Source organism: Phascolarctos cinereus, unplaced genomic scaffold (genome assembly GCF_003287225.1).
Source record: "Phascolarctos cinereus isolate Bilbo 61053 unplaced genomic scaffold, phaCin_HiC Scaffold_7;HRSCAF=346, whole genome shotgun sequence".
Classification (NCBI taxonomy): Eukaryota; Metazoa; Chordata; class Mammalia; order Diprotodontia; family Phascolarctidae; genus Phascolarctos; species Phascolarctos cinereus.
In genome coordinates, this window is record NW_027556180.1 from 96,541,021 (window position 1) to 96,613,109 (window position 72,089).

At 34.6% G+C, this 72,089-nt stretch overlaps 1 pseudogene; it reads right to left on the reverse strand.

Moving 5' to 3' along the window:
• Positions 1 to 35,335: 35,335 nt before the first annotated feature.
• Positions 35,336 to 36,142, reverse strand: LOC110196754 (small ribosomal subunit protein eS1 pseudogene; annotated as a pseudogene).
• Between the last annotated feature and the right edge of the window lie 35,947 nt (positions 36,143 to 72,089).

A 72,089-nucleotide genomic window follows, 5' to 3' on the forward strand; every position in this document is an offset into this window, starting at 1 on the left:
CAGTTAGAAACCTGGTGATTCAGATTCCTCCAATTTTAAATATAATGAATTCTTCATGTTCAGTTCTCGGAAGTAATTTTTATGAGCCCAGTTCCAGTCTCAAAGGGAATTCCTTGCTCAAAGGTAGTGCCCAAGGCAGATGATATTCTTGTGGTGCATGAGTTCAGAAGGAGTGAAAGTTAAAAAAATAAAACCAATAAAAAAAATTGTGTCATCTCATACATTAAATTTCAAAGAATGGGAAGGTTCAGATTCTGAATACAGCATACCAATATTTAATGCATGCAATTAATTTTGAAATTATTTATCATCTTATGATATTCATCCTTGTACCCCTCTACATTTGCAGCTTATGCAATTTTCAACTTAAAATTATATATATATATATATATATATATATATATATATATATATATATATATATATATGTACTTTCACTTTTAAAGAAATTCAGGGAAAGTGTTTGTTGGGGGGTGTGTGTGTGTGTGTGTGTGTGTGTGTGTGAGCATGTGTATGATTTTGTAGTAACCTTTGGGAGAAGGGCATATTTAACTAAGAATTAGTCCATGTGAAAAATTAAAGAAAGATTATTTCTTTGGAACAAATTAATAACATCAGTAGGGGAGAAAGAATTCATTGCCAAGTATCTCATACAGTCCAGCAATGCACCAAGTATCTTCCCACCTCCTACCCATCCCACATAACCTGCTTGTTTTTAAGCTGATGGAACATTTTCACACGTACTCTTTTCATTGAAACTTCTATTTCTGTAGAAACATTATCCCTAAATGTTTCAAAATGAAATTAATATATCATAGTTAAAGAGTGTAACATGTCAGTACAACGAGATTATGATCTTTTGATATATCTACCTATGTAAAATGTAATGTTCGTATTCTTTTCTTTTCTTCTCTAAGACAGCTTTCAACATTTTACCTCCACAACATATCTCTTTCATCCCTTCTTCTGTGATCATAGTGCTGTGACTTTAGGATCCTCATTATACTCTTTCCTGTATACACTCTCTCTCTCTCTCTCTCTCTCTCTCTCTCTCTCTCTCTCTCTCTCTCTCTCTCTCTCTCTCTATATATATATATATATATATATATATATATAATGTATATATGTGTATGTATATGTACATGTACACAAATATGTATGTGTATGTATCCAAGTATATGTATGTGTGCACATGTGTATATGCATATATGTATTTTACATATATAGCTATATATACATATATGTATATAAAGATGTGTGCATATATACATATATACAAATACATCTATACTATATATATTATACATGTATATAGTAGGTATAGAAATTAAACATTCAATTATAAATAAATTTATTTTAAAATAGTTCTTTGGTAATGATATAATTTTACTGTTTATTGAAGATGAAAGCAAATTTGCACACTAATTAAGTGAATGCACCTATTTATTTTTACATAAAGAATTACATCCTGTTATAATATTTGATCTGCAGGACACAGAATATCTTCAATGTTTTTCAGAGTTGATTGATATTTTGATTTTGTAATTGTCAATGCTGAAAACATCACTTCAAATAAACACATAGTACAAAATGGCAGAAATATTTTTAGGGCCATTTCAGAAATTGTTGGAAATTCTGTCCTAATCCAAGGCAAAATTCATTTAACAATTTTTTCAGAAACTCAAGTTTTAAACCTGTGTCACTTGATAACTTGGCAAGTTCTTAAACTTTTAATGGCAGATGATTGGCTTTTTTTTTAATTTCAATTGAGTATGGTTAATGAACTCAACTTATTTTTTTAGAATCAAAATTTGAAGTGAAGTATTTCTGAAACTGGGTTTTCAGGCACTTCAGATAATCAATTATAATTCTTACAATTAAATCTTTGGGAAAGTAATTTTCAACTACAAAATCATTTGTAGCTGCAAATATTTCTGAATAACCATTTTCTACTCTATTCTTCCGTATGTTAACTTTTTAAATAAAACTATCAATTTTTTCTTATAACATAAATATGTTACATTTTTTCCCTTGAAGCAACATGTTAAAATCATTGATTTTTTTTAAATTTTCAACAAATAACACAGTTTAGAAAGTCAGAAACACTTGTGAAAAAAGTTAACCAACTCAGATTTCTTCTCAGTCAAAAATACAACAACTTTATCTTTCAATTTCAATGATCTGTTTAAACTTCACCTTCTTGAACATCACCTTACCTCTGCATGCAGTAACAAGCTTTTGTAATCAGAGTCCAGTATTTAGAAGCACAACATCTAACTTTGGTAATTCTTTTTTTTTGGTTACAAAGTGCCTCCTAAATCATGTAGTGAGTAAAAGTGATATGTTCATTGCTGCATTTCCACCTTTTGCTACAAATCCAACATTCCCATACCTCATTGCTCCAGCACTATCTGCACTGACTCCAACACAATTATTTTCACTTTAAATCTTCATTTGTGAAAAATTCACTGACTCTGAGATACATATCTTCTCCTCTTGTGTGCTCTTCCAAAGGGTGACAAAACAATAATTTCTCATGTATGCTTTCTTCATAAGCATATCTTATATAAAGTAACAATTGTACCATGTTAGAAATATCAGTTGTTTCATATAACTGAATTACAAACTTTGGGCTGCCCTTGAGCCTATTAACAAACTGCTGAAATTGGTTATTATACCAATTTCAGAAATTCTTTTGGAAATAGTATCATTCAATAAAGGAATTTTACAAATTCCATCCCATACTTTTCCCCATGAACTATTTCTGACATTTTAATAGCAGCAGGGAACACATCCTATCATGCAGGGCTTTTTAGTTTTTACAGTTAAATAAGAAGTACTGTAAGCTGAAAATAAATACTTTTCATCGACAGTAACAAATTTCTCAAAACATTGTTTTTTCTTTATTTGAAGATTTTAAAAGTCGTTGAAAATATTCCTTTGGTTTATTGCAGTACACTGCATGCTTGGTATTAGACATTTTAGTTTGTCTAGTTTTATGCTCTCTGCAGCCAAAACTTCATTACATATTGAGCAAAGAGGTTTTTCCTACCATCATCATTGTTTGATGTAAATCCGTACTGCAAAATGATTTAACATATTTTCTTTTTCTTGTCAATTAGGTGTACTGCAATATGGTAGCAAAGAATCTACTGCGTTGTCATCAGTATTTTTACCTCTTCTGTCTAAATTTAGCCACTTATTTATAATAAAAAAATGTTTTGTCCTAAAATATAAATTGCTAATAATTTTGAAATAAATAGTAGCAATTGTGTATGAAATTACATTTGTTTATGCTTAATTAAAAATGATGTTCACACATATACATACAGCAGTGATGGTGGAGAAATATTATTAAAAGGCTTTAATCTTGCTGCAATTAAACACTTTTTTTTGTTTGTTTTGTTTTTGTAAAAGGAGATAACAGCAATTTTTAAAATGACACATTCTAACACAATCCAATCCAAAGCTATACTAATTTGATACATGCATGCTGAAGAATGATGTTAGGAAAATATCAAAAGTATTTTCCATAAACTATTACATTTCTGTAAGAGCAGAAAACTTTGTATGTATAGTGGGAAAAAAAACACTGCAGTTCATGACATAACAGTATTCTCAAATCTGAGCTGAGGTGTTTCTGGCAGCATTCACTGGTATTATGCAACATGATAATCGTGAGCATTGCAAAATGTGCATGTTGTGTGTTCACAGCCAAGGCTTAAGTGAAGTCTCCCAATGCAACTTTGGCAAGTGCTGCAAGAAACACCTCAAATTCATTAAATATTTGATTTTGAGTTAATTTTTGATTGTTGCACATTCACAAAACTTTTGCTATTGCAAAATTTTTTTATGACCCCTACATTCAGTTACACAATGACCCACAGTTTAAGAAGTGCCGATGTAGTCTATTGCTCTCATTTCAAAGGTGAGGTAACTAAGGCCTAGAGAGATTCAAAGGTCACACAGAATTCATACACACTGGCAGAGACTGAATTTACACCCAGGCCCTTTGACTCCAGATGCCGCAGACTTTCTATGTACCGCATTGCCTTGGGGATATTGTGCTTTTATTAAAGAATATAGTATGTTCCATTTCTCATTTTTGTCCCCCTGAAAGCCTCTAATACACCACACACACACACACACACACACACACACACACACACACACACACACATTTCCTTAAATTCCACAGGAGCCAAGATTCGCCAAACCACTTTTCTTTGTAAATTATAGATTTTAAGATTGTGATATTCCTGCAGTTTTAAGCCTGACTCTATAATATATAATTGCTATTTGTTTTTAACAAACATACAATCTTGCACAATGACAATTTTTGAATTCTATGCATGAAATATTAAAGATAGGGCATATCTGTAACTTTTCCACATGTAAAAAAAATTCACCATAATTGCTCTCTAACCTACATTTTGATCCTGAGCTCACATTATTTCCTTTCATGTCTTAAAGTATATTTTTTACCATATTCTTATTTCAGCACTTCCCCCTACATATATGTGTGTGTATGTTCACACCAACCTTAAGTCTGGAATAATCTTCTTTCCTACTCCTTGTTTTGAAATTCTACTACCAAATATTAAGTTGCATTCAAAAACAAGACAATGAGGGCTTAAGTGTCTGATACGTACACATATATGCACATACATATGCATATACATCCATCCATCCATATTATGTGCCATCCCCTGTACTAAGCACTTTACAATTATTACATTATTTCATTCTCCCGACAGCCCTGGGAAATAGCTACTATTATTATCCCCACTAAACAGACAAGAAAACTGGTGCCAAGAGGGGTTAATTGACTTTCCTAGGGCCACAAAGCTACTAGGTGGCTGGAGGTCAATTTGAACTTAGCTCTTCCAGTCTCCATATCCAATGGTCTATCATTGTGGCTCCTTGGGACCTAATATACTTATAAACAGATTTTTGGGGGGGAGGGAGGTGTTGCTGGATAAAGTATTGAACCTGTTAGTTTCCCAGACATATCTCCAGACCATGTCTAGCATAATTCTTAAGCTTTTTTTGTGTTACGGATCCTGTTGGAAATCTGGTGAAACCAATGGACCTCTTCTCAAAATAATGTTTTCTATGCATAAAATAAAATTCAAAAGATTACACATGAAACCAACGACATTAAAATGCATTTATCAAAATACTTATAAATCATGTTAAAGTTTATCAGTCTGTGTTTTACACAATTATTTTCAGAGCATTTACTAATTTGTATTGGTAGAGGGTAGTTTATTCATCAGATGGTACATACATCAAAAAAAAAGCACTCATCTTATAAACAGTAACACAAACAAGTAGATTTATGTGTGTGTGTATATATCTATCTATTTATCTATCTATCTATATATGGATATGTAGATTTATATAGATATAGATATTTACTGACCAACTAAAATGCTAATCCCTCTGCACAATTCTTTATCCTGTCTCATTCTATTTAGAGATCTTTCCTTTCTCAAAAATGTGATGGTATATTGTCTCTTTCTTATGCACTTATCAAACTCATCTTTTAATTGTGTTTATTTTAACAAAAGTCTTATCTCCTCTAGTAGATCTTAAGTTCATAGAACATATCTTAATAAATCTTCTCCCTTAGCAACTTTCAAGTAGTACATGCTCAATAAAAATCCATGAATGAATGTATAATTGAAGTCATGAAATTCAAATTTGTGTGTTAAATAACTAAGTGAAACCTCATTTAACATATGGAGGTAATAAATCAGAATTTTAGGCAAAAAAAAAAACCTCTGGGATGAATTAATCTTCTTTGTGATTGATCATGCTGAAGGAAAAACAAATTGAGCTAATAATCATGAAAATCTCAAAATGTCTGTGAGTATGTCACATTGACCACTTATGTTGACAGTAATTTTCAGTCATTTTCATCAAAAAGGGTAGTTAATCCTTGGGCATGTATAACTTACTCAAGTCGAGCAATATTATATTTCATTATATGATATTTAAAATCACTTATTTAGAGGAATATGACAATAATTTGGAGCATAGAACACACTTAGAAATTTCTTACCCATATTATTTCCTTTATAATTCTTTTTAGGAGACACAGTTGGCTAATAAATAATAAGTGATTGCATTGGCATTAGCACTTAATAAATAATCTGAAATTATTTATTTGGTCTTCTATGAATGTATCATAATAAATATATATTTGTCAATGATTCAATATAGCTTTGTGTATAAAAGATTAGCAAATTATGATTTGCTCAGTATGAGCCAAAATACAGATCTATTAAAAAAAATGAACCAATGCATGGCACCTGAAACAAGAAAGAATGGTTTTGTCAATCAAAGTAAGTATTTTTTACATATGTCATGAACATTTAGGAACGGTAAAAGTAGTTCCCGAATCTACTTCCTGAACTACAAGATAGCTAGTTTTGGTTTAGGATTTTGGGAAAAAAGTATTAAGAGTGTTGTTTAGCACCTTGTCTAAAGGAATAAAACTTTCTGACAAAGCATCACTAATTGGCGATGTATTGATTATCTGGGATGAGCTATGAAATAGCCAAAGTAATTCCTTGTGATACACTGTAAAAGGAGCTGAAAAACAATCTATGTTTTGTTTTTGTTTTGTGGTTCTTTTTTTTGGTTGTTCATTGGTTTTCATCTATTTCTCTTTGTCTTCAAGATGCTTAGAGGTAAATAACGAAAGTGACTTGGAAGAACTTTGTACTCTGCTATTACCATGAATTTATGTGGACAGTGAACTCTCACTGTCCAAGAAGCTGTAGTATATCAGTGGCCAAATCCTTATAAAATCATTTCAGAATATGGGCCAAATCAGGTTGACGGTAACAAACAGAACTCAAACCCATTGGTCAGTCAGGGGGAACCTCAAGCATGCAAAGACTTCCCATTGCAGACCTGATAGATGAAAACAATTTGTTTCAACAGCCACAAAGGGGACTGAATTAGGAAATCTGGGGCACTTAGAGCTTGGACAGGCATCAAAGATGCCAAGGTCATCCACTGTACCCTGGGACATTAACAATCATTTGGACTTTTTTCTTGCCACGGGACTTTAATGACTCAGGAACAATGAGTAAAGGTGCCAAACTTTGCACAACTCTACCTCACTTAAATCCAATTCACATGCAAGTCAAGATATCACTGCTCATATCATATCACAGGTTCTCTTACAAATTGAATGATGAGGAATAGGGGTACAGCCAAGATGGTGGAGTAAAAGCAGTGACTTGCTTAAGTTCTTCCCCAAACCCCTGCAAATCTCTGTAAAATTTACATTAAACAAATGCTAGAGCAGTAGAACCCACAAAAAGATAGAGTGAAACAAATTTCCAGCTTAACACCACCTGAATGGCTGATAGGAAAGGTCTGTTGCTCTAGGCTGGGAAAGAAGTACAATTCAGCATGGGCCACACAGGTAAAGTAGGGCCAGGCCTCAGGGGACTGAATCACAAGTGGTTGTGGTAGTTTCCAGACTTCTTAACCCACAAATGCCAAAGATAACTTAGAATATCAATGGGAAATGTCTGTATCACTGTGGTGAGAAAGAAGCTCAGTCCCAGGCCCAGTGCTTGTACAGCCCCAGGGTGGAGGCCACAGCATCAGTGGTTGCTTCTGGAGCTCTCAGCTCAAAGATGGTGGGGGAATCAAATAGCTGATCAGAGAGGGATTGCAGTGATCTCTTTGCTGATACGGAGACAGGATTCTCTTGGTTTGCCTGTGCTTGGAACTGGGTTGCAGTCCTGAGTGATTGTTCTGGGGTGAGAAGGAACACTAGTGTAGTGGAGCTTGTGATGGTGGTAAAGAGAGAATCTTCCATATATTTCCAAGGGAAAAAAATTACTTGTGGTCACTCATAGATCAGAGCACAATCCAGCAAAGGAATAAACACCTCTCCTTTGATCATACCACCTTGGAAGAACTGAAAATTTACAAGTCCCTAGAGGCATCTCTGAAAACAACTGCACAAAACCCCTGAAGCTTGGGACGGTTCTTCTCCATACTGAAAGCAGAGCTCTTCCTAAGAAAAGTATGAATTGGTTTCAGGCCATGGAAGAATTTTAAAAGGATTTTGAAAAGCAAGATAGAGAAGTAGGGGAAAAATTGGGAAAAGAAATGAGGGTGATGAGAGAAAATCATGAAAAACGAATCAACAGCTTGTTAAAGGAGACCCCAAAAAATACCAAAGAAAATAACATCTTAAAAATAGACTAGACCAAATTGTAAAACAGGTCCCAAAAACCAATTAGGAGAAGAATATCTTCAAAAGCAGAATTGGCCAAATGGAAAAGAAAGTCCAAAAGCTCACTGAAGAAAATTATACCTTAAAAAATCAGATTGGAGCAAATGGAAGCCAATGATACTATGAGAAATCAAGAAATGAGAAAACAAAACCAAAAGAATGGGAAAAAAAAAGACACAACAAAATCTCTCATTGAAAAAATAACTGACCTGGAAAATAGCTCCAGGAGAGATAGTTTTAAAATTATTGGGCTACTTGAAAGCCATGAGCAAAAAAAGAATGTAGACATCATCTTTCAAGAAATTGTCAAAGAAAACTTCCCTGATGTTCCAGAACCAGAGGGTAAAATAGAGATTGAAATAATCCATCAATCACCTCCTGAAAGAGATCTCCAAAGGAAAACTCCTAGGAATACTATAGCCAAATTCCAGAGTTCCCAGGTCAAAAAGAAAATATTGCAAGCAGACAGAAAGAAACAATTCAAGCAGTGTGGAAACATAATCAGGATAACAAAAGATTTAGCAGCTTCTACCTTAAGGGACCAAAGGGCTTGGAATATGATATTCCAGAAGTCAAATGAGCTAGGATTAAAACCCAGAATCAAATACCCAGCAAAAAATAGAGGACTTGCAAGCATTCTTGATCAAAAGACAAGAGCTGAATAGAAGCTTTGACTTTCAAATATAAGACTCAAGAGAAGCATGAAAAGGTAAACAAGAAAGAGAAATCATAAGGGACTTACTAAAGTTGAACTCTTTATATTCCTACATGGAAAGGTGATATTTGTAACTCATGAGGTCTTTCTCAGTATTAGGGTAGTTGGAGGATACATACGTGTGTACACACACGCACACACACACACACACACATCCCTGTATATGTATGCATATATATACACATATGCATATATATATGTGTATATATATATATATATATATATATATATACATATATATAGGTATATACATATACATAAATATATGTATATAGACAGAGAGCACAGGGTGAGTTGAATATGAAGGGATGTTACCTAAAAAATGAAATCAAGGGGTGAGAGAGGATTGTACTGGGAGAAGGAGGAAGGGAAAGGTAGATTGGGATAAACTATCTCACACAGAAGAAGTAAGAAAAAGCTTTTACAGTGGAGGGGAAGAAGGGGGAGGAGAGAGAGAATGAGTGAACCTTACTTCAATCAGATTTGGATTAAGGAGGGAATAATATACACACTCAGTTGGGTATGGAAATCTATCTTACCCTACAGGAAAATAGGGAGGGAAGGGATAAAGAGGGGGGATGATGAAAGAGACAGCAGATTTGGGGAGGGAGTAATCGGAAGCAAACACTTTTGAGGAGGGACAGTGTCAAAGGATAGAATACAATAAATGGAGGACAGGACAGGATGGAGGGAAATAGTGATTATTATTGTAGTGTTTTGCATGAATACACATGTATAATCTATATTGAATTGCTTGCTTTCTCAATGACAGTGGGTGGGGAGGTAGGAAGGGAGAGAATTTGGAACTCAAAGTTTTAAAAATGAATGTTAAAAATTGTTTTTACACGTAACTGGGAAATAAGATATACAGGCAATGGGGTATAGAAATCTATCCTGCCCTACTGGAAAATAGAAGGGGAAGGAGATAACAGAAGGGAGGGCAAACTGGACGAAGGGTTATTCAGGATGCATGCCATCTTGTGGTGGGGGGGGGGACAGATAGGGCCGAAATTTGGAACTCAAAATCTTGTGGAAGTGATTATTAAAAACTAAAAACTAATTAATTAATTAATTAATTAATTGATCAAAAATGAAGGATGAACAACATATGGACAGCATAGTTTCATCTAGAAGAGAGTTACCCATCCAGCATCCCCAAGTTTGCCTCCTTTTGGGGGGTAATATAAGGCTGAAATTTTATATATGCCTCTGGGTAAAAGGTGGGATGCATCAGAATTTTAGGGGCATCCCCTAAGAGCAATATCAAGTTAATTCCTGTCTAAGAGATGTCCAGACCACACAGTGGTCCAATTCTTTGGAGCATTCATAGAGACTTATGATGCTAGAGAAAGAAGAATTTTTAACTGAAAATAGTATTGATGGTTTATGGACTGTGTGACTTTAATTTTCTGTGCCACATTCACTTTTTTTTAAAAATGAAATAAATTCTGCCCTGTGTATGATATGAATCTGTTACCTAACGTGCTTGTGTGCCATCTAGGAGCACATTTACCCCCATTTTTGGAAATTTAGTTTTGTAATATCTTTAGAAAGTATGCTATTTTCCAAAAAAGAAAAAAAAAACAATTCAAGAGGAGGTGATACTTGTAACATGGCAAAGGATTCTTTGAACTGCCATCAAGATCAGCTGCAGATTTGGTAGGGAAGCCTGCTGCATAGATGATATTAATATCACTAAGCTCAGACCATGAATATCCCTTGCTCAAGAAAGGTCAGTGCCTACTTATTACCTTGAAAAAATATAAAATGCTTTGCCATGTATTGCTTTCCAAAATCTGCCTACAGCCTGTCAATCAAATTTGATTCCACATTTCTTACTCTTCTATACTCTATCTTCCTGCCAGATGACTCACTTTTTATTTTCCCAGATACAGCATTCAATTGTTCACTTAAGTACCTTTGGATAGCTTTTCCTCAATATTTCCTATGATCTCCCTGCTCATAACTCAAAGCTCCTGACTCCATTCAGCACTTAGCTGTAATGCTACTTCTTTTGAGGGGCATTTTGTGATTCTCATAATTGGTAGTAAAACGCCCCTAAAGTCTACGTATTTGTTTTATAGATAACCTTTATCCACTTATCTCAGAAATGTTGCATCTCTCTAATAGAATAGATGCTTCTTGGGCAGGGACTGCCATACTTCCTTATTTGTGTCCTCCATTCCTAGCACAATGCCTCTGTTAAATCAAAGTTTATTCATTGAGATAAGATGTAAACCTCCACTCAAGCTTCATTTGACAAATACTTACTGAAATGTGATATAAAAAGTACTGAAGCTATCAAAGTGCCTTTTTTTATTTATTAGACAACATCCAGTTAATATAATCAATAAAATATAATATAGCATTGCCTTGGAAAATCTGTGTTATTGTAATTAGAAACAAAAATGGAGGGGTGGTGACATATAAAATTCTAAATGCTGCTTAATATTATATAATCAACTAAAACAATGAAACTAAAAACTGTGAATTATCTTCAGCACCATCAAGGTAAGATGATACATTGATGAGTAGAGATGTTCTTTGCTTATCAATCTGACTAAGGCCTTTGATACTGTCATTTGTGAAGGCTTATCTTATGAGGAAAAAAATGGCAAAATCTGATTGCCCAGAGAAATTCAACAGTATTGTACACCAGTTTCACAAAAGCATACTTGCACAGGTTTTAGATAATGAATAATGTTCTCTCACTTTCCTAGTGAAGCAAGGTTGTATGTATGCTCCCATGATTTTAAGCATGATATTTTCAGCAATGTTGTGACATACCTTCAAAGAGGAGAAAAAGATCAAGATCAACCATCATTGATATGATAAAACATTTAACTTAAAAAGGCTTCAAGACTTAAGCAGAGGGAGGGTTGGTGAGAACTTTTTCTTTGTGGAATACTGTACACTCAATGCAACCTCTGAAGCTGAGAAGCAACAATTCTTTACTGTTTGCACTAATTTTGGCCTGACAATTAACGTAAAGAAAAGAGAGATTGTCCACCAGCCAGCACCATATAATCCACATGTGGAACCCTTTGGCAGTATACTTTCCAGGGATGTGCATATAAATGATGAGGTTGATGCACACATTGCTAGAGCCAGCTCTGTGTTTGGGAGTCTCTGAAGGAAAATGTGGGAAGGAAGATGTATTGGGCTGCCTATCAGAGTGAAGGGCTCTGAGCTATTAAAATAGCCTCATTGCTGTATGCCTGTGAAACATGGGCAATATGCCAGTGCCATGCCAGGAAACTGAAACACTTCCATTTCAATTGTCATAGGAAGCTTCTGAAGATCACTTGGCAAGATAGCATACCAGGCACTGAGGTCCTTTCTGGAGATGAACTGCCAGGTATTCAAACTTTAATGGGAACAGCTCCAATGTACGGCTCCAATGTGTTGTCCCCATTGAATGAGAAAAGAAAGTTTGCTTAAAAGATTATTTTACAGAGAACCCACAAAAGGAAAATATTTACACAGAGGTCAAATGAAGCAATACAAGGACACTCTCAAGGTCTCTCTGAAGAATATTGGAATTGATTGTGAGATGTGACACACATTGGCTTAGGACAGTACAGCACAGTGTACCCACATGAAATAAGGTGTTGATGATCCATCAGCAGGTAGATCATCATTTGCCAGGAAAGTTGCAGAGCAGAGTCCTGTTCAAATATGAGTTGGATGAGAGGAATTTTTGCTTCTTTTGCAAAATGAAGACTACGTTATTCTGAAAGCCTGAATTTATAGTATCTTGCTTTCATTCCATGGAAACCACTTTAATATAACAATTAGAGCTGATTTTTGCATAACTTAATTACAATCACTAAAAATTGTGATTTTGTTGATCCTTCAAAAACCGTACTACTTTACTCAACAGTATGATCCTAATCTTTCAGTTATCACAGTCATCCAGCTATTTGTGTTTCTTTGGACATCTACACAAAAATCACAAAAAAGTGGCTGGCTCCCCACCTGTGCCTGAACTTTAAAACAAGAGAAGTTTCATCTCCATGGAAGATGGATTTCCCACTTAAATGCAATAACAACAACAAGAGAAGCAGTAGCAATAGCAACAACAATATCAGCAGGATTGTGTTTTATAAATTTTTATCTCATAAATTGTTAATCAGTAATCACCATCCTAAGATACTAATCACCACTAAGTGATTGCTGTGTCCTGTCCCCATAATATTGCACTATCTGTTCCCCTCACTTCCACAATCTTATTTTCCCTGTTTTTCTTCAAGATTCAGATCAAATGCTACTTCGTGCAGGAGGCCTTTAGTCAGTCCCACAGCTGCTAATGAGTCCCCTTCTTTGATTGCCTTGTATTTATCATGCATACATTTCATGTAAACCTAGTCTGTGTGCATGTACATATATGCATATAGAAACCCATATACATACATATGCACACATGTGTACATTTGAGTGTATGCATGTATGTTTTGTGTTCTTCATTATATTACAAAATTTTCAAGGGAAAAAAGATTCTTTTTCTGGTAACCTCAGCATTTAGAATGTTGCTTGGCATATAATAAGCGGCAAGTAAATGCTTATACATTGAGTGGTGAATTCAAACTTAAATATAGGCAGAAAAGTTAAAGGCTCAAGATTTGAGTGATGCCATGCCATTTTAATTTTCTATGAGAACAAACATGAAATTTTCTTGTAATTCTGCTCATGAAATGGTAGTGATAATAATGATGGGCCTTGGCAACTTGTTCTTAGAGGAAATACAGCTACTTACATACCTTTGAAGGATGGTAGGTTTCTATCTGAGAAGGTCATCCTCTTCCCTGGAATATTCAGTTTTGTCAAGGAATTCAACACTGATAATCAGTAGGGTGACAGTTTTCAAAGCCAAATTTTCTTGATATCAAATCTGGCATAATAGATACAGAGCGGCATGGAACCAAGATGTTGGAGAGAAGCCAGCAATTTGCCCGAGTTCTCCCCAGTTTCCCTGGGAAACAACATTAAATCAGGCTTCTAAACAAATTCTTGTGCAACAGAAGCCACAAAAAGATAGAGGGAAATCATGTTCCAGCTTATATGACTTAGAAGGACTTCATTAAAGGTCTGTCCAACTTGGGTAAAAGGAAAGTGGAGCCCAGCACAGACTACATCCAGGCAAGACAGTATAATAGACAATGAAGTAATATCAATACTAAACATATATGCACCAAGTGGTATAGCATCCAGATTCTTAGAGGATAAGTTAAGTAAGTTCCAGAAAGAAATAGAGAGCAAAACTATACTAGTAAGGGACCTTAAACTCCACTCTCAGAACTAGATTAATCTAACTACAAAATAAACAAGAAAGAAGTAAAAGAGGTGAACAGAATTTTAGGAAAGTTAAATATGATGGGCCTATGGAGAAAATTGAATGGGGATAGAAAGGAATATACCTTTTTCTCAGCAATTTATGGCATCTACGCAAAAATGGACCTTGTATTATGGCATAAAAACTTAACAATCAAATGCAGAGAGGCAAAAATGTTAAATGCATCCTTTTCAGATCATGGTGCAATACAACTTATGTGTAATAAAGGGCCATGGAAAGATAGGCTAAAAATTAGTTGGAAACTAGATAATCTAATCCTAAAGAATGAGTGAGCAAAACAAGACATCACTGAAACAATCAATAATTTAATCAAAGAAAAGGACAATAATGAGACATCATACCAAAACTTATAAGATTCAGCGAAAGCAGTTCTTAGGGGAAATAGTATATTTCTAAATGATTACGTGAATAAACTAGGAAAAGAGGAGACCAATGAATTGAAAAGTAAGAAAAAGAGCACCTTAAAATCCTCAAATAAATATCAAATTAGAAAGTTTGAAAATCAAAAGAGTTTAATAAAATTGAAATTAAGGAAATTATCGAATTAATAAATAAATCTAAGAACTGGTTTTATGAAAAATCCCCCAAAAAGGTAAAGCTTCCATTAATTTAATTTAAAAAAAGAAAAAATAACCTAATTACCAGTATCACAATGAAAAGGGTGAATTCATCACCAAATAAAAAGTTAATTAAAGTAGTAATTGGGAGTTATTTTTCTCAATTTTATGGCAATAAATTTGACAATCTAAGTGAAATGGATGGATATTTACAAAGATGTAAATTGTCCAGACTAAGGGAAGAGGAAATAAAATGCTTAAATAACCCCATTTAAGAAAAAATGAATAAGCCATCAATGAACTTCCTAGGAAAAAATCTCCAGGGCCAGATGGATTTACAAGTGAATACTACCAAATAGTTAAAGAAACAATAATTCCAATGAGAGCCAAAAAAGACAAAGAAAATGTTAGACCAAATTCACTAATGAATTTAAATGAAATATTAGCAAAAGTGTTATAGCAATTTATCAGAGGATAATACACTGACCATGTGGGATTTATACCAGCAATGCAGGGCTGGTTCAGTATTATGAAAACTATCAACACAATTAACAAATGAATAACAAAACTAACAGAAGTCATATGATTATCTCAATAAAAGCAGAAAAATCTTTTGACAACATACAGCACCTATTCTTATTAAAAATGCTAAAGAGCACAGAAATAAATGTAGTTTTCCCTAAAAAGATAAGTTGCATCTACCTAAACACATCATCAAATATGATATGTAGTGGGGATAAGCTAGAAGCATTCCCAATGAGGTCAGAGGTGAAACAAGGACACCATTATCATTACTCTCATTCAAAATTGTACTAGAAATTTAAACTTTAACAAAAGAGATGAAAAAGAAATTGAAGGAATTAGAATACGCAATGTGGAAATAAAACTATCACCCCTTATAGATGACATGATGGTATACTTATAAAATCCTAGAGAATCAAGGGAAAAATAACTACTTGAAAAAATTAACAAATTAGCAAAGTTGCAAGATATAAAGTAAACTGACATATATCACCAGCATTTCTATATGTAACTAAGCACAGCAGCAACAAATAGAAACAGAAATTCCATTTAATATAACTGTAGACAACATGTAATATTTGGAAGTCTACCTACCAAGACAAACTCAGGAACTACATGAACACAACTGCAAAACACTTTTCACACAAATGAAATCAGATCTAAATTATTGGGAAAAAATATCAATTGGTTATAGGTAGGCTGAGCTGATATAACAAAAATGAAAAATTTACCAAAATTAATTTATTTATTCAGTGTCATATCAATCAAACTACCAAGAATTTATTTTATAGAGCTAGAAAAATAACAAAAAATGTCTTCTGGAAAAAGAAAAGGTCAAGAATATCAATGGAATTAATGAAAAAAATATTCAAAGGAAGTTGGTCCAGCCATAATAGATCTAGAATTATATTATAATTTGGTAATCATCAAAACTAATTGATACTGACTAAGAAATAAAGTGAAGGATCAGCACAATAGGTTAGGTAAATTATACACAGTACTAAATGACTATAGTAATCAACTATTTGATAATTCCAAAGACTCCAGCTTATGCAATAAGAAATTACCACTTGAAAAAAAAATCTGCTGGGAAAACCAGAAAATAGTGTTGCAGAAATTAGACATAGACCAATATCTTACACCATACACAAAGTCAAGGTTTAAAAGGGTATATGATTTTGTCATAAGAAATGACACCACAAGCAAATTAGGAGAACAAGGAATAGTTTACCTGTCATATGTATGGAGAAAGGAAGAATTTATGATCAAACAAGAGATAGAGAACATTTTAAATGCAAATTTCATATTTTGATTGCATAATTTTTTTAAAAAATTGCACAAACAAGAACAATGCAACCAAGATTAGAAGGAAAGTAGGAAGTTTTGAAATAAGTTTTACAGCCAGTCTTTCTGATAAAGGCCTCATTTCTCAAATATATGGAGAAATGAATCAAATTTATCAGAATACAATTTATTCTCTAAATGATAAAATGGTCAAAGGATATTTCAGATGAATAAATTAAAGCTATATATGATCATATGAAAAAAATTCTCTAAATCACTACTGATTAAAGAAATGCAAATTAAAACAGCTCTGAGGTTGTATTTTAATGGAGGAATTATGAACTTATCCAGCCATTTTGGAGAGCAATTTGGAACTATGCCCAATGAGCAACCAAACTATGCATACCCTTTGATCCATAAATAACATTACTAGACCTGTACCCCAAAGAGATGATAAAGAGAGGGAAAGGACCCAGATGTACAAAAAATACTTATAGCAGCTCTTTTTATGGTGGTAAAGAATTGGAATTTGAGGGGATACCCACCAGTTGGGGAATGGCTGAACAAGTTTTGGTATATAAATGTAATCTAATACTACTCTGCTATTTAAAAAAATGATGAGAAAGCAGATTTCAAAAAAAGCTGGAAAGACTTACATGAACTGATTCTGAATGATGTCGGCCACTCGAGGAGACCATCGTACACAGCAACAACAGCATTGTGTGATGATTAACTGTGATAAACTTAGCTCTTCTCAGCAATACAATGATCCAAAACAATTCTAAAAGACTCATAATGAAAAATTCTAAACACTTCCAGAGAAAGAACAATGGAGTCTGAATGCTGATCAAAGCATACTTCTACTTTTTAATTTTTTTCCTTGTTTTTACCTTTTTATTCTAATTTTTCTTGTACAATATGACCATATGGAAATACTTTTAACATGATTGTACATGTATAACCAATATCCTATTGCTTGCCATCATGGAGTGTCATGAGGAGAGATAAGGAGAGTGAAAAATTTGGAACTCAAAATTTACAAAAGTGAATACTGAAAACTATCTTTACATGTAATTGGAAAAATAATAAAATAAAAAATAAATACTATTGCCTTACAAAAATGGATACAGAGCTAATCTTGGAATATGAACAACTTAGATTCAAGCTCTATCCCAAAGATATTCCAGCTACACAACTGGATAAATTATCCTTTTAGAACCTCGGGAAACTTTTTAAGACTATCTCCACTGTGACAGGGTGTTCTTCACTGAAAGCTCCCTTAAACAATGAATTGACAGATCTAATTTAAAATTATTCCTCTTCCTCCTCCATCTCCTTCTCATAAACATTATCATCCTTGCCAGAGGAGACAGAGTGGGATTATACAAATGTTCTTAAACTTTGAATCAGGAAAAACCTGGGTTTGAAATCTTCTGACACTAGTTATTTAGCCATTTAATGACTCAGAACCTTAGTTTCCACATGTGTAATATAAAAATAATAATTCATATAAAACTTATATCAAAAGGGTATTAGGATTTATTGAAAAAAAATAAACCTAGACTTTTAATTTCATTGATATTTCTGAAGTCTTAATGAGAAAATTACCTTCATTTGTGAACTCCCAGTGAGAAAATTACCTTCACTTACCTTTGCTTTCACCACATATTTCATCTGTTTTATAATTTAGCTTGGAGAATTGCCTAGGGAAATGAGAGTTTAAGTGCCTTGAACAGGATCATATAGTTTGAATTTTGTTTTCTTTTGTTATTTAATATTTTCCCCAAAAACAAGTAAAAAAATTAACTTATTTAAAATTTTGAGCTCAAAAATTTTCTCCTTCACTCCTCTTCTCCCTCCCTTAGATTATAACCAATTTAAAACAGGTTTTAGATGTGCACTCATGGAAAACATTTCATATTAGTCATGTTTTGACCAAAAAAAAGTAGAAAAAAACTATTATGCTTTGATCTGCATTCAGACTTCACTGTTTCTTTCTCTTGAGTGGGATTACACTTTTCATCATGAGTCCTTTGAAATTTTATTGGATCGTTGTGCTCCTGAGGATATTTAAGTCATTCATAGCTGATCATCATACAATATTACTTCTACTGTGTCAAACGTTCTCTTGGTTCTGCTCTCTTCACTTTGCATCACATCAAGCATGTCTTTCTAGGTTTTATTTTTTCCCTAAAATTATCCTACTCATCATTTCTTATAGCATAGTAGTATTCCATTACAATCATATAACACAACTTGTTTTGCCATTTCCCAATTCATGAGTACCCCAACTGATGAGCATTGATTTCCAATTCATTGCTGCAATAAAAAAGAGGTGCTATATATATTTTTGTAAAATAGATCATTTTTCTCTTTTTCAAAATCTTTTTGGGATGCAACTCTAGTTATAGCACTGCTGGTTCAAAGAGTATACATAGCTTTGTAGCTCTTTGGGCATAGTTCCAAATTTCTTACCAGTATATTTGCATCAGTCCACAACTCCACTAAGGATGCATTAGTGTCCCAGTTTACCCACATGACCAAGATTTATCATTTTCCATTTCTGTCATATTGGCCAACCTGATAGGTGTTAAGTGGTAGCTCAAAGTTTTTTTTAATTTGCATTTCTTTAATCAAAAGTTATATAGAACATTTTTATGTGACTATGAATAGCTTTAACTTCATCTAAAAACTGCCTATTATTGCCTTTTGAGCATTTATCAATTGGGGAATGACTTGTATTCTTATAAATTTGACTCAGTTCTCTATATATTTGATAAATGAGGCCTTTATCAAAGACACTTGTGGTACAATTTTGACAGTTTCCTGCTTTTCCTCTAATCTTAGTTGTATTAATTTTGTTTTTGCAAAAACTTTAAATTTAATATGATAAAAGTTACCCATTTTACATCTCATAAAGCTCTCTTATTTCATCCTAAATTCTTCCCTACTCCATAGATCTGACAGGTAAACTATTCTAAGTTCTCCTAATTTATTCATGTATTACTCTTTATATCTAAATCATATACCAATTTTAACCTTATTTTGGCATATGGCATAAGGTGTTGGTCTATGCCTAGCTTTTGTCATTCTGTTTACCAGTTTTCTCAGCAGCTTTTGGCAAATACTGAGTTCTTATCACAGAAGCTGTAGTCTTTGGGTTCATCAAGCAGTAGAATATTATAATCATTTACTACTTTGTCTTATTTACCCAATCTCTTTTACTGATTCATAATTCTGTTTCTTAGCCAGTACCAGATTGTTTTGAATGTTACCCCTTTATAAAAAGTTTGAGATCTGGTATGGTTAGTATACCTTTTGTCACTTTTTTTTTATTAATGCCCTTGATATTCTTAACCTTTTGTTCTTCAAGATGAATTTTGTTATTATTTTTTCCTAGATCTATAAATATTTTTAGTGATTTAATTGGTATGGCACTGATAAGGTAAATTAATTTAGGTAGAATTTTCATTTTTATTATATCAGCTTGTCTTATCCATGAACAATTGATATTTTTTTCCAATTGTTTAGATCTGACAAAATTATATTGTAATTGTGTTCATATTATATCATTGCAGGATTTGTCTTGGCAGGTAGACTCCCATGTGTCTTTTATTGTCTACAGTTATTTTGAATGGAAGATTTATTTTTTCTATCTCTAGACATCTTTGGTAATGTGTAAAAACGCTGATATTTTATGCAAGTTTATGTTATACCTTGAAACATGGCCAAATTTGTTAAATATTTCCGCTATGTTTTTAGTTGATTCTTTAAGATTCTCAGAGTATGGCATCTTACTTCAAAGAGTCATACTTTTGTTTCCTCGTTGCTTATTCTAATTCCTTCAATTTCTTTTTCTTCCTTTAGTGCTGTATATAAAATTTATAGTTGGACATTGAACAATAGTGGTGATAATGGGCATCCTTGCTCCATCCTTGATCTTATTGGGAAAGCTTAAAACACTTCCATTACAAATAATGCTTGTTGCTAATTTTAAATAGATACAATTTATCATTTCAAGGAAAGCTCCATTTATTCTTATGTTCTATAATGTTTTTTATTAGGAATGGGTGTTCTATTTTGTCAAAAGCTTTTTCTACCTCTATTGAGATCATCCTATGGTTTGTTTTGTTGTTGCTACGGTCAATTATAGCAATAGTTTTCCTGTTACTGAACTAGCCCTGTGTTCCTAGCATAAATCTGACCTGTCATGCCATATGATACTTATGATGTATTGCTATAATCTCTTCGCTAGTGTTTTATTTGATATTTTTGCATTGATATTCATTAGAGAAATCGGTCTGTAGGTTTCTTTATAATTTTTTTTTAATTCTTCCTCATTTAGGTCTCAGCACCACATTTGTGTTGTAAAAGAAGTTTGGTAGAGCTCTTTTGCCTATTTTCCAAATAGTTTATGTAATATTGGAATTCATTGTTCTTTGAATTTTGGTAGAATTCACTTGTGAATTCATCTGTCCCTGGTAATTTCTTTTTTTTTTTCCCTTAGGAATTCATTGATGGTTTGTTCATTTTTTCCCCTAAGATAAGGTTATGTAGCATACTATTTCCTATTCTGTTTTAGTTAATATTCATACATTTCTCTTAGATTGCCAGATTTTTGACATATAATTGGAAAAAATAGCTCCTAATAATTGCTTTAATATGCATTCATTAGCAGTGAACTCACTTTTTTCATTTTTGATACTAGTAATTTGCTTTTCTTTTTCTTTTGAATAAAATTATCCAATGTCTTGTCTATTTTGTTGTATTTTTTTCTTATAAAACTAGCTCCTAGGGTTTTTTTCATTAGTTCAAAGATCGTCTCATTTTAAATGTTATTAATCTCTCCTTTAATTTTCAGTATTCCCAAATTGCTGTTAAATTGGCAATTTTTAACATACTGTATTTCTAGGAATTTTTAGATGCATGCCTAATTCATTGATCTACTCTTTCTCTATTTTATTCACATAAGCATTTAGAGAAATACATTTTCCCCTGAGTGTAGCTTTGGCCACATCCAGTGAATTTCGGCATGTTATCTCACTGCTCTTATTTTCTTTGATAAAATTATTGACTGTTTTTATAATTTCTCCTTTAACCCATTCATTCTTAGGACTACATTATTTAGTTTCTAATTGTATTCAAACTATATTTTCATGGACTATTGTTTAATACAATTTTATTGCATTATGATATGGAATTTGTGCAATTAATTTTTCTGTCTTTCTGCATTTGTTTGTGAGGTTCTTATGCCCTAATACATGGGCAATTTTTTTTATATTGGTGCAATATACTGAGAAAAGAAGCAAGTATATTCTTTTCTATTCCCATTCAGTTTGCTCCAGAGGTCTATTATATATAAATTTCCCATGTTTTCATTCATGGCTTTAGCTTCTTTCTTATTTATTTTGTGGTTAGAATTATCTAATTGTGAGAAGGGAAAGTTGAAATTCCCCACTAATATGGGTTTACTACATTTTTCTCTGTAACTTAAGTTCTTTAAAAATTTGGATGCTGTGCCATTTGGCACATATAAGTTCAGTATTGATATTACTTCATTTCCTATGGTACTTTTTAGCAAGAGGTAGTTTCCTTGCTTATCATTTTTATAGTTTTTTTTTCTTTATCTGAGATAATGATTGCAACCACTTCTTTGTTTTTTTTAACTTCATCTGTACCATGATAGATTCTGCTCAAGTCCCTTGCCTTTACTGTGTTATACATCTCTCTGCTTCAGATCTTTTTCTTGTAAACAAAATAGTGTAGGATTCTTTTTTTTTCTAATTATGTTCATATAATTCCTGGTTTGTTTTGGCAGGGGCACTCCCCAATATTTTGTAATGTCTACTGTAACTTTAAATGGAATTTCTCTTTCCTTCTCTTGCTGTCAGGCTTTATTAGTGATATATAGAAATGGCAATGATTTATGTATGTTTATTTTATATCCTGCAACTTTGCTAAATTTATTACTTCAAGTATTTTTTACCTGATACTCTAGGATTCTATACGTATACTATCATATCATCTGCAAAGAGTGATAGCTTTATTTCTTCTTTGCCTATTCCAATTAATTCAATGTCTTTTTCTTCTCTTATTGCCAAAGCTAGCATTTCTAGTACAATATTGAATAACAGTGGTGATAATGGACATTGTTGTTTCACCCCTAATCTTAAAGAAAATGCTTCTAGCTTATTCTCATTAAACATAATGCTTGCTGATGGTTTTGATAAATGCTACCTGTCATTTTAAGGAAGACTTCATTTATTCCTATGCTCACTAATGTTTTCAATAGTAATGGGTGTTTTATTTTGTCAAAAGCTGTATCGATTGAGATAACCACATGACTTCTTTGTTTTGTAGTTTATATGGTCAATTATGCTAATTGTTTGCCTAATATTGAACCAGCTTTGCATTCCTGTTCTAAATTGTACCTGGTCATAGTGTATTACATTCAAGATAAATTGCTATAATGTCTTTGCTAATATTTTATTTAGAAATTTTACATCTATATTTATTAGGGAAATTGATCTATAATTTTCTTTTTCTGTTTTGAATCTTCCTGGTTAGGTATAAGCATCATATTTGTGTCATAAAAGGAATTCAGTGGGACTTCAACTATTTTTCCAAATAATTCATATAGTATTAGAATTAATTATTCCTTAAATGTTTGCTCAAATTCACTTGTAAATCCATCTGGCCCTGGAGATTTTGTTTTTCCTTAGGGAATTCATTGATGGCCTGTTCAATTTCTTTTTTTTCTTTCTTTTTTTATGGAATGGCATTATTTAAGTATTTTATTTCTTCTTGCTACTCATGCTTTTTTTTTTTACTTCAACTGGAACATAATATATACTGCTCCAGACTTTTACCTTTACTCTCTGTGTACCCTCTGTGTCAAATGTGTTTCTTGTAAACAATATGTTTTAGGATTATGGTTTTGAATACTCTCTGCCATCCATTTTATGGGAGAATTCATCCCATTCACATTCACAGTTATGACTACTGTCTGTGTCTTTCTCTCCATTTTATTTCTCCCCTTGTTTATGTTTTTCTCTTTCTTTTCTCCCTCTCCCTCCTCACTAGAGTTTTGCTTTTGACCAACACTGCCCTCAATCTGCCCTCCTTTCAATCAGCTCCTCCCTTTTCTTCCTTTTCCCTTACTACTTCTTCTCTCCCTTCTATTCACTTTTCTTTTCCTTTTCCACTCCCATTTCCTATTGGGTAAATTATATTTCTATGCTTAACTGATTATGTTATTCCCTCTTTGACCCAAATCAGATGAGAGTAAGGCTAACACAACACTCATCTCCCTCTCTTCTTTCCCTCTATTGTAAAAGATCTTTGTGCCTCTTCATGTGATATAATTTACCCTTTTCATCCTTTCCTTTTTCTCTTCTCCCGGTACAATCCCTTTTAACCATTTTTTTTCTTTTTTTTAAGATTTTTATAACACATCAAAGTCAATTTACAACCACACCGTCTGTCTTTGTATAACCCTTCCAAATGTCATAATAAAGTTACAGTTCTGAAGAGTTACAAGTAATTTTCCCTTGTAGGAGTGTAAACAGTTTGTCCTTATTGAATAGCATGTTATTGTTAGTTTCTTTCTTGTTTACATTTTTATGCCTCTCTTGAGTCTTTTATTTCAAGATCAAATTTTCTGTTGACCTCTAGTGTTTTCATCAGGATGATTTGGAAGTCATCTATTTCACTGAATATCCATCTCCTCCCCTCAAAGATTATGCTTAATTTTGCTGAGTAGTTGATCTTTGGTTGTAATCTAAGCTCTTCTTCCTTACATAATATTATCATCCAAGCCCTTTGATCTTTCAAGGTAGAAGCTGCAAGGTCCTACTTGATCCTGACTGTGCTTCCATGTTATTTATTTTTTTTCTTTTTGTCTCCTTGACCTGATAATTCTTGAATTTGGCTACAATATCCCATGGCATTTTCAATTTGCAATGCCTTTCAGGAGGAGATAAGTGAATTCTTTCAATGACTATTTTACCCCCTGGTTCTAGGACCTCAGGGCAGTTTTCCTTGATGATTTCTGGGAAAATGCTATCCAGGCTCTTTTTTTTTTATCATGAGTTTTAGGTAGACCAATAATTTTTAAATTATCTGTCCTGGATCTATTTTCCAGGTGAGGCATTTTGCTTGCCCCCCCCCATGAAGTATTTTACATTTTGTTCTAGGTTTTGTTTTTCCATTCTTTTCATTTTGTTTGTCTGACTTTTCATGTCGCATAGAGTAATTAGCTTCCACTTGCCCGGTTCTAATTTTTAAGGAATTTTTTCTTCAACTATTTTTTGTAACTCCTTTTTCATTTGGCCCATTTGATTTTTTAAAGACTTCTTCCCTTCAGTGAGTTTTTGTATCTCCTTTTTCATTTGGCCAAAAGACATTGTTTTCTTCAGTGTGCTTTCCCCCTATTTTGCCAGTTGTATTTTTTTTAGGCAATTGAGGTTAAGTGACTTGCCCAGGGTCACACAGCTTGTGAGTGTCAAGTGTTTGGTCTGAGGCCATATTTGAACTCAGGTCCTCCTGACTGCAGGGCCGGTGCTCTATCCACTGCACCACTAGCTGCCCCCAATGACTTTTTTTATTTTGTTTTTGTTTGTTTTTTGTTAGGCAATGGGGTCACACAGCTAGTGTTATGTATCTGAGGGTGGATTTGAACTCCGATCTTCCTGACTCCAAGGCCAGAGGTCTATCCACTACGCCACCTTGCTGCCCCTTCAACTATGTTTTTTACTGACTTGTTTTCTATAGCTAATTTTTGTCCTTCCTTTTCCAGGCTATTGACTCTCTTTTGTATACCTCTCATTTCTTTTCACATTTTTTTCTACCTCTCTTATTTGACTTTTAAAATCCTTCTTGAGTTCTTTCAAAAAAGGGTTTTTTTGGAGCTTGAGATGAATTCATATTACCCTTTGAGGTTTTAGATGTTGGTATACTAACAACGTTGTCCTCTTCTGAATTTGTGTTTTCATGTTCCTAGTCCCCATAGTAAGAATCTATGGTCATTGTGCATTTCTGCTTTTTTGCTCATGGTGTTTCCCTATTTCCTAGCTTTTAAAAGTTGAGCTGTCCTGCTAAAGCACAGGCAGTAATGACCCAAGTTTCTTGTGCTGGCTTTTTGTTTTGGGGCCTCAGGTACCAGCACCTGGAGACAGTTTGGGGTCAGGCAATTTGCCTGGTTCTTAGCTGAGGTCAGCAACACTGAAGCTCTCAGGGTATGGGAGATCCGGCCCTGGAAAAAGCCTACTCACTAAGGCTGCTTTGAAGCACAAGGTTTGACTGCTGCAGGATGCCTGCCCAGTGGCGCACATGGTGGTTTTCCAATTTGAAGTCTACTGCTTCCCTTACCTGTGCCAATGCATTTGGGGGTCCTGGTATTGGTGCTTGCCTGCTCCACCATCCTGGGGCTCAGCATGTCCCCCTAGTTTGCTGATGTGGGGCTTGTAGCTGGCTTGCTGGGATATCTCCCCTACCTCCAAAGAAAGAGAGAACTTTCCCATTAATCCCCCAAGCTTCTTTGGCTACAAGACTGCTGCATCCAGTCTTTCTGCTGGCTCAGCTTTTCTAGGGCTTTTCCTAGGGTGGTATTTTTTGAGTTTTTAGAGGTCAGTAAGGGAGAGTGAGAGCAACTCACTTCTTACTTTGCCATCTTTACTCCTGGAAGTTCCATGTTTTTCTTTTTATAATTTACTTCAGTTTTCTTTTTTTTAATTTGAACATCACTTTTTATGTTCAGCTTTAATCTCTTCATCTGGCATGCTTTTAATTCCTCTATTTCATTAATTATCCAATGTTTTTCACCTAAAGGATTATACTCAGTTTTGCGGGATAGCAGATTCTTGGTTATTATCCTAGCTCTTTTGCTTTCTGAAATAACATATTCCAAGTCCATTGATCCTTTAATATAGAAGCTCCCAAATCCTACGTTATCCTAACTGGCTCCACAAATTTTTATTTTTTGTTCCTGGCTGCTTCCAATATGTTGTCTTGGCCTGGAAGAATTTGGTTATAATATTCATAAGAATTTTGATTTCAGGATCTGTTTCAGGAGATGATTGGTTGATTCTTTCTATTTCCGTTTTACCCTCTGGTTCAAGGATATTCAGTCAGTTTTCCTTGGTAATTCCTTGAAATATAATGCTTAGTATCTTTTCATCATTGTATCTTTCAGGTAGTACAATCAGTCTTAAATTATCTCTCCTGGATCTATTTTCCAGGTCAGTTGTTTTTCCAATGAGATATTTCACATTTTCTTCTATTTTTCATTTTTTTGATTTTGTTTTATTGTTTATTGATGTCTCATGAAGTTATTTTCTCCCACTTGCCCAATGCTAATTTTTAAGGAATTATTTTATTAACTGAGCTTTTGTAGCTCCTTTTCTATTTGGCCAATTCTACTTTTTAAGAAGTTGTTTTTTTTGTGTGTATGTGTGTGTGTGTGTGTGTGGACATATTTATTTTATTAATTTATTTTGATTTACAACAATCACTTTCATATGTTTTTGAGTTTAAATTTTTTCTCCTTTCTCCTCTGTACCTCTCTCCCCAAGACATCACACAATCTGATATAGGCTATACATTTACATTCCTATTAAACATATTTTCACATTAGTGAAGTTGTAAGTAAAAGTTAAAACGAATAGGAACCATCAGAAAGAGGAAACAAAATGCAATAGAAGAGGAAAAAAATGATAGCCATTCAACTTTCAGAGTTATGATTACTACCTGTCTTTTTCTCCATCCTTTTTTCCCCGTTTAAGCTTTTATTCTCCTTTCTCCTTTCCCCCCATCACTAGAATTTTGCTTGTGACCACTGCCTCCTTCAGTCTCTCCTCCCTTCTATTTTCCTTTTCCCTTTTCTTCCCCTTTGCCTTACTGCTTCTTTCCTCCCTTCTATCTCTCCTCCCTTTTCTTTCCCCTTTTGCTTCCTACTGCCTATAGGGAAAGTTAGATTTCTATACCTAGCCAATTATGCTATTCCCTTCTTGAGCCAAATCTGATGAGAGTAAGGTTCAAAATGCTCACCCCCTCCCTTCTTTCCCTCTGCTGTAATAGGATTTTCTGTCTTTTCCTGTAATGTAATTTACCCTTGTCTGCCTCCTCCTTTCTCAGTACATTTTCTAAGATCAGACTAATCCACTTACTTGGATCCATTTAACCCACTTGATTAGATTTTTTTTTATCATTACATCAAAGTCAACTTATATCCACCCCCTTTATGTATACTCCTTTGACATGGCATAATAACAATGCATTTCTTAAGCGTTACAAGTGTCATCTTCCCTTGTAGGGATGTAAACAGTCCACCCTTACTGACAACATTTTGTATCTTTCTGTCCCATTTACCTTTTTATGTCTTTCTTGAATCTTGTACTTGAAGATCAAATTTTTGTTGAGCTCTGGTCTTTTTATGAGGAAGGTTTGGAAGTCCCCTATTTCATTGAATATCCATCTCCTCCCTTGAAAAATCATGCTCATTTTTGCAGGGTAGTTGATCCTTGGCTGCAATCCAAGCTCCTTTGCCTTACAGAATATCATGTTCCATGCCCTTGGGTCTTTTAATGTAGAAGCTGCAAGGTCCTGTGTTATCCTGTGGTTCTGTGATATTTAAATTGTTTCTTTCTGGCTGCTTGCAGCACCTTCTCTTTCATCTGGTAATTTTGGAATTTTGCTATTATATTTCTTGGCATTGTCAATTTGGGATCTCTGTCAGGTGGTGAGCAGTGTTTCTTTCTATGGTTATTTTCCTTCTGGTTCTAGGACTTTGGGCAGTTTTCCTTTATGATTTCCTGAAAGATGCTGTCCAGGCTCTTTTTTGTCATGATTTTCAGGTAGTCCAATGATTTTTAAATTGTCTCTCCTGGATGATTTTCCAGGTTGGTTGTTTTACCAATGAGGTATTTTATGTTTTCATCTATTTTTTCATTTTTTTGTTTCTGTTTGACTGATTCTTGCTCTCTCATAGAGTCATTAGTTTCCATTTGTCCAATTCTAGTTTTTAACAGATTGTTTTCTTCTGTTAGTTTTTGTACTTCCTTCTTCAATTGGCCAATTGTATTTTTAAGGGATTTGTTTTCTTCAGTGTACTTTTTTTTCCAGTTTGCCAATTGTGTTTTTTAGGGACTTGTTTTCTTCAGTGTACTTTTTTTCCAATTGGCCAATTGTATTTTTTAAGGACTCTTCTACTCTCTCATTTGACTTTTAAAATCCTTCTTGAGCTCTTCTAAGAAGGCTTTTTGGGCTTCAGACCAGTTCATATTCCCTTTTGATGTTGCAGATGTGGGTTTGTTGACAATGTTGTCCTCTTCAGAATTTCTGTCTTGATCTTCACTCTTCTCATAATATGAATCTATGGTACATTTCTTTTTACTCATGGTTTCTTTATTCCCTGGCCTTTAAAGAGATTGAGCTCTCCTGCTGGGGAACAGAGGGCACTGACCCAAGCTTCTTGTGTTGGGAGCCTAGGTCTTGGTCACTGGCTTTGTGTGCTGGGGCCTCTTATGTTGGCAATTGGAGGCTGTAGGGTTTTGGCAGCTTACCTCGTGTTGGGCTGGAATCAGCAAGGCTGGAACTTTCAGGCAATTCTAGGTTGCCTGCTTTTCCTTTCCTTTAGCTTTCTTCAGCTCCTTTTAGATGGGTGCTGCAGGGTGTTTATCTGCCTGGGGCCCCTTGCAATGCTGCTCCCTTGTTTCTGCTAATGCACTGGGAGATTCCTTTGTGGTAGAGTGCCGAGGCACCTGGTGGTTTTCTGAGCTGGTTTCCACCAGTTCCCCCACCCTCACTGAGGCACTTGGAGGTCCAGGTGTTGGTGTTTGCCTGCTCTACCACCTGGGCTTCAGGATCTCCTCCTGGTTGACAGTTGGAGGCTGTAGAGTTCTGACAGCTTACCTGGTGTTGGGTTGGAATCAGCAAGGCTGAGACTTTAGGAATATTCTAGGTTGCTTTCTTTAGCTCCTTTCAGATGAATGCTGCAGGGAGCTTATCACCTGGGGCCCTTTGTAGTGCTGCTTCCCTTATTTTTGCTGAGGCACTGGGAGACCCGTTTGCTGGGCTGCTGCACTGCTGTTCCCCATCTTTCTTCTAGTTCAGCTGTTTCAGGGTTTTTTTTCTGGGGTGATATTTTCTGTGTTTTCAGAGGTTGATAGGGGAGGATGAGAGCAACTACCTTTTTACTGTGCCATCTTAGCTCCCACAAAAAATTGTTTTCTTTACTGAATATTTCACCATCTTTTTTTCCCCTTTTGAGTGCTTCCTTTCTCAAACTGTTGACTCTTTCATAATCCTCTTGCACCACTCAAATTTTTTTCCCAGTATTTCTTCTATCTCTCTTATTCAATTTTTAAAATCTTTTTTTGTTTTGAGTTCTTTCAGGCATTCTTTTTTTTGGGGGGGCTGAGACCAATTCATATGTTTTTTTGAGACTTTGCATGTAGCTATTTTGACATTGTGACCCTCTTTCAAGCTTGTGATTGATCTTCCCTGCCACCATAGTAACTTTTTATGGTCAGGTTATTGTTGTTGTGAGTTTTGTTGCTCATTTTCTAGCCTATTTTATTAATTTTAAATCAATATTAACCAAATTATAACTTTATATCACCCAAAAATTATATCTCCTCTCAGAAAGAGGTGTCATTATCACAAGCATTTTGCCAGGGAACATGAGACCTGCTGGCTTATTTGGGTCCTTGCTGCTGTGCTGTACTGGGGTCCACAGGGTCACTGATGGCTCCTTCTTGGGCTTCCACCTTCCTGTTTGGTTGCTGGGACATGGACTGCTGCTATCTTTCTTGGATGCCACCTGCTCTAGAGTGCTTCCCTTTTACTCTAGTAAGGTAGACTTTTCTTGCAAACCTATGTTGTATTTGGCTGAAAAAAAATTTCTCTCCATCCTTTTGTTGGTTATACTGCTTCAGAATTCTTTTTGAGATACTATTTTTTAGCTGTTTGGAAGTGAATTTGGGAGAGTTCAGGGAGTTCCTGCTTACTCCACCATCTTGGCTTAAATCCCTTTACTGGAATATTTTATAATCTGAGTCCCTCACTCCCCTGCTCCCCCATTGCTCATGTTCCCAGCCAATTACTTGACATCTTAACTCTTTGTTAAGGTACAGTTCTGCATCCAGTGTAGAGGGTGTACTGTCCCAAGCTTCAGCAGTTTTTAGTAGCTATTTTCAGAAACACTTCTAGGCACCTGTAAATTCTCAATTCTTCCAAGGTGACATGATCAATAGTGAGGTTTTCACTCCTTTTCTGCCCTGTGTTCTAGTATGAATGACCACAAACATTCTTTTTCTGCCTCGGAACTGTGAGGAGGATTCCTGCTTCACCATGGCCACAAGCCCCATCTTGCCAGTGCTCCTCACCCTGGACTGCTACCCAGGACTGCAACCCTGGTTCAAGCATGGGCAAAGGAAGAGAATCCTGCCTCAGCACCAGCAGAGATCCCTCCTTCAATCCTCTTGTGATCAGCCACTTGATTCCCCCACCATATGTGGGCTGAGATCCCCAAAAGCAGCAGCTACTGCTATGGCCACCACTCTAGGGCTGTTCAAGTGCCAGGACTGCACCACATTCCTCTCTCACCTAAGCCTGATAGACCTTTCTCACTGACCTTCTCAGTTGTCTTTTGTGTATGTAGGTTGCAAAGACTGGAAACCTCCACAGCAGTTCATGATTCAGTCTCCTGAGGCCTCCAATTGGCTAAGGCCCAGTCCTTGCCTGCATGGCCCACACTGTACTGCACTTCCTCTCCCAGCCCTCCACAACAGATTTTTCCTATCAGCCATTAAGGTTGCCTTGGGCTGGAAATTTGTTTCACTCTGTCTTTGTGTGAGTTCTGCTGCTCTAGAATTTGTTTGGTCATTTTTTACAGGTATTTGAAGGGGTTTGGAGGAAAGGTCAAGCAAGTTACTGCTTTTACTCTGCCAGTTTTACTCCACCCCACTTTACTGGAATATTTTAGAGGCAATACTTTAAACCATATGTTACTGATTCTAATGCCATTTTTCTAACTACCTACAAAATAGATTAAAGTATATAAAATGGTATGTTATTGTTGTTGTTGTTGTTGTTGTTGTTGTTACTATATTATTATGAACCAACCTTTCCTGTCCTACTTTCTGCTGTCTCTAATCTTTCCTTCACAAATATGTGAAAGGAATCTCTGTAAGTCTCTCCATGTCATTTCCATGTTCAGAAACCATCAGTGGATTCCTTTTACTTCTAGGGTAAAAATTTGAGCCCGATGTTCAATGTGTTTCATAATCTGTCTAAAGCCTACCTTCCAAATCATTTCTCCTTGATCTTTTTTTGTGCATGCTCTGTTCTAATCAAACAGGTTTGTTACTGCTCAGTTACATAGTACACCCCCTTCCTCTTGGCTTTTGTACAGGTTACTCTTTCCAGTCCTTCTTCCCAATCTCTTACTCATAAAATTATATTTTTGACACACTTTTAAAACACCTATAAACTTTTAAAGTATCTGGATCCCTCTTCTTTGTCTCTAATTTCTATCATGTGTCATTTTGATGAATGGAGATGTGGTTGTGACCATGTACAAAGAAGTCAATTGATGCCAGACAAATTAAAAACCAAAAAATATTCTTTAGTACAACCACCCCATCCCACTTGACTTACAAGACCATCTTCATATGCTTTTCAATATCCTCAAAAATTAACTCTGAAAAGCAATTTCTTTTCTTTCACCTGACTTTGAAACCCCATTTTTCTTCATGTGCTAGTGTTTCCTGCTTCCCCTCTAATACCCCCAGGAGAATAGTATTAATAGCCATGAATTTCATTATGAGTTTGTAACAGTATAGATAAAAACAGATATATATTAAAACAACATTTGGCAGGCTGTGATAGGAATTGCAACCAGTGTTAAATTATTCTCTCCTCTTCTGTTTTTGTTATTTGGATTTCTTCTATGCAGAAGTACCTCATATCCCCTGGAACCACAAATTCTAAGGGTCTCCTGTATTCCTACTTCAGAATAATTCTAGTCCCAGAAAATCTCCTTGATATTTGAGAGGTTTACCAAGGCTCCATGACAATATCTCTGGGGGAAGAAGAAAGTCTTAAATGGGTTACACTTATTCATATATATATATAGAGAGAGAGATAGATAGATAGACAGACAGACAGACAGACAGACAGACAGATAGATAGATAGATAGATAGATAGATAGATAGATTCTCCACTCCCCACCCCTGATAGAATCTAAATTATTTTTCCATCAATACTCAAGTCCAGTTCTTTACACATCTTATGACTCAAATTTTTATTGATACAAATTGAGCAGCTAAAGAAAAGTACAGTGTTTCTATCATGTCTGTGATCTAGACAACATGTTTCTACTATCCTATGCTTGAGCATTAATACATTAAATCACTTGACTTTTCCTCTATCAGGAGATACAATGGGATAAGATGAATTTCCAGATGAGATTTAGTGATTGAGAAATGGAGAAGTATTAAAAAATATTCTTTTGATCCAGATGGCAATTTACTTTCCGTTAAGTTTCTGTAGACAGGAGATAGATGTGTAATTACAAACATAAGCCACTGCACTATATTCACTGCAACATAGATTAGTGTAAATTGAGACTGAGTGTCTTATTTGTCTAACTTGGATGAACTCACCTTGAGAAGCAGAAAATATCCTGAAGTTCTAACAACATTAATTTTAAGCTGGAGTCAGCTTTCTCCATAGCACTTTCTCCATAGCACATATATAGACACTAATCCTATCCTATCTTATAAATATACTCAGGCATTTTCATAGAATAGATAGGGAGAGAGAGAGAGAGAGAGGAGAGAGAGAGAGAGAGAGAGAGAGAGAGAGAGAGAGATGTGTATATCTTTAATTTTTACATAGCATGAATTTCTACTTGGTTCCTTCTCTCTTCCAAGAGATTCATCCATATGACAAAAGATATCATTTTTAAGAGAAAAAGGAAAACTAGAAAAATCAGGAAAACTAATCAATACATCCCAAAAAATCTTAAAATATAACGCACCAATGTACCTCTCTCCTCTGGAAAGTAGGGTAGAGAGATGGCTTCACATATATTTTCTTTGGGACCATATTTGCTCTTGGCAATCTTGCAACATGTACTTTTGATTGTTTTGTGTTGGTTCTTTCCATTGATGTCATTGTAGTCACTTTTTATATTTGAAATATTCTACTCATATACCAAATTTTTTTTCACTCCAAAATTGTTGAGCTTTTGCTTTCTTCTCCCTAGTTCCTTGCTACTACAAAACCTGCTGCTATAAATATTTTGGTTTATATAGGGATTTTAATTTTTGTTAATTGCCTACTTGGAGTATAAGGCTAGTAGTAAAGTTGCTGAATCAAAGAATATAAATATTTTAGTCATTTTATGTGCATAATTCCAAATCACTTTTTAAAATAATTATATTGATTTTTAGCTTTACCAACAACACACTGGTGTGCTTATTTCCCTACAACTTCTCCAACATTGACTATTGCAATTTTTATGCTGATTTGCTGAAGGCTCAGGGTTAATTTGATTTGCATTTAGCTTAGCAGTTGTTTAAAGCATTCATTCATGTTTCTTTTTTAATAGTTTGCAACTGATTTTCTGTTTTTTATTTGTTTTAGATCAGTTCATAATATTTGAACATCTATGTATTGGTGAATAAATTTTCATACTATAAATTGAGTACTCAAGTCTCAGTGCAGTTTTGGAGCACCTTGTCTACACACACACACACACACACACACACACACACACACACACACAAGCATACACACGAATATGTGTCTTAGTTGTTTATATAATTTGGATATTAAACTTTTACATAATAAATTTGATACAAAGAATTTCTTTTAATCTGAAAACTTTAAGGTTCACGTAGTCAAAGAAATCTATTTTATGCAATGGTGTGCTAGAAGCAATTCAAATGAGCCCAGAAAATCCAATTGTCAAAATTTCTGTATGAGTACTTACATTTCAGACACTGGCGAACACCCCAAAACATTTATACTTTTTATCATTATTATTATTATTGCCAAAACTTAAGAAAATGATGGAGAAAATGTTAATAATGTAGATTAAACCTGTAACTGTGCCATATGCACATTTTCTTCAGGACAGCCAGTTGTTAATATTAAACTACCACCTCTACTTTATTTTTTGTTTAAGAATACATGTTCACATATTTCTGAGATGAATAAGATCCATTTCTGTTCTATAAGTTTTAGTGCTATAATGCTTAATGGTGATGACACATCTACATTTTGAATTTATTGTGTAATATGCCATAAGTTGTTGGCCTAAGCTTAATTCTGCCAGACTGTTTTTCAGTTTTCTCTGTAGTTTTTTTTTAATGAAATCTTTAATCTTTCTTAAGCAATTTACATTTTTTATGTTTATCAAATACTGGCTTATTAATTTCAATTGTTTCTTTTTTTGGTTTTATAACAAGTTTATTTATGAAGCAATCATATAATTTCATTGGGCAATATCAAGCCAATTACTTATCACATTTATGAGAAACCTTTCAAAGCAGCAAATATTACTGCCACTTTGATTTATAAACCTTAAAAAAATCCCAAAACCGTCACAAAGATAAATTTTTATTTTTCAACCTTTACAAGTTCTTATTTGAACTGGTGGTTGATAGCCATCAGCCCTTTTTTTCTTTTCTACCTGTTTCATCTCCTGAAGTTCTTCCAGAGCCACTACCTTCACCATGAAGTTCCATTAGCTTTCCCAATTCAGATTTGACCTTTTTGAGCATCTTGACTTTTTGGACAAATACATCTTGAAAAGGGTAAATTAACTGGCAAGGCTTTAGTATGTCTTTTCCAACGCTGTCTGGAATTTGTTTATTGACAACTACTTTCAAGTCACTTGTCTGCATCTTTTGGGTCATGACTTCCATCATTTTCTCATGAATTTGATGGACCTTTTGGTGCTGGGTGTAAGAAGTCTTATGGATCTGATTGGTGTACTTTTTGGTAAAAGGAACACAAAAGAGGCAGAGCAAGTACCCATTAGTTGTTTTGACATCGACCTGGGCTTCAATCATGGTCTGCCACTTTTTAACCATGGAGCACATCTTGTCCTAGGTAAGGTCCATTCCATAGAAATTAGTCAAAGATTTTTTTCCCCCTGAACATCTTCAATAAATAACTTGAATTTACAAAAAGCAAACTCATCATTCTGCAGATCATCCAGGCTCACTCCAAAAACTCCACCCTTGAGACCATAAGAGGCAGTTTTTGCTCCTTCAGTCCTTGTAACCAGTGTCTTGCCAATATTGCAAACATTGAATATACCTGATGCTTTTATATCATACCAAATATTGTTAGAAAATGTACCAACCACTTTCTTCTTGGCTCTTTTTTTTGCCACCTTTGGTGAAGTTCTTATTCTTGCCACCACCATGATCCCGCTCTGAAAGCCAAAAGCTCAATTGTTTCTCATTCTCTATTGTCTAAACTGTTCCAATGCTATTTCTTTTTTTTAAACTAATACCAGATGGATTCAATGAATATCACTTCATAGTATTTTTTAGGACTAAAAATTCTATTCCACCTTTATCCCAAGTTTTATTTTATTATTTCCTTTTTGTTTTTTCCAATGAATTTTATTTTATTTGCTTCTCTAATGTAGTCATTTAGTAGTTTAATTGATATGTCATTAAAAAATAAATTGACTTTGGCAGTGTTATCATTTTTATCATATTGTCAGGGCCTCTCCATTCACACTGAATTTTCCTCTATTTCAATTGTTCTTTATTTCTTTAAGGTGCACTGTTTAACTGAATCTGTACAAATATTGACTGTGTTTTGGTAGACTGACCTGAAACACACACACACACACACACACACACACACACACACACAGACGTATGCATGCATATGTATGTATACACACATACCTATACACATATACACACATACATGTGAATACACACATATATATACACACACATATAATCACACACTCACATACAATCATTTCTTCTTTTTGCCTGTCTTCTACCTTTAATTTCTTTATGCTCTCTTATTGCAGCTGGTAGCATTTTAAATTAAAACTACTATGAGTCATTTCTACCTTTCCCCCACAATCCCCTTCACAGCTTTTCCAGGTTCTTTTGCATGATACTTACAATGTGTTGAAGCAGACAACACGCATTAGCCTAAGGCTCTTTTATTGTCTACTCCTCTGTTGATTAGGCATTTTTGAAGCATCAGATTACTTAGCCCAATATTCTATTTATATTAAATCAGCAGAAAGGAAAGGGAGAAGGAAGACACAAGTTCTCTAGCTCCTGAATCCTAAAGACTGAGTGATTGAGAAGTCAATCAACATAAAGCACATAAGAAGAAGCCTGACAAGTGACTGGCCTTTGAAGTTCCTTCCAATTCTAAATATCATGATCTATTTTCCCTGTCCTAATGATAACTAATAGCTAATAAAGCAAGTAATACAGGTGGCAAGAAGTAAAGGGTGTTAGTTCCTCCTCCTATATAATATTTTTATGACTTCAATAAAAATTCTGTGGTCCTATAAGCATAATACCTCTATACAGACTTTTGTTTATGGAGTTAACAAGATTACATTTGGTGGAAAACCTTTGCAGCCATATGTAAATGGTGACCAATTAATTATCCTTATAGGGAGTCCTTGATGTATTAAAAAATGTACCAACATTTTGATAAAATCACCAACAGAGCATCTTTATCAATATGCAGCTGAATGGGCATTATGACTGGACCACCACTACATAAATCAGGGAGGAATAGTACAGATGGACAATGAGCTAGACCCAGAGTTGAAAGGGCAGACAAGGAAAGAGGTCGCATTTGTTATGAGAAATTGTAAAGTGTTTTTAGTGATACCAATTTCCCAAAATTTCAAAGACCAATCTTTTCACTCCAGCAACTTCCCAGTTATGGAATACTATTGTCTCCAAAGAACTAAAGATGAGGTACACAGTAGATTTGAGCTTCCTGAAACATATAATGAAAGAGGAATTAAAAAAAAAAACAGCAAGCAATAAAGGGTGTTATCAAGGATGTTTGCAAAAGATCAGACCTGCACAACTTGTAGTAGATAGGAGCCAAAATTAATATAGGCTAACCTTCTTCAGGCCACAGATATGTTTTAGTGGCTCACTTTCCAAGTAAAGGTATAATTAATGATTAAACTATTTTGCAAATAAGCCATATTTTTAAAAATGGAAATTTCAATTAATATCAATTAATTATACTTACTACTTAAGATTTTTATTTATCAAAAAAACACATTAATGTTAAAAAATACATTGCTAAGAGGTACAAGATTTAATATATTTTTCAGGATTTCCATCTGTTCATCTTTAGTCAATGGATGTATTACACTTCTTCTCAGGAATCAGTTTATCATCAGATATTCTTTGCTGCATGGTCATACAGGACAAACACATTTTCAAAAACACTTTTTTTATTGGGATACAATCCAGAAACTGCAATCAGCAAACACTTCTTTATGAAGTCATCTTCAGTAAAAGACTTCCCAGCAGCAGCAATTTCTTTAGAAACCTGAAAACTAACCTTAGTAGCTGCCTTATTTTCTGAGTTTACTTTCTTGAAAAACTGTTTTTCACCACTGAGATTTTTCAACAATTTTGACATTTAACTTATTTTTCATTTGTGTCCAATTTGCTTAAGTCAGGATGTCTTTATTTGAAATAGCGATGAAGATTATATTCCTTCAGAATGGCTATTACATCTTGGCAAACAAAGCACCATATTTTGTCTTTTGTGTAAGTAAACAAGTATCTATTTGCCCACCACAGATTAAACTCTCTATGTTCTGATTTGATCTTCCTTTTTATCACCCATTTTACAAAGTCACCCCAAAACGTGAATGTTAGAACAAAAAAAAATCTCCACAGTAACTGCTCACATACAAAGAAATACTGAACTGAATGTCTAATCTTGGAGACAGTGTCAGACACTCATGGAACATGGAGGGTGGCCACACAGCAAGGGAGGGGAAGAAGCCCTCATAATGTTGCCACTCATCACATAGCAGGCATCAGCTGCATTAGCGCATGGCTGCATTCACTTTGTCCCTGTTCAATGCTAGTAACAACTGAAAAACAGAGTGAAAAGATATGACTCTCATTCCTCTCAAACTAGAGACAGACTGGTGATGGTTGGTTGCCATGGGTCACATGACAAACAGGGGATAGCACATAGTGGCAAGCTACCCAACAAGTTGCATGATGGTCATAATAGTAACTAGTAGAAAGTAAGTTAAGGAGGGCGCAGACAAATCACTCATTGTATCTTTACTTTCTTAACATTCTCTATTTTTCATTGGCTGCCTAAAATCTTTGGGGGACCACAAGCCACCTATGGGCCATAAGCCACCTATGGGCCATATGTTGGGCAGACCTGTAATAGATGAAGATGCATTATTCACATAGCAAGAACACAGAAGATGACCAGTATACTCCACTGGTACCCTTAGGATGCAGGGAAAATGTCAATGAGGCCTCTTACATGTTAAAAAAAAAAAACCTCCAGTTGTGACTTTTTAGGGAATACGGATTTCAGTAATACAAGACAACAAAGCATGAATTGGTTATACTCTACATCATTGAAGAGAATGCCCAATTTGATAAGATCAAACATTGATTTTAGTATTAATACTGAAATATTCATATATCTTTGTATTAATAGATAAAGAACCAAACTTGAAGTCAGGAAGAATCATTTATTTTTATTTCACTTTAAAATTTTTGCCAAATACATTGAAAAAAATTAACTTTTTTTCACAAATATTGAGTTCCAAATCCTGTCCCTCCATCCTTCCTTTCCCATTCTGATTGAAAAATCAGATAGTTTGTCACAGGTTATACATGTATACTCATGCAAAACATATTTCCATATCAGTCATGTTGTGAAAGAAGCACATGTAAGAAAATAAAAATAAAAACATAAGAAAAAGAAGGAAAGGAAAAAGATGCTTCGGTCTACATTCAGGATCCACCACTTCTTTCTCTGGACATGGACAGCACCTTTCATCACAAGTTCTTCAGAATTATCTTGGCTCATTGTATTTCTGAGAATAGCTAAGCTATTCACAGTTGATTCTTCATACAATAGTGCTGTTATCTTATACAATGTACTACTCCTACTCATTTCATTTTGCATCAGTTCATGTAAGCCTTTGCAGGTTTTTCTGAGAGCATACTGCTCATCATTTCCTAAAGCACAAAAGTACTCCATGATAATCATATACTTTGTATATGGCCTGTTCAGCCACTCCCCAATTGATGGACATACTCTCAATTTTCAATTCTTTGAAACCACTAAAAGAGCTGCTATAAATATGTTTGCATATACAGGTCATTTTCATTTTTGTTTTTCATCTCTTTGGGATACAGACCCAGTAGTGGAATTGCTTGGACAAAATGGTATGTATGGTTTTATAGTCTTTCTGGAATAGTTCCAAATGCTCTCTAGGATGATTGAATCAGTTCATAAGTTCAATAGTGTATTAGTGCCTCAATTTTCCCACATCCCCTCCAACATTTTTCATTTTCCTTTTCTATTATATCAGCAAATCTGATAGGTGTGGAGTGGTAGCTCAGAGTTGTTTTAAATGGCATTTCTCTAATCAACAATAATTAAAACATTTTTGATATGATTATCAATATGAACTACCTGTTCATATCCTTTGACCATTTTTCATTTGAGGAATGGCTCTTATTTCTATGATTTTGACTATTTTTCTATATATTTGAGAAATGAGGTCTTTATCAGAAAAAACTTGTTGTAATTTTTAATAGTGATTACTATTTATTTCCCTTCATCTTATTTTCCCTCTGTTTGTTCTACTCACTTTCTTTTCACCTTATCCATTCTCAAGTGTTTTGCTTCTAACTTTAACCTCCTTCATTATGACCTCTCTTCTATCAGCACCCCACTTTCTCTTATTTCCTTCCCCATCTACTTTCTTGTTCGTAAGATAGATTTCTATACCCAACTGAGTGTAAATGTTATTCCCTCTATAAGCCAATTCCAATAAGAGAAAGGTTAATGCATCCCCCCAACTTCCCTATCTTCCACTCCACTGTAAAATCTCTTTTGTGCTTCTTTTATGTCAGATAAGTTATCCCATTATACCTGTCCCTTTACCCTTCTTTCAATGCATTCTTCTTTCCCACCTTTTAATTTTTTTTTTAGTTAATCATTCCATCATATGCAACTCATACCTATACCCTCTGTCTATGTGTACTTCTTTTAACTGCCCCAACAATGAAAAAAAAAAAATTAGGAGTTACAAGTGTCATTTTCCCACATAAGAATATAAACAGTATAATCTTATTGAATGACTTATTATTTCCCTTGTCTATTTATCTTTTTATTCTTCTCCTGAGTCTTTTTTTTTTTGAAAGTCAAATTTTCTACTCAGTTCTGGTCTCTTCATCAGGAATACGTGAAAGTTCTCTGTTTTACTGAATGTCCATTTTCCCTCTGAAGGAGTATACTCAATTCATTTAGGTACATAATTTTTGGTTGTAATCCTAGGTCCTTTGCCCTCTTCCAAGCCTCTGATCCCTTAATGTAGAAATTGCTAAATCTTGGGTTATCCTGACTGTGGTTCCATGATATTTGAACTGCTTCTTTTTTGGCTTACAATATTTTCTCCATGACCTGAGAGCTCTTTAATTTGGCTGTAATACTCCTGGTAGTTTTCATTTGTAATCTCCCTCAGTTGATGATTGGTGGATTCCTTCAGTTTCTATTTTACCTTTTGGTTTTAGAATATCAGAACAGTTTTCCTTGATAAATCTTAAAAGATGATGTTTAGCCTCTTTTTTTAAATGGCTTTCAGATAGTCCATTAATTCCTAAAATATTTCTCCTCTGTCTACTTTCTAGGTCATTTGTCTTTCCAATGAGATGTTTCACATTTTCTTGTATTTATTTGCATTCTTTGGATTTTGTTTTATTGTTTCTTGATATCTCATAAAGTCATTAGCTTCCACTTGCTCAATTCTAATTTTTAAGAAATTAATTTCTTCAGTGAGCTTTTGTACCTCCTTTTCCATGTGGTCAATTATACTTTTTTAAGGCGTTCTTTTCCTCAGTGAATTTCAAGTTCATATTCTGACAAATAATTTCTGTGTGATTTTGGGAAAATAGCTTAATCTTTCAGTGACCCATGGAGCTTTGTTGGACTATGAATTCAGAGAAGTTGCTTACCTGCATTGGAGTGTTTCTTCACTATGATTTCCCAACACCATTGAATCACTGCTGGACAAAACATAATGCAAAGTAAGGTGAAATGGACACAAAGACAACAATGAAACTATTCTTGCCCATAAAAAGATTATTTCTGCAGAGTAATCTCAGGACTTGAAAACTCAAAGTCTCAAGACTTGTTTACAACTAAATATATATGAAAATTCAGGAATATGTAAGATGTAGAGAAAAACTTAACCTTGCCTATTAGGTCTTGCATTTGTTGTCATGCTTTTCTATTGGCCATTCATTCCCTTATTGGCTTTTGAGAGGTAAAGAAATTTGGTTTTGAAAAAGTGTCCTTCTCCTCTCCCAATCTCACTTCCTTAATTACAAAGTCCCTTGTCAACTTTCTGGAAGAAAACCCTCTAAATAAGTGTTGAAAAAACAAGAAACAGTATAGAAATTCCAAATTTAACATGTGTACAAAAAGAGGCTCACTATTGATCTGTTTGTGGAGCTGTGAGTTTGTACAGCTATTCTGGAAATTAATTTGGAATTATGGGCCAAATGTCACTGAATTGGATACCCTTTGACCCAGAGAAACTCCTGCTAGGCACATACCACATAGAGATCAAAGAGAAAGGGGGTAAAAGATTCCTATGTATGAATACACACACACATACACACACACACACACACACACACACACACACACACCCATACACACGTATTTATTTATTTGTTTGTTTGCTTCTTTGATTATTTATTTATTTTTCATTGATCTAAATCAGGAAACTATCTTCCTACTGGGGAATAGCTAAACAGAATATGGTGCATGAATGTATGGGCATATTTTTGCATCAAAAGAAATGATGAAATGGATAGTGTCAGAACTAAATGGGAAGACTTTCATGAACTGAAACAGAGCAAAGAGAGTAGAAGTATAATAATTTATGCAATGACAATAACATCATAAAGAAAAAGAGCTTTAGGATTTTATAATTCTGATCAATGAAATGCCAATTTTGATTCCAGAGGACACATCTCCTATAAGAGAGGTGATAGACTTAAAAAGAAGAAAGAAACATATATTTTTTTCACATGGACAATGTGAGAATTTGATTTTTCTGAACTATTCAAACTGTATGATTATTCTTTCTTTGTTTATTTTCTTTCTTTGTTTAATTGTTAGGGGTAAGGACAAAGGAGAGGAAATAAATGCTTGTTAATAAGAGAAAAATATAAATTAAAAGAAATATGTCAGGTAAAGGTTCTGAGATCTCTTCCAAAAATATAAAGAAATTAAAATATTCATTTGGCCAAATGTTATTATGTTAATTAATAATATGTTACTTTGTTTGTAATTCAATACTGATCAAGCCACTTATACAAGGAAATCTTTCCTTCCTATTTTATCTGCATTAAAAATGCTCATTTTAATGAAAACATTAGCAAAGGTGTTTTTTTTAATAAGCAAAATTAACATGGAGTGCTTTATCATCCTAATTTAGAGTGATGCCTCTCAGAAACACAGTCTTTGGTATACCTTGATGACCAGGAAATAAAGTTAAAAACACAGACTTATGCTTAAAGATGTGAGGTAGCTAGGTTGGCTCTGGCTCTGTGTTTCAAATAACTTGGCAGGAGCTAACTGATCTTCTTTCTATTCCAGGCAAGGCTGAGAGAAACAGACTCCCCGTGACATAAAAATCATTTCCGTCTTTTATGTATTTTGGCGAGTGGATGTTTTAAGACTTTTGCCTTTTCTAAAAGAGTCTTGGCAGAAAAATCTCTGTACTTCCATCTAAAAGAGCAGTGACAGAGCCCACAACAACAATAATAATGATAACTATTTATGAGGTGCTTGCGGTGTGCACAGAGCACACAATTGCAGTTAGGCGTGTCTAAATGGTAAAATAGATACAGCATAGTGCCTTGATTTACAAAGACTCATTTTCCTGAGTTCAAATCTAACCCCAAACACTTATTAGCTGTTTGAACCTTGAATAAGTCACTTAACCATGTTTGCTTCAATTCCTCATCTGCAAAATGAAGAAAAGATAATGGCAAAGTAGTAAAGTATTTTTGCTAAGAAAATATACATACATACATACATATGCAGAGAGAGGTACACACACACACACACACAGACACAAAGAGAGAAAGAGGGAGAGTATGCTAAAGACTGGTTAGTAGTGGGGATACAAAGAAAGGCAAATATAAAGTCCTTCCTCTCCAGAAGCTTACTTTATAATGGGAGGGGGGCAGCAATAAATGAATAATTAAGCATACCCAAAACATATAAACATATAGAGATTACATAGAAGGCATCTGACAGGAGAAGTCATGGGCATCTAGGGATATTATGACAAGTCCCTTGAAAAGGGTGACATTTAAGCCATCTTAAAAAAAAGTTAGTGAAATTAACAGGTAGTGGTGAAAAGAAAATATTCCAGACATGGGGACCGGCCAGTGGAAAGGAACACAAATTGGAGATGAAGTGTCATGTGAAAGGTGGAACAAGCAGTTTAATGTAGCTGGATTTAAAGAATACATGGAAGGGAGTACTTATAAGAATGGAAAGGTAGGGAGATACCATATTTTTATGCTCACTTCTCTAAGAAGTTTCTTCACATGTTTACAGTTAAATTCCGAAGCTAGAAAAAGAGAGTGGCTCAACCTTTTGTGCTTAGTGGAAAAGTGCCTAAAAGTTACCAACATTTACTAATTCAGCCAGTAGAGAAATTTCAAGCAACTGCCATACAAGAATAATAAAGAGCAATACCCAGCAGGGACTATGAGCATTGTGTCACATCTTTGGGCAGAATATTCAACAGGCACAGCCATCCACAATATGAGGGGTTTTACACAAAAGAAGATATCAACAGAAGATATCAAATTCCTGGCAGTATGAGAGGCATGAGCTGCCCATCTGCACGTGAAATACATGTTGCCCTGAGCATGCCACCTCTTCTCTTTAAAGATATGCAAATTTATGTAAGTTTGCCATAGGTTTATGGGTAAAATGTTTCATTGTTATATTGCTTATTATGATACTTCATGAATTTCCTTTGCATTCAAATAATTGTGTCCTATGGCTAAAGAGATAAGATAAAATGTATGGTTTGGGGCCCATGCATGATGGATTTTTATTGGAAGTGAATACACAAAATATCTTGATCCTAAGGGACAATCTTAAGTGTTGGGGTGTGGGATGGTAGAAGCTTACACACAATCTACTGAAATGTATTTTCAAAGCTTTGGCAGAAACATTCTTTCCAAAACATTTTCAGCAATGTTTGTTTTGTCTTTAAGGAACATTAGTATAATTTCCAAAACATTGTTATAATCACTGAGAAATTACTTTAATATGCTATCAATTTGTGTAATTGTTGAAAAATTGACTAAACACTTGAAGGTTCCTAGCTATGAGAATATTTTAATTTTGGAAATAAGACATTTAAGTAAATAAAAAGCAAAAAAAAAATTAAAAACCTTTTTTTTAGTTCTTTTTTTTTAGTTTATTATTACTATGACATAGTGTTATTATCCATTAAAATCCTACTCTGGGCGGAGCCAAGATGACAGAGTGAAAGCAGCAACTTCCTTGAGCTCTCCCCCCAAACCCCTCCAAATACTCATAAAAAATGGCTCTAAAAAAATTCTGAAGCAGCAGAACCCACAAAAAGACAGAGTGAAACAAATTTCCAGCCCAAGACAACCTGGACAATTGATGAGAAAGGTGTATCATACCGGATTGAGAGTGCAGCGCCGTGTGGCAGCAAACCTGGAGCAGGCCTCAGAGGACTGAATTGTGGGAAGCTGTGGCTGTTTCCAAACTCCTTAATCCACTATTGCTAAGAACAATTTAGAAGATCAGTGGGAAAAGTCTGTTTCTGTGGTTCTGAGAAAGGAAGGTGGGGTTTCAGCTCCATTCCCCAAGAGTGTGGCCCTCGGGAGGGGGGGAGCTGCTTCCCAAGCTTCTGGCCACCAGACTGAGGGGGAATACAGTGGCTGATCAGAGAGGGATTGATTGCAGGGATCTCTTTGCCAGTGCTGAGGCAGGAATCTCTTGCTTTGCTGTGTTTGGATCTGGGCCATAGTTCTGGGCAGTGGTGCTGGGGTGAGGAGGAGTGCTGGCTTGGTAGAGCTTGTAGTGGTTGTGGAGAGGAGCGCCTCATCACAGTTACAGGACAGAAAGGAGTACTTGTAGTCGCAGGCCAGGAAAGGAGTAAACAACTTGCCCCTTATCATACCACCTTGGAAGAACTGAAAATTTACAGGTCCCTACAAGTATCTCTGAAAACAGCTGTACAAACCCCTGAAGCTTGGGACAGTACATTCTCCACATTGGAAGCAGATTCATACATTAACAAAGAGTTTAAAACTCAAGTAATTGGCCAGGATCATGAGCAAGCAGTACAAAAAGAGTCAGACTATATTATCTTACTTTGGTGAAAAAGAAGACCAAAATATACAACCAGAAGAAGACAACAAAGTCAAAGCCCCTACATCCAAAGCCTCCAAGAAAAATATGAATTGCTCCCAGGCCATGGAAGAGCTCAAAAATGATTTTGAGAAGCAAGTTAGAGAAGTAGAAGAAAAACTGAGAGTAATGCTAAAGGGAGATCCAAAAAAATACTGAAGAAAATAACACCTTAAAAAATAGCCTAACCCAAATGGCAAACGAGGTCCAAAAAGCCAATGAGGAGAAAAATGCCCTAAAAAGCAAAATTGGCCAGATGGAAAAGGAAGTCCAAAAGATTACTGAAGAAAATACTTCCTTAAAAATTAGAATACAGCAATTGGAAGATAGTGACTTTTTGAGAAATCACAACACAGTGGAACAAATCCAAAAGAATGAAAAATTAGAAAACAATGTGAAATATCTCATTGGAAAAACAACTGACTTGGAAAGTAGATCCAGGAGAGAGAATTTAAAAATTATTGGACTATCTGAAAGCCATGATCAAAAGAAGAGCCTAGACATCATCTTTCAAGAATTTATCAAGGAAAACTGCCCTGTTATATTAGAACCAGAGGGCAAAATAGAAATTGAAAGAATCCACAGATCTCCTCCTGAAAGAGATCCCCAAAGGAAAACTCCTAGGAATTGTAGCCAAATTCCAGAGTTCCCAGGTCAAGGAGCAAATATTACAAGCTGCCAGAAGGAAACAATTCAAGTACTGTGGGAACACAATCAGGATAACATATGATTTAGCAGCTTCTACATTAAAGGACCGCAGGGCATGGAATATAATATTCCGGAGGGCAAAGGAGATAAGATTACAACCAAGAATCACCTACCCAGCAAAAGTGAGTATAATCCTTCAGGGGAAAAAATGGTTATTCAGTGAAATAGAGGACTTTCAAGCATTCTTGATGAAAAGGCCAGAGCTGAATAGAAAATTTGACTTTCAAATACAAAACTCAAGTGGAACATGAAGAGGTAAACAGGAAAGAGATATCATAAGAGACTTATTAAGGTTGAACTGTTTACATTCCTGCATGGAAAGATGATATTTATAACTCATGAGACCTTTGTCAGTATCAGGGTAGTTGGAGGAAAAAAATTATATGTATGTTTATGTAGATAGATAGAGGGCATAGGGTGAGCTGAAGATTAAGGGGTCATATCTGGAGAATAAAATTAAGGGATGAGAGAGGATTATACTAGGAGAAGAAGTAAGGGAGAGGTAGAACAGGGTAAATTATCTCACAAAAAGAAAAACAGAAAAGTCTCTTACAGTGGAGGGGAAGCAGGGGAAGATGAGAGGGAATGAGTGAATCTTATTCTCATAGGATTTGGCTTAAGGAAGGAATAACATACACATTCAATTGGGTATGGAAATCTGTCTTACCCTACTGGGAAAATAGGGGGAGAAGGGGACAAGAGAGCAGGGGGATGATAGAGAGGAGGGTAGATTGGGAAAGGGGGTAATCAGAAGGAAATACTTCTGAGGAGGAACAGGGTCGAAAGAAAGAATAGAATAAATGGGAGGGGCAGGATAAGATTAAGGGGAAAAGAGTTAGTTTTTCACAACATGTCTGCTGTGGAAGTGTTTTGCATAACTGCACATGTACAACCTATATTGAGTTGCTTGCCTTTTCAATGAGGGTGGTTGGGGAGGGAGGAAGAGAGAAAATTTGAAAACTATAGTTTTAAAAACATATGTTTAAAAAAATGTTTTCACATGCTACTGGGAAATAAGAAATACAGGAGATGGGGTATAGAAGTCTATCCTGCCCCACAGGAAAATAGAAGGGGAAGGGGATATGAGAAGAGGGCTAGAGACAGAAGAGAGGACAGACTAGGGGAAGGGACATTCAGAATGTATGCCATCTTGGGGTGGGGGGAGGGATGAGATGGGGCAAAAATTTGGAACTCAAAAACTTGTAGAAGAGAATGTCGAAAACTAAAAATAAGTGAATTTGTATTTAAAATAAATAACTTTAAAAAATCGTACTCTGAACATGACTTTGAGCCAACTATGGGTTCTTGATGACTAAGCCAGCACAATGCAAAGTCTGTCAGGTCCTAACAATGTGAAATGGAATGGATGGACCTTGTAACTGCCATTAGTGAACTAGCTTAGTCAAGTTAGAGATGCTGACTTCCAAGTAAGTGGCTACCTAGTATTACTGCTTTCTTTTTTTTTTTTCCTTCAGCAACTTATTAAACTGTCTACCAAGGAAGGATGTGATAGGTCCAGTGTTTCCCTGATACAGATTCTTTCCTCTGATCTACAACATGAGGATAACTGAAGTAAAAGAAAACAAAGTAACCTTTAGGACTTGATTGGTCTCAGTTCTCTTGACAGTTTCATTTTCCAACCCTAACCTACCTGGGCTAGTCCCAGAACAAAGATTCTTCTGGAAACTAATTGGATCTAGATTCTCTTACTTGGACTCTTGGTCATTTAGAGGCATAAGAAGACCTAGCCGTGTGAGGTCTACACATCTGGGATTTTGTGGGTGCCTAAAAACATTTGAGTTTCCATGTCCTAATGACATACAGACTGGATGTATTATAGTAGATTTCACCCAGAGAAGACAAATGGTACTATATCCTTGTTGTATATCCTTGCTGTGTTAGGGCAAAGTAAAACCTCCTTTTACAAAATGTTCAAGGGCTTGTAAGTGTCTCCTTTCATCTCCAAATCTATTCCAGAATGGTGTTGTTAGAGCTATACCTTCAACATATGGAAAGGTTATATCAAAGTCATAAAACCTTAATATATTGATTAATTCTGTCAATATAAATGTACCAAAATAATAATGATCTATTATATTAATCTTAGAATATGATCAAATAGAACCCACTGTGCCTTTAAATTTATAATGCCATATAAAGTATGTAATGGATATTTGTAATCTTTTCAGTGAGTTGATATGCACATTGCAGTAGATACCATATTCCTCTCAGAAAAAAAGACAAGGTAGCTAGGATATTGAATACCTCACATTTTAATTCAAGAACTCAATTCTACAATTGGATATCATTTCATGGGTATGATTACTCCTTCTAAAGATATGGATCACTGGTTCTCTTTAGCTTAATTATAGAAATTTGCTATGTTTAAAAAAATGACCATCTGGCTATCTTGGTGGTAAGCCTTTCCAAAGTTAACTAGTCTGGTCCTTGGACAGCAGGCATACAAGTTATCACCAAGCCCATTCTTGAAGATTTTCTATTTTGCCAAGACCTGTCAGAATTTATGTTCTGCTGGTGGATCCTTTGCAAATCCCAGGTTATCTCTCCTACACTAAGATTGATAAAAACAAGAAATATCAACTACCACAACAATTTTAAATGTTTTCTCTCTCCTGGGCAGAAAATATATAAGCACACATATATACAAACACATATACACAGAAATAAATAATGTAGGTATCTATGTGTATATACATATGTACGTACATGATCTCAAAATCTCTCTCACAAGCTCTATATCTCTATATCATTTATGTATATATGGAGAGGCAGCACAAAGGCACATATCTAAGACAATAAAGTTGCAAAGAAAGTCCTAACATGCATTAAGAGTTACCCCATCTTGGAGTCCCCAGAGATAATGAAATCACCAAGTTCCTATCCTCTATTGTATATTTACATCAATAAGTAGAAACAGATATCTCAAAGCACACATACACACACACACAGAGCATCTCTCTTTTGTTGTATATGCATTTGTATATACATTTCTTATACATGGTAGATAAATTTCTTATGCACATATTGACAGAAAAATTGTTAATATGACAGAAATTATTGATAACAAATGTACTATGGACTGCCACTTCCTTAAGGATCCTAGTGTGTGCATTTTAATTTTAAAAATTACATTTTAACTATGGAAATAAGAAGCCTTAGCAAAATTCAAACATAAAATAATAATACATAGACTCTTTGTTTTTAACCAAAGTTCTGTATAGTTTGCATTAGTATGTGACAATAGAAAGTAATAAAAATAGACTGAAGTTCAATATTTCTGAGTTTTATCCATTTAATAAAAGAACATAGGAATCTGTCAATTAACAAACTGCCTTAGTTTGACTAAATGACCTGAAGTGCAGGCCAACCAGCTCTTTTAAACATAGGTGTTTCTTCTTCCTGATTGTCCTGAAAGTACATCATTTGAACTTTCCCTGACAAAGGGATACATGAGCAGCAAGGTGGCACAGTGGATAAAGTGCCAAGCTTGGAAACAGGAAGATTCTTGAGTTCAAATCTGGCCTCAGATATTTTCTAGCTGTGTGACCCTGAGCTAGCCACTTAACCCTGTTTGCCTCAGTTCTTCATCTGTAAAATGAGCTGGAGAAGGAAATAGCAAACCACCCTAAATAGGGTCTTGAAGAGTCAACAGGAAAGAAACAGAAAATGAAATGACTGAACAAGAACAATTACAAGACAAAACCTTGACCTTTAGGGAAGTTTCTCTGAAATGTAGGAGGATAAAATTATAAGGGTAAGGAGTTTAGATTCACAGGGAGTGGGAGAGTATTAAACCTATGTCAGCTTGATTACGTCTTAAATTCAATTAAAATCAATTTGCAATTTTGCACTACTTTGTTTTCTTCACTTTTTTGAGAGAAGAGGTAACAGCAGCAATACCAACAACTCTTATTTATATTTGTATATAAGTTTACAAAGTGCTTTCCTCAACAGAAGCCTTTGTGGGTAGTAAGGTGAATTAATGTAGGACACATAGATTCTCAAACTTTTGGCTCTCAGGATTGTGTTACAATCTTAAAACCTAAAGAAGATCCCTCCCCCCCCAAAAGAATCTTTCTTTATGTGGTTTGTATCTATTGATATTTACGTATTTAGAAATGTTTGTTGTTGTTCTCTAGTCTTTTCATTTGTGACCAATGCTTTGTGACTGCCATTTGGAGTTTTCTTGGCAAAGATACTGTAGTGTTTTTCCATTTCTCTCTTTAGCTCATTTTACACATGAAGAAATTGAAGCAAACAGGGTTAAGTGACTTGCTCAGGTCACAAACTCTGTTTGAAAACCAGATTTGAACTTAGTTCTTCCTGATTTTAGTCCCTGCACTCTATCCACTGTATCACCTAGCTGCCCCATTAGAAACTAAAATATCTTAAATATCATTATGAAAATAATTTTCACCTGATAGAGAAGAGTCTTGGAGACACCCAGTCTTCCTGGTGCACACTTTGCAAACTGTTAAAGTAGAAAAACAATGAACTATGAAACCATAGAATTACCTTAAAACACTATTCTCATGGAGCCCATTGAAGGAAAAATTGAAAAATATACAGCTGTTAAATACTGAAAAGTTCCAAGAACTAAATTTAATGAATGCTATAGTGACTAATAAAACTGAATTGGTGTTCACTTGTGCCATATATCTTCTCAGCATGATGACTGTAAACACAAATGTAAATATGATGCTAATGATTTTAAATAAATCTAAAATCAAAGAAGAAATCACTGGAATAACTTACACTAACCAAACAAGAAATGATAACAAATAACTCTGTGTCAATGCTCCAGTGCAGTAATGATTTTAAATTAGAACAGCAACATTTCCAGAATAGGTTGCTCATTTAACATTTTTAGGATTTGTCAATAAGATCACTTTTGGCATGAAACAGACTATTTATTTTGATTAGAACAAAAATTCCCCAGAAACACTGGAGCAAATGCCAACAGCAGTGCTTGACTTTGTGAGAGCCCAGTGAGTTCTTGAATATAATAAAGGCCTGAAACAGAGAAACCAAACAAAGACCTGAAAATGTCACTGCAGTTTTCAGATACAGGGTCCACACTCCTAAAGAGTACTGTTGTACAAAGGAGGGAAAGCTAAAGATCTGATCAACTGATTAGGGAAATTGTTTGTAGTTATTTATAATGCACTGACTTGATGGACAGAGTCCCAGTTGTACTCCCTTACTGAAATGAACTTTCTAATGAGCCGCTCCTGCTAAGTGGGACAGATATCTGATAAGGCGTGACAAAGGTTATCTAGTTGCTGTTATTTAGAAGTAAGCTGATATTGATGAATGATTTTGCTGCTGTGAATGACTTAAGCTCTGCATGAAGCATTTTCCTCACGAGAGGAAAATGAGTGAATTAAAGCATATTCATGCCTGAAGATCATGGTCCATTTTTTAAAATATCTTCTCATAAGTAAAAAGTATTTAGTGAAAGAGTGAGAGAATAAGGTGATGAAGTAGGAGAGTGAGAACAGTTCAAGGTTATGTAAAATACCATAAAACAGACTCCAATCAGCATGGATATTCACTACTATATCATCTCTGAAAAGTCAAGGTAATTCTAGCTCTTGACAAAGCTTTGCCACTCCTAATTAAGCTGTCATCGTATGTAAGTACTTTCTCTTTGAACATATATTTTCTTATCAGTATAAATGTAGTCCATTGCCCCCTCCCCCTCAGTAGTACTAAAGTTCCCCCCCCCGATTTTGTTTTTGTATACAAAGGACAAGATAAAGTTACTGAACAGAACGTTTAAGAAATGTTTATTGAAACCCTTTATCCCCTGCTTTTCCCAAATTCCCTATTTTTAATAAGAGTACCAATATCATTTCAGACCCAAGGTTTACAGTATCAGAGTTCATTTTCACCTCACCTATAAATATATATCTAATTAGTTGCTAAATCTAGTGAATTTTACCTCCCCAATATATCTCACATCCAGATCTTTTACTCTGAACAAACAGCCAGGACCATAGATCAGGTTAATATCACCTCTTGCCTAAAATACTGCAATAGCCTACTAATTACTTTCCTTCTCTTGAATTTCCTCTCCATTCTTATTTGCCCAGTTGCCAAACTGTTTGATACTCCTAAGGCATAAGCATAATGATGCTACTCTGTTTTCAATTGATTTTTAATTGACAAGTATTCATTTCCTCTCCATCCTAGTATCACTATGAAAAAGGAAAAAAGAAAGAATGGAAAACTTTCTAACAAATATGCATAATATACAAACTCCAACATGGGATACATGCAAAAATAAAACAAAACAAAGTAAAACAACAAAAAATAAATTCAGCAACTTTCAAAGACTTAAAAAAATTAATAGATGATTCCATAGTATTAGTTATGAAGTTACTCATTTTCTGGCAAACATGTAGCTCTCCTTTAAAAGCTTAACATTCCTCTGATTGACCCTTAAAGACCTTCACAATCTATCTCTGACCTATCTTTCCAAATCAATTTCATCTTTCTCCCCATCATTCTGATTCTTTTCCAGTTAAAGTGTCCTACTTGCTGTTCCCTCAAGGTATTTCGTCACCTTTAAAATCACAGTGGTCCCCCTACCTGTACTACTCAGTTTAACAGTACTCTTCCTACAATGTGGTATACACCAAAGTATGCAGTACTCCTAGTGTGAAATGATGGCAGTAAATTGTAGAAGTACTATCACTTCCTTTGTTTGGGATGCTATATCTCTCTTAATGTAGCCTGAGGTTATTATAGATTTCTGACTTGTCATAAAGCTCCATTGAACCTTAGATAGTTCGTAGTCTATTAAAATATTTCTCTTCTACTTGCAAAGCTGACTTTTAAACTAATTGTCAAACTTTAAATTTCATATGATCACATTTGGCTTACAATTCTAGTCTATCAAACTATTTCTCAATCCTGATTATGTCACTGAGTGTGTTAGCTCTGTCTCCCAGCTTTGTGTAATTGGCAAATTTGATAAGCATGCTTCAATCCCTTTATCTAAGTTGGTGATAAAATCACTTTAAGTGAGATAATAATAAGATTCCTACTGAAAACTTTATATAACCTAAGGGGAAAAAAAAGTTTGGCATGAACAATTGAGATATGCATAAGCCCAGGCTTTCTTAGGCATTTGTGTGTGTGTGTGAACTGTTGATTATTAGACCCTGAAAACCAGTTAAACTAAACACATTTTCTTCTATCCATAAAGGAAAAAGTCAAGAAGTCAAAAATATAGTGAGGTTTTTTAATCCAGGATTTAATTCTTTTAGTTGGTCCATATAAGGTGATATTATCTACATAAGTAACAGTAATAATAATAAAAAATAGCTTTCATTCATCTAGTACATTATTACACTTGGTTCTCACAAGAACCCTGTGAAGTTAAGTGCTAACTGTTTATAAGTTAAATAAATAAAGCACATAGACTTGTCATACTCCTTTTCTAATCTTAAACCAATTATTCCTTCCATGTTTAGGTTTGGTTCTAACTGTTGCTTCTTGGCCTGCATATAGGTTCCTCAGGAGACAAGTAAGATGATCTATTATTCCCATTCTTTGGAGACTTAACACATTTTGTTGTGATCCACACAGTAAAAGTTTTTGATGTATTCAATGAGGCAGAAGTACATTTTTTCCTCCTGGAGCTCCCTTGCTTTCTCCATAATCCAGTGAACATTGGCAATTTGGTCTCTAGTTTCTCTGCCTCTTTGACAAACATCCTGCTGTTTTGCTAATTCTTGGTTCACATATTGCTAAAGCCTACCTTGCAAAATCTTAAGCAAAACCTCATTGATATGTGGAATGATCACAATTGTTGAGTAATTTTAACGTTCCTTGGTACTGCTCTTCTTTAAGATTCATAAATAAACTGATCTTTTAGAAACCAGTGGCCAATGTTCTGTTTTCCAAATTTGCTGACATATTGAGTATAGTATCATCTTTTAGGATTTTAAATAGCTCAGCTAAAATTCCATCATGTCCACTAGCTTTATTGTTCGTGGTGCTTCCTAAAGTCCACTTGATGTCATTCTCCAGGATGTCTGGCTCTAGATGAGTAACCACACGGTTATTGGTGATGTTAAAATTTTTCCTGTGTAGTTTTTCTGTGTCTTCTTACCACCCTTCTTTTAATTTCTTCTGTTTCTGCTAAGTCCTTACCATTTTTGTCTTTCATTATGCCCTGCTAAGTCCTTACCATTTTTGTCTTTCATTATGCCCATTTTTTGCATGAAACTTTCCCCTGATATATCTAATTTATTTGAAGATATTTATATTTCCATTCTATTGTTTTCTTCTATTTCTTTGAATTGCTCATTTAAGAAAATCTTTTCATCTCTCCTTTCTATTCTCTGGAATTCCGAATTCAGCTGAGTATATCTTTCCCTTTCTCCTTTACATTTTGATTTCTTTCTTTCCTCATTGATTTGTAAAATCTTATCAGATAGACATTTTGCTTTCTTGCTCTTTTTTTTCTTTGAAATATTTTTTTACCTTGTTTTGTTTTGTTTTTGCTGACTTCTATGTCTTTTAAATATATATATGTGTATATGCATGTGTGTGTATATATATGTATATGTATATATGCATGTGTGTATGTATATACACATACACACACACATACACACACATACATACACACACACACACACACACACACACATATATATGTATATATATATATATATATATATATATATATATATATATATATATACATATTATCCCAGTACTACTTTCCTCATATTTTTATTGACTACTATGGGCTACTCCATTTCTTCTAAGGGCTTTTAGCCCACAGTAGTGTGAGTAATAATCACATAAATTAATTTCATCCATTCCTGCCCATTTAAGTTCACTTATTCTCATGACCCTGATGTTTAATCTTTCTATCTCCTTTTTGACCACAACCAGCTTACCTTGGTTCATAGATCGTACATTCCAGATTCATTGTTCAAAAATGTTCTAGTTCAAGTTTCCTCACCCATGTAAACTGGGTAAAACTCTCATTCTGAATTCTCTTCTAACACTGAAATTATAAGGAGGTGTCAAAAATTCATTGCAAACATAATACTTTGCTTGTTTGAGCAATACTCTTCAAGAATACTAACAGTGCAAAGTGAGTAAAAATAGTGATAAGACAACATTTATTCCAAATGTACATGAATCATACACAACTATTGAAGCTGGCCCAATTTCAAGAAAGATAAACTTGTCAAAATCAATGGAAAAAAGAAACGTTATTAAAAACAATTCAGATTATGGACAGAGGCCACAGTCACATTTAAGATAATCAAAACAAACATGGGCTTACCCAGGTAGGAACAATTCTATTGTCTTTTCATGACATGATTACTCATCGAAGGAAATTTTTTTTTCACAGACTAAATAAGTCACAAGCACTTGTTATTTGTGGTGCCATGTCCTATGACAGTATTCATAAATCTTTATCATAGAATTATTGATTTTGAACTAAGAGACTCTGGAGGTCATCTTACTCATCCCATTCATTTTCTAGATAAGGAAGTTGAGGAATCTAATGAATAGGTGAATATCCATCTTCTTTACCAGTTTCATTTTTTAAAAAGTTATCCTCTTTTACTTCTATCTTCCAGCCATGTATCACATTATACCAAGTCTCAGTAATGAATCACAGTGTTGTATGTCATAGATTGATCATTGGAAGCCAACTGACAGGCCAAGTCCAACCTGAGGAAACTGAGACTCAAAGAGATTCAGGGACTTGCTCAGTCTCAGATAGAATACGTATACGTGCATACATATGTGTGTATATATGCGTATGTATATACATGTATATCCATAAATTTGTGTATGTATGTGTACATATACACGTTTGTGTGTGTGCATTCTGAATTTGAACCTTGTCCTTTTGTATTCCAAGCTCAATATTCTATTCAATATGTCATGCTGATTCTCAAATTTTTTCCTTTGGTTAAGATGTCTAATTTACTTTTTTATTATCCATACTCATTATATTTGTGCACAGATATATGAGTCCTACAGCTTTAGTGTTGTTTTTTTCACTCTTTTTTGGATAATTTCTCTTATGAATTAATGAGTCTCTTATTTCCGGTTTTTCTTTGATGTCATACCTGCTACTCTCTGTGATACTTAACTTTATGTCAGCAGTTCTGTGGTCCTTAGTTTTATAAGTGCTAGGTGGTATAATGTGTAGAGTGATAGGTCTAAAGTCAAAAATACCTCAGTAAAAATCTAGTCTTAGACTCTTAGAAGATGTGTGACCTTGCATAAGTCAATAAACCTTTGTCTGCCTCAGTTTTCTCCATGCTGAAATGGGTTTTTGCCAGAATTAAATGAGATTTTATATACCTCTAGATGGATAGACATAGATATCATATTTACTAATTATATTATATAAAATAACACACACACTCCCATATGGCTTAGCATAATGCCTGGAACATAGTAGGTTCATTATAAATGCTTGTTTCCTTCCTTCTTTATCTTTCTATTTTCAGTATAAACCCTCTTGATCTTCTAGATCCACATTCTCCAGACAAAAATATATTAACTGGTCCAAAAGCCCTCCATCCTAAGGGGAAATTTTAAAATAAATAAATAAATAAAGTCTTTGTAGTTTTTTTTGATTCTAAGCACTGATCCCAAAATTCAAATCTTTTTCCCTTATGTCTTTTCTTAATCAGTTGTTATCTTTATGTATTTTCCTCTACCAGAAGTTGCTGATGTACTCTCCTCTCAACTCCATCTCCTAGAATCCCAGGTTTCCTTCAAGTCTCAGCTCAAATGCAAAATTCTACATGAGCTCTTCCTCAGTTTCTCTAGTCACTAGTGTCTTCTTTTCCCAGATTAATTTAGGTCTGTTTTTATTGAATCTTACATTAGAAGTCATGTTCCTCATTGTGGGAAAGGGGAACAGGACAATTTGTTTTGTCTTTGAGCACCTAGTACCTAGAATAAACCCTGGTAACTAGTAGGTGCTTAAAAATGATTGTTGAATAATTAAGTGAAGAAAAACACCACCCAAAAGTATAAGACTTTCTACTTTTTCCTAGAAATTCATACTCATCCAACCATTTTGGAGATCTATTTGGGGCTGTGGCCAAAGGGCTATAAAATCGTGCATACCCTTTGATCCAGCAACAGTACTTCTAGGGCTGTATCCCAAAGAGATCATAAAAATGGGAAAAGGACCCCCATGTACAAAAATATTAATAGCAGCCCTTTTTGTGGTGGCAAAGAATTGGAAATTAAGAGGATACCCATCAACTGGGGAATGGTTGAACTAATTGTGGTATATGGATGTAATAGAATACTATTGTGCTATAAGAAATGATGAGCAGGCAGAATTAAAAAAATACTTGGAAAGACTTATATGACCTGATACAGAGTGAAATGAGCAGAACCAGGAGAACATTGTACACACTAACAGCCAAATTATGAGAAAACTGACTTCAGTAAACTTGGCTCTTCACAGCAAAGCAAGAATCTAAAACAACTCCAAAAGATTCATGATAGAAATTGCTATCCACATCCAGGAAAGAAATATGAAGTCTGAATACAGATGGAAGCATACTATTAACTGTCCTTTTCCTTTGTTCTTCCCAAAATCTTATGGAAAAGAAAGTTGAAAACTAAAAATAAATAAATTTTAAAAAATAAAAAAGACATTTAGAAAAAAAGACATTCATAATTAATCACTGGAGACAATTTCTGAGTTACTTCAACTAACTCATTATTATTCTATATTCCATTATTATTCTATATAATTTACATAAATCAACAGAAGTAAACAATATTTAGTTTTGTACTACCCAAGAAAATTGAACTTGGAAGAGAGCTTACCTCTCAATTCTTCATGTCGTTCTATGTGAAGCTCTTCTGTGGCTGCGATTAAATCACTAACACTCTTATCTGTTTGCTTTGCCCAGTTCTCTCATCTTGGCATATGTGGATCCAAGTCATCAATACACAAAGCAGAAAAAGTTGCTCTCTTCTCAGAAAGTCCAGATTCACCATTAATGGGAAGAACCTCGAATCTATTATACACTTCTACAAAAAGTCAGTGTCTCAGTACAAAAAATAAGTGGTATAATTAGGGATCATAATGGAATTAGGAATGTACAACTATAGTACCATATAGATAAAGATGAAACAGCAACTATAAGGCAAATTTTAGCAATGTTTGTCTTAGCAGCAAAGATAAGGTGTAAGCATCTTAATAAAATTCTTTGCAGAAAGAAGGGCCTTCTATTTTTGGCATTTCTAAGCCACTCAAACAGACCTGACACTTGTAGAAAATATTTGATGATGGTCTGACTTAATTAAAGCAAATCCAGGTCACCTAACATGAGAAATCTTCTTCATTTTGCCAGAAATCTTCTTTGAAGTCTGAATCAGAGAGTGAGGATATGTGTATATATTCAGGCTGCACTTGTGGTTTTCTTGTAATATCTATGTTAACAAACTTTGGGTTTATTTATCACTTCAGCAATGAATTAGTAACAATTATGTTAAATTAATTTATCTTTAAATAAATTTATGGTCATAGATCTAGTGAAGGACCTTAAAGCCCATTCAAATTTCAAATGAGTAAACTGGCCAGGGATGTTTCAATACTGTTAGTAAGCATCAGAGACAGGATTCTCAGTCTACAAATATTTATTTAACTCCTACTATGAATAAGCACTATGCTAAACTTTGCCAGGTATACAAAAAAAGAAGACATTGTTCCTGCCCTCAGGTAATTTACAACCCAGTAGGATAAATGACATACCTACATAACTAAAATCATGGTACAGTGTGAGAATGAAAAAAAATATAAAGATGCAGAATGCAAAGAGAGCTCAGAGGAGGTAGTTCAGATAAACCTTATTTAAAGATTTCCAATATGATACTGTGTTTTTTTCTACAAAAATATCATGACTTGTGCCATTCCTATATTTGAGCTGAGTCTAAAATTCATATTTTTAAGTCTCTGAGATCTATTATTTTTCTTAGAAACAAGTAGTGCAAACTTTCCTGGGGAAGGATCAAATAAATTATGTTCTACTATAATGAGAGTGAATGGAACTTGTTTTATATTTTTGCTTAAGTAATTTTTTGTGGGTTTGTGTGTTTTCCTTACTTATCACCCAACACAATGTTGAATTATACTGAAAGTGCAACCCATGGCTTTGATGGACCATAAAGCAAACTCATGAAGCCATATTAGGGAAACAGTAGAAGGAAAGGTAGATCAAAGTATGAAATGACACAATTGATCAGAAATGCGGAATCCTAAAATTAGAAGTTTTATTAATGTGAAATTGAACGTGCACATCCTTCTCACATTAGTAACTTGTTAATATTAAATGAAGGATGTTGGATCTTCAATTAGAAAATGAATGACAAATGCAATAATTAAAATGAAAAGAAGAACAATGTGCTATTGTTCATTGACCCTATGTTGCCCCTCCCCCCATTCCATTTCTTCCACAGGAAACTTTATATTATTCCATTTCCTTAAAACTCTTCTTACAAACCGTATTTTGCATAATTATTGCTCTGACTTAAATAAACAATGACACAACCTACTTCCCATGATTTACCTATTTGTCTCCCATGAAGACATTGTAAATGCTGAGGCACATAGCTTTCATTATCTTTGTATTTATATTATTATTTGCCAGTTTGCTCTTCTTGCATAGTTTGGGTGCAAATTTCAGTACAAGGACTGAAATTTATCTCTATATTCTCATCTTAGCTTCCCTAGAACAGTTTTTAAAACAGTTTAGTACAGCATTTTGCAAGAATTTTTTAATTTAATTTTAATTTAATTTCCCCTTTAAGAGCTCAGTTTGAGTATGACCCTGTAGAAAACAGACTGTTGCTGACACTGGAAGGAAGTTAGGGAAGAGATGTGGAGAAAGACCATTCTGGGCAGAGGGAGACAATCAACATCTTTTTGACATAAAAAAGGATTTCTAGTTGGCTACATAGAGCTGCATATAGAATGGCCACTCAGTCAGTATTCCCATAGTCTGTGCTCTTCCAAAGAGCTGTCCAGGTTAAATGCTGGTACCATCAACTCCAAATGAAGATTTGAATTCTTCTTTTAGGCTGGAATTCTGCTCCACTGCACATCACCTGACATCAGAGAGTCATTCTCCAGAGCATAGAAACCACTGTTTTCTTATCCTGAAGTTTTCCCTTTAATAGGCTTTGAGGAAAGCAACTGGCTCAACATGAAAATGTAGAGAAGTATAAGCCTGGCCAAACCTTCCAACCATCTGATGTGAATGGAGGTTAGTTGCCCACTTAGGAAAACAACTCCCACTTGAATTTTTAAAAATTCAAGAACAAATGTCACATTTCAAAAAGAGTGTTTTTAAAATACACTTAAACTGCCTAGTAAAGCTGAAAGAAAAGTGTGAGTGGATTAGAACACATGCTCCATATTCAACGAACAAACCTTTGGGTTCCAAATCACTACTACATTATTCAAAATGAAAAAACTCTTTCTAATTTTTTGAGGAATTTCTATGCTACCTCTAGGGATGCCACTGTTTTCAATATATGGATCCTGTCAAAGCTGCTAACGGGAACAGGAAGCTAGCAGAGGGAATGGGGTAGGAGAAGAAGCACAGGTTTTGGTTTTTTTTAAAGCCCCAACGACCTGGAATGACGTGATCTTCAGAAATGCTGATCTACTTGCCCTTCCCAACTACACATTGATTTTGCCTTTTCCAAGTCTGGGGTTTCTCCAGGATGGTGTTAACTCTGACTGGAGACTCAGTTCCCCCAAGAAGTCAGGTCCACTATCAATAATCTCAATAACCACTGTTGTACCAAGTTGTACCCAGAAACCCTTCTACTACCAAATAGAACCTAGCTAAGAAAGCATCTTCTTGTTATAAATAAGTAGAAAAGATCTTCAGATGTTAGTTATTTAGCTTAGAATAAAAGATTTATTGGAATATTATCTGGGAGCAATTATTTGAGATAATGGCTAAAACCTATTATTTTCCATACATGCAAACTGAGGCAGTGACTGTCTTTCTTGTCTAATATTATATCGTACTGTCAATCTAATAACCATCAATTTACTCCAACAATAATTTTAAAATACACTACATTTGGGTCCAGGAGCCCTGGATTCTAAATCTGGTGATTCCATTTCCTAGATTTGATTTTGGTTATCACTTAATTTCCTTTAACCTGTTTCCATATGTTTAAAACAGAGAGAGGAAAAAAATATCTCTAAATATCTCCAAGGGTTTCTATGAGTTTTGAAAAAGTTAATACTTGTAAAATCATTTAGAAAAAATGTGATGTGTCATATACATATGATTGCCATTATTATTGTTTCAAAATAGAGGGAATACAGCTTAGCATCCCATCTTTCTCTTTTCATAGTCAAGTTATATAAATAATGTCTACCTTATCATATGTCTACTTCATCATTATACATGCCTCAGTCCCTTATAATCCCATTTCTATTCTCTTACTTGATTGAAAGTTGCTATCTAAAGTCCTCTAATTACCTCCAATTTCAGTGGTTTCTTTTTTTAGTCTTCATCCTTATTAAACTGTGTGTAATATTTAATATTGTTGATGGCCTATCCCTACGTATAGTTTCAGATCCATTATTTTCTAAGATATGGAATTTTCTGATTTTGTTCCCCTAACATTATAACAGACTTTCTCTGGTTGTGATATTTCCTAATCAGTATAAGACAATTCTCTAAAATGAATGGTATTACTATTGTGGGGTTAAAAATAGGAGACAAAAATGCAAGTAAAGAGATTTATTAGCATGATAAGAATCTGCTTTACAGATAGCAAATTCAGAATCTTAGGATACAAATTTGTTGTGTTTTTTATTGCCTTTTATGTTAACTTACAGTAACCAATCAGCATTTTGTGGCTATTTAGGATAGAAAAATAAAGCATTTCACAAGAGAGGGAGGAGTGGAGAAAGAGGAAATCAACCGAAAGAGAAAAAGGGATTATTTGAAATGCAAATGACAAGGCTTCATCATGAGATTAACAAAGTATTTCCCTGTTCAGTATCAGGAGACAAAGTGAAGGAGAGAAATACTTTTTCTAATTTTGAAAGCAGTCCTTCTCGACAACACTGTTTTCTTATCCAAAGAGGGCAAGTAGTTGCTCCAAAAGTCGATGACTCTTTATGTTTTACCAAGTCCTTGTTTAGGGATTGAAGACTTTCTATTACTAAGCCATTATAGAATTGGGGAATTTCTAAAATTTTAGTCTATCTCTCATAACATCATTCTGTCATCTTTAAGGTAGATATTAGGCGGGGTTCTGTTGTGGGCCCCCTTCTTTGTCTTTTTTTATATTATTTCCTCCTGTACTTTCATATATACACCAATTCGACCTCTGCACATACATATGACTCCTGAATCTGTCTCTAATCCATAAAATGCCATAAAATACTTTCATCAAATTTCTTTCTGAAACTCATATATACTCTAGAATTTTCCTCTTCTTCCAGCTTAGTAGATATATTTAAAGATGAAATGAGATTTATTTTTGGCATAATCTGATCTCAGTGAACCTATTCAGGCCACAAGTGCTTGCCCTTTCAAAGGCTAAGAGGTTATCTCTTTCAATATCTTTTTTTGCAATGTTTTGGGGGATCATCCTCAAGCTCAGTAATTTCTAGAATCTACCCTTTTGCCATTTTTAAAATTCAGGATAATGTCTGTGGCCTTTCAGTATCTTCTCATAATTCCCAAAAGTTCATCTATGGTGCTTAAGCAATCACATCTCCAAGTTCTTCCTTTACTCAAGGATGTAGTTTATATGAGCTAAAAGACCGGAATTTATCAAAATGACTATGCTACTCTTGATTCACCAATTTGAGTTGAACTTGTTCCTTATTATGTTTGTTCTACCATTTCTGATTGTAACAGCATTATTTTTTATAGAAAAAAAGCAAAATGAGGTTGTCACTCTTTCTTTTAAGATAATATACCACATGAGCCCCCAGTCAAAGAGACCTTCCATCCCTTTTCTTCTTGGTTGAAAACACCTTTAATAGTAATTTTAAAAATCATATAGCACTTTTTTTGTTGTTGTTACAAATGTTGCTTCATTCTCAATACCAGTATTCTTAACACTCTTCTCACAATTCCATGACACTACTGTTTTCATGCTTTGCAACAGTGCCCCACATCCCTTTTGTGAACCTGTCTTGTTAAAATCTGACCCTACCGGAGAGCTACTTCTATAGACACATCATTTTCTCTGGATGTCTCCCCCTTTACTTCCTTAAGATCATTTATGATTGTGCTGTTAGATTTTTTTAACATGCCTGCCATCCCTCTCAACCCATATTTCTCTTTTGAGTTCAAAGGACCATTCCTGTGGTACTTGAGCTTTTTCTAATTTGCTTTTGTAAGGTCTAGAATGCATGTCTGTAATGGAAAAAAAAAGTCAAAATTAGGTTTAGTCAAACTGTAAAGCAATGTATTTGCTTTCTTCCAAGGTTCACATTGCTTTTACTTTCCTAACTAGATCCTTCTTTTTGCTCAGAAATAAGCACAGAGAAGTTTTCCTCTGCTTTCTAGAAGACATTTTTTTTTATCAAGGCCAATTTATAATCTAACCTGCTGCTTAATTCAGATACCTACTAGTGTCCCATTAAATATTTTACTTATTAGTTACTCTTTAAAGATTTGTTATTTTGTCTATCTTCAGAATTCTGTACTTGAAAAAGAAAATCAGACCTTCATGAATGTGCCTAATAGTTTCTGTAATAGTGTCTTCTTTTTCTTTTTTAAAATCACAAGAACTTGAAAGGAACTGTGGGATATATATATATATGTGTATGTAATCACTGTTTTAGAGTAAAGAAGGAAAAAAAATGAAACATTTGCCTTTTATATTACCCTTCGGTTGTTGCTTACCTTTCAAAATCTCACCACGGCAGTTGGAGGATGACCTCTGGTTATAACCTTAATAATATGCCACAGTGTGTATAATTTCACAGCACATCACAAAACAGTAAAACATATGATCCCTAGGCACAAACCAAAGCAAAATTCAATGTAAATAATTCCTTATAGTGCCTTTTTTATTTTAAATTTCACATAATTTTACAACTGAATAAAAGCCACATTGATAATGGTATTTAGGAAATTTCTGTATTGGTCATGCTATAACCAATGCTAAAATATATTTTTATGTTGATGCTATTTACATGTCCCTTTTGCTTATTTTCTTGCTCTTCTTTAAATTTTAATTTCTCTTTCATTTTCTTTAAGGCCCAACCCCCTAGTTGGCCCTCAAAGACATTTTAATCTTTTCCTGGTCTGGGATACTCACTTTTTCTAATCCTTAGTCTCTACCCAAGTGAAAACTGAATACACAGAAAGGACCCTAACTGAATGCCATTGTCTTTGGCTGCCGGTCTTATTTCTACCCTCACCCACACACTGGTATCCTGTCCCAGTTCTTTCTGTTCCTTATTATTCTAGCTGAGCTCTATTATAAGACAGAGCACTCCCATGTTGTGGCTAATGTTTTAGCCACAAGAATCTTCTGCCTTTTGGTTTTCCCTGGCCAAAGTGGTGATTTTTACTATGAAGTTTTGGCTCCATGTTATGCTTCAGGTGATCTGGTTTTATTCCCAACCTCTGATGTTCTCTGGACTCCCAGTTATTATTTAGAATTCAAATGACTTTGCTCTGCTGTAAAAGTCATAGATTGTTTATACCAGCATACACACACACACACACACACACACACACACACACACATTGCATTAGTTTGATAAAGAACCTTTATCTTGATAGGAGTTGGTACATGAAAACATGAAAGTATTGCTTTACCCTGGATATTTGTTATAAAACTAAAGATATGAATATCTCAGAAACTTTGAAAATAATAGCTACAAATTGAGATCCTCTAATAAAGTCCTCCTCTGATATCCCCCTGTGTTACTGAGATAAACTCCAATTCTTGAAGGCTGGGCAAATAGAGGGAAAACTCTGGCACTGGCTAGAGTTCAAAAGCCCTCAAAAGTAGACTATTTTTTTCAAAGCATCTTCCATTTTATTATAGAAAATTAAAAATTAAAAAAAAAGAATGTATACAAGGAGATGTGGTATAGGTCTTCATTAGGTAACTTCCTTCCTGTCCAACCCCACATATCCTTTTCATTTTAAACCTGGGTCAGTGGAAGAAATACAAAAATTATCTACAAAGTGGAAATGGTTTAGATATCTCATGCCCCTTGGGGAATACCAAAATAATAATTCAGCAAGAAAACAAGTTAGGGAGTCTACCCACTCACAACAAGTACTAGGTTCCAAACTATAGAAAGAAGGTGAAAGTACTTCCCATCAGCTGTGTCATGAAAACATTACCTAGCAACTGTGGTTTACAAACATGGGACTTTTTCTGAGAATTTTGTGAAAGTGAAAGCTTGTAAACTCAAATGGGTGGACACCCAGGCAGAGAGAAAATATGTTCATCATTCCCTGAGGGGTTAGTTGGAGCCTGCAAACAAATAGAAGAAATTAGAGCAAGGCTTAAGTTCAGCTATTTTAAAATGTCTGCATGAATGATGTTAATGATCACAACATACTTATAACTCATTAAGAATGTTCAGATATGCTAATGAATGTGACAAGTGATAGAATCTAAAAAAACTAGATCTATAATTTAAGCATACTGATGTTGTTGTTGTTTGTCCTTCATTCTGGAAGTGGACCATGATATCAGGAAGGTGATACCATGACTTGCAAGTGACTTTGGATTTATGTCACCAGCAAAGTCACTAACCTCATTTTCTCCTCTTGAGCCATTTGCATCCAGTGGCAAAATAGGGATCAGGAAGACTGGAGATGGCCCTAGATGCAGAGGAAGACCTTGACCTTTTTAAGCTAAAGTCATTCCCAGGTCTCACTTTCACTGAGGCAATATTCATTCAGTGATTAAGTATACTTGTATGTATACTACATGTACATACACACACATATACATATATATGTATATGTGTGTGTATATGTATATATAATATGTATATGTATATATGTGTGTGTATGTGTGTGTGTGTGTGCGTATATATATATATATATATATATATATATATATATATATATATATATATATATATATATATATACTGATGTAATTAAAATGATTGACTAGGATACTTTCTCTCACCCTTTCTATAGCCAATTAATAAGCTCCCACTAATGGTAACCAACTGTACCCATCTACAATAAATAAACCAAACAAGTTCCAAAGAGAAACTTTGGTATTTTTCATACATTATTATTTATCACAACATTGTACTGAAAGGAAAATTATAAAACATTTCTGATTAATTTAATTTTGTCTCAAGGTTGTTGATTTTTTTTATTTCTTTCTTTTAGACATTTTCAGGGGGCAACTAGGTGGTGCAGTGGATAGAGCACCAGCCCTGGAGTCAGGAGGACCTGAGTTGAAACCCAGCCTCAGACACTTGACACTTACTAGCTCTGTGACCCTGGGCAAGTCACTTAACCCCATTGCCTAGCAAAAAACAAGCAAACCAAAAACAAACCAGGCATTTTTTATCAGATGGAAATATTAAAATTTGTTTATATTCTCTTTTTTTGGGGGGGCACAGACTTAGGTACAGGCGGTAAAGCACTGAAGAGCTATCCTCTCCCAGTATATAATCATTCTGATCTACAACTTATTGTCTTAGATGGTTTCCTTTGACACCAAATGAGTCATTATGTGTCAGAGATTAAAATTGAACCAAGGTATTCCAATCTGTCAGGTATCTATTCAATTTACCACATTGCTACCCATCATAGCTAAGATTTGAGTAGGTAATAGGAGATTATTTTTTTTTTCTACAAATGAGAAGATATTCCTAATCTGGATTGGTATATTTTAATATTTAGCATGATATTTTCATCTACATCTCTCTGATTTCATTATTGACATTATCATAATTATAATCACCAAAAACTCTAAATGAAACTCTTGAAAGTTCCCATTATGAGAATTAATATTAAATGCTTTGTTTTCTTTTAAACAAGTCAATATAAAAAAGACATTTTATTCCAGTGTCCTTGAAAGTCAACAATATGCTTCCAAATACAATATATTAAAGTTATCTTCCTAAATGGCACAGTGGATAGAGTGCTATACCTGGAATCAGGAAGATCTAATTCAAAATTGGCCTTGGAAATCATTTAACCTTGGTCTGCCTGTTTCCTCATCCATGTTTGTTGTTTGCTGTTCTTCATCATTTATTCTCAAAGAGAACCAATGGCATCAGAAGGGTGATGTCTTGACCTGGATTGGATTGGATTAAGTGAGGAAGGGCTATGCAAAGTCATCAGCTTCACTGTCTCCTCTAGAGTCATCAGAGTCCAGTGACAAGATATATATCAAGACAGCTGGAGATGGCCCCAAATGTAGAGGTAGACCTTGGCCTTTTTAAGCTAATGTTTCTCCCAGGTCTCAGTTTCTCTGAGGCAAGGACCATTCAGTAAATACAGGCCAGTTAAGAATTTAGGTAAAAGATGGCCTAATTTGCCTTCATGAAATTACCAGTATGGGAGAGGAAGATTATCATCTGTAAAATGGGGATAATAATAGCACCTAACTTACAGGGTAGCTGTGAGGATAAAATGAAATATTTGTAAAGTATTTTGCAAATATTAAAGTACTATATAAATTCTACTTATTTTGTTGTTATTATTGTAGTGGGAAAGGGTTCTGACACAAAAGTCAGAGGAAGGGTGTTCCTGCCTCTGTTCTATTACTACGTGTTTTGTTTTTGTTTTTTGTTTGTTTTTAACAAGTCACTTAATCTCTCTGCGTCTTAAATTCCTTTGCTATTACATGAGCAGGTTGGACTAGATGGCTTTTGTGGTCCCTCACATCTCTAGATCTATAAATCTGCTATCTCTAATTCATTGTAAGCTTTTCAGGAGTTCTTCAGAAACCTGCTCATCAATAAGAAAATGCTAAAGATCCTATGAGATTAAAAAATAAATGCAAAATAATTTACTAATTGTTTTTGCTGTTGCTTTTTTTTGTTTGTTTTTCTCTTTCATCAAGACCTATGAACTCCTAGTGTTGAAAACTCTTCCCCTGAGATAGATTAACAATTTATTTGCAATTTATAATCTCTGAGAATTGTCTAGGGCACTAAGCTGCCAAGTAAATTGCCCAAATTGGAAAAGCAAACATTTTTCAGAAATCACATTTGAACTCATATTCCTGATTCCAAGCCCAGTATTCTATCTATCATGAGTGTTTCTTCATTATACTTTTAAGCCACCAAAATTCTCTTTTTAAAGAAAACTATGAAATTTCCAATTGTGAGTAGTTCTCTTAAATGAGCTACATTATCTCAGCATGTAAAATACTCCTTGTGAGTGAATTCATTCTTTGAAACAACTAGGGCATCATTTGATAATTAAAGCTCCAGTTCATTGCCGGTACACTAGTTTTCTGAAAGGGCCAGCATACTTCCCCAAAGAGCCTCCCATACTGCTAAGGAATAACCTGGGAGGATCTTGGAGGCTGAAGAGAAATTCCAATATAACCTAGAGACAAAAAGAATTCAAATGAAATAACTAGTTATTGATGTTTCTATGGTAACTGGGTAAATTATCCCATATTCATATTATTAGAACCTGCAGTAAATTAAACCAGACATAAAGAAAAAAATAAATTGCATCTATCATATATGGAAATATTTTTTAAATAAACTTAAATGTTTTACCCTCATCACAAAAATTATCTTATTTTTGTTTGCCATTTTTAGCTGTAAATGATGTTGATGATGAAATCATGCCCTGGTATCAGATTATTGATGTTGATTGTGTTAGGCAGGGGGACCAGAAGATCATTATTAACAGAAGCTATTGTAAACACATGAGTTCTATTTTTCCTCAGGCAGGCTAAGGGCACATTTCTCAACCTTATCTTCTACTTCCAGCAAAAAAAGAAATTATAAAGGATGATATTTTTGATCCTTAAAGATTTAAGCATTAAGTGGACCTAAGAAAAACTAGGGAGTTAACCTAAAATAAATTTAATCTGATATATTTTCTTTTTATTCTTCCCCAGGGGAGAGCATGCAAGGGGAAAGCTAAGAGAATTCGGTCCAGTCAGGTGGCAGTGTTCTATTAGTCCAGAAATATTGGATGTGTGATGTGTGCACAGTGGAAATAGCACCAGCTCTGGAGCCATGAGATCTAGGTTTCAATCTTGTCTCTGAAGCTATCAGTGAGCCCTGGGGTTAGCCACCTAAACTCCCTTGGCCTCATCTATGAAATGAGGATGTTAATCTAGATGGTCTGTAAAGCCTCTTCTACCTCAAAATCCTAGCGATTATGAAACTTCCGTTATACTTTAAGGACCTGATTTTGTCTGTGGTTTCCTTCCTTCCTTCCTTCCTTCCTTCCTTCCTTCCTTCCTTCCTTCCTTCCTTCCTTCCTTCCTTCCTTCCTTCCTTCCTTCCTTCCTTCCTTCCTTCCTTCCTTCTGTCCTTCTTTCCTTCTTTTCCCTCCCTCCTCTCCCTTGTCTTCCTCTGTCCACACAGGGAATCATACCCTTACCTGCTTGTGCTCTGCCCAAAGGAATATAAATTTTGATTGCTGAAACCTCACAAGATATCTTGGGGTTCATGAGCTAGATGTCTTTTTTAAGGACCATGCCTTAAACCCAAATCACTATGGTACTTGGTGATTGGTCAACAATAAGTCCCAGCCCAAGCCTTATTTGGTCATTGTTTGGGTTCTAATGGCTAAGTGTGAATGTAAATAGCAATTGTTTCTGTTTTGGTCAGAAACCCTGAGGGTCTTCCCCTCACAGATTCATTTTTTTTTTGACTAGGTAAAAGAGGCCCTTCTTTGCCTGATTTCTTAGGTAGACTTAATCACTGAATGAGTGTTGCCTTAGACAAACTGACACTTGGGAAAGACCTTAGCTTCAAAAGGTCAAGGTATCCTACTGCATCAGAGCTATCTGCAGTTGTTCTGATGTATATCTTCATTTGCAAGTCACTGCATCACCTTCCTGATGTCATTGGTCCTCTTCCTGAATGAAGGACATACAACAGCAACATAGATTGTAGCTATAACACAGAACCATAACTTAGTAAATTATCTTTAAGAATTGCTAGAGCTTTAAAACCTTGTTTGCCTTATAATCAACAGGGGTTGGTCTCTCCAAACCTAGCTACTCTGTCTTCAGAAAAAAGACATACATTTAGGTCACATGCAACATGTTTGAAATGTTTTCATCTTGGTAGGACTTGTCAGAGTTCATCCTCTTTGGTCAGTCATTGAAAACCAAGGGTAACCTTCATTCCAGAATAAGGTATTTGTAGAATCAATCAATCAAAATGCATTTCTTGAGAGCCTATTATGTATTGGACACTATGCTCAATAGTAGTAATGCAAAGGAAGAAATGAAATATTTCTTGTGCTCAAAAAGGTATACTCAAATCTGGAAATCAAGGTATATATAAATATGTACATGAATACACATAATATATCTATATATGTTTCTAAATAGATATATATATAGATATACAGCTATCTATCTATATGTCTATGCGTATACAACAGATTAGTTTTGGGAGGGAGAGCATTGACAGGTGAGTGGATCAGGAAAAGTTGATGCTTGAATGAGTCTTCAATGATTACAATAGAGAGGATAGGCAAAATTTAAATTATTAATAATTAAAATATTAATAATTATAATACATTAATAAATATATACACATCATTTTTTTTTAAAGCATTACTAAAGTTTACATACAGTAAAGAAGTAGAACATAAATTGTACATGATAACTTCACAGAAAGGAAATTACAAAAATACTTTGCTTATCATATTCAAGGAAAGGTAAGGTATTCTTATCTTTATGAATTATTTTTTAAAAGATGCTTTGCT